Source organism: Muscardinus avellanarius (genome assembly GCF_963383645.1).
Source record: "Muscardinus avellanarius genome assembly, chromosome: 17".
NCBI classification, from domain to species: domain Eukaryota; kingdom Metazoa; phylum Chordata; class Mammalia; order Rodentia; family Gliridae; genus Muscardinus; species Muscardinus avellanarius.
The window spans coordinates 28,367,440-28,428,387 of record NC_137803.1 but is presented as its reverse complement, the minus strand read 5'-3'; the positions used below and the strand labels follow the sequence as shown (position 1 = coordinate 28,428,387).

At 39.4% G+C, this 60,948-nt stretch overlaps 2 protein-coding genes across 2 annotated transcripts; both read right to left on the bottom strand.

Annotated features, from left to right (window-relative positions):
* Positions 1-721: 721 nt before the first annotated feature.
* Positions 722-23,708, bottom strand: HDHD2 (haloacid dehalogenase like hydrolase domain containing 2; the record flags this gene model as incomplete). The annotated part of the gene is made up of 6 exons (XM_080714274.1): positions 722-825; positions 3,175-3,238; positions 5,551-5,767; positions 16,721-16,805; positions 19,937-20,145; positions 23,608-23,708. The coding sequence occupies 6 exons, from the start codon at positions 23,706-23,708 to the stop codon at positions 722-724; spliced, it is 780 nt and encodes a 259-aa protein (XP_080570400.1).
* A 12,718-nt stretch (positions 23,709-36,426) lies between these two features.
* IER3IP1 (immediate early response 3 interacting protein 1) lies at positions 36,427-50,416 on the bottom strand (the record flags this gene model as incomplete). Its single annotated transcript, XM_080714651.1, has 3 exons — positions 36,427-36,482; positions 36,821-36,922; positions 50,326-50,416. The coding sequence occupies 3 exons, from the start codon at positions 50,414-50,416 to the stop codon at positions 36,427-36,429; spliced, it is 249 nt and encodes an 82-aa protein (XP_080570777.1).
* Positions 50,417-60,948: the final 10,532 nt, after the last annotated feature.

The window sequence follows — 60,948 nt, the reverse complement described above, 5'->3', positions numbered from 1 at the left end:
AAAACAACTGTTACACAGTATAATAGGTATTTGCAATGAATAGGTTATTAATGGAAATATTATTTTAAATTAAAATCAGGTTCTAAATTTAAATTAGTCACCTCTGGCTAATGAAGAGAAAAGGAAGTCACCCGTGTTGGGAATACAGTAGAAAATCTAGTTTTCAACATCTGTTAAAGCAAACTCCCTGGATCACTTGGGTCTGAGGGACAGTTCATTTTGCTGCTTCTGTCTGGCTCTACTTGGCACTTCTGCTGGGTTTCACAGTTGAACTCAATATCCAAACATCAGGCTAACATACCTTTAAATGCATTACTCTATCATTTAAAAACCACCACTCAGCTTTATTCACAGTCTGAATCCCCCTCCCAGTTCCCAATAAGGAGACAAGCAGAGAATATGGTGGTTCCCTGCAGGAGCTTCTCCCTCCCAGCCTGCGAACCTGATGAATATTTTAAAAGAAATGACATAAAATCTCAGCTTCCCTTATCTTTGGGTTTCATCTTCTTTTACAAAACAAAACAAAAGGTATTAGCAAGGCTTAGTGGCTGGATGCAATTCAATCCCTTTCTTTCTAATTAATGCACAATAAAGGACAGTTTAAAAAAAAAAAAAAACCACCATTGCGCTGAGTGGTGCGTGTCTACTGATGCCAGAGTTAGTAAGGGACCATTTCAGATAATGGAAGATGTGCTTCAAGTTGCTTCACCTTTGCACGGGTTCACAGGAGATGCTGCAGAATGTGGTCCACAGCCTGAGGGAAGCTCTCACAAGTTAAGTAGGGAGGTGGGTTAATTTTTTCTTCATCTGCGGCTCTGTATTTCCCTGAAATGAAAGTGAAGCCGTTGAACAAAGGCCATTGCTAGAGTGTGAAGCTAATCATGTCCTGTGAGCGCCGGGGCCAGCACCCTCAGAGCCACGAGGACCCAGGATCCACGTCTTAAGCACCTTTCACTAAGACTTCACGATGCAAGAAGGCAATCCAAAAAAGTCACATTCGGCATTTCCCCCAGGCTCTCTGGTCTTTCACAATTGGCAGACACAGGTACTGGGGTCCTATCACAGGAAGGCTCCCTTTAAAACACAGCGAATTGGATCATTTTCTCCCCTTCCCCAAGGCCCAAAGAGAGGAATAGTGAATAAATCAATGCTTTTAGATGTCCAGACCCAGGAGGGTAGAGGCCTTCTCAGCTCCCGAGGGTGACTGGAAACAGCAGGTGCTGCTGACACTTGGGGGCCCTGGGAGCCTGGCAAATGAGAGTGCCAGGTAGGGAGGTGGAGTGATGGGCGCCCACAGACTTGAGGAAGGTAGGGAGTTGGAGTGACGGGCGCCCACAGGCCTGGGGCAGGTAGCACAGGCTGCACCTGACTATCTCTTGTGACCAGACAGTGAGCTAGTCTACTAGAGTCAAAATACTGTATTAGCTGAAGTTCGTTCCTTTTTCCTAAAGTTATTTTAGATATCATATAGAAAAAATCTAATTTTGGTGCAGAAAATACTTGCTAACCATTGGGGGGGCCACTGGTGATCAAACTCAGGGACATTCTACCTCTAAGCTACACCACCAATCCATCCACCCTTCCTTCCTCCCTTCCCCTCTGCCTCTCCCCTCCTTCCCTCCCTCCCTCTCTCCTTCCCTTTCTTCCTTCCGTCCATCTCACTAAGTGGCTGAGGTTGCCTCAAACCTGTGATCTTCCTATCTCAGCCTCCCAAGTACTGGGATTACAAGCATTCACCATGATGCCTGACTCTTCCTTAATTACCAAAAATGATAACTGAGGCTGGGTATAGTGGTGCATGCTTGTAATCCCAGTACTTGGGAGACCAAGACGGAAAGATAGTAGGTTCAGAACCAGCCTCAGTAACTTAATAACTCTTAGCAACCTAGTAAAACTCTGTTTCCAAAAATAAAAAAATAAAAAGGGCTGGGAGTGTAGTTCAAATCCCCAGTACCACAAAAAACAGTTAAGTGAAAAGAAAAAAGGTTTCTGTGTGTGTGTGTGTGTGTGTGTGTGTGTGTGTGTGTGTGTGTGTGTTTATATATGTATTTTTGGTACTAGGGATTGAACCTAGGGGCATTTTACCTCCAAACTACACCCCCAACTGTTTTTATTTTAGTTTTTTTTGAAAGAGGGCCTCGCTAGCTAAGAATGGTAGCTTGTAATCCCAGTACTTGGGAGGCTGAAACAGGAGGATCATAGGTTCACAGCCAGCCTCAGCTACTTAATGAGGCCCACCGCAACTTAGTGAGACCCTGTTTAAAAATAAAGAATAAAAAATAGGGCTGGGGTATAGCTTGGAGGTAGAATGCCCTGGGTTTAATCTCTAGTACCACGTGCACACACACAAAAAAAAAAAAGGAAGAAAGAAGAGAGAAAGAGCAAAATAAAGCAAGAAAGGAAAGGAAGGAAGGAAGAAAAGAAGGGAAGAAAGAAGAAAGAAAGGGTCTTGCCAAGTTGCTGAGGTTGGTCTCGAATCTGCAATTCTCCTGTCTCAGCTCCCCAAGTACTGAGATTACAAGTGTTCACCACCTGCCCAGCTGTATATAATTCTTTTTTTTTTTTTTTTTGGCAGTACTGGGGATGGAACCCAGGGACATTCTACCTCTGAGCTATAACCCCAGCCCTATTTTTTTATTCTTTATTTTGAAACATGTTCTCACTGAGTTGCAAGGGCCTCACTAAGTAGCTGAGGCTGTCCTAGAATCCGGATCCTCCTGTCTCAGCCTCCCAAATGCTGGGATTACAAGCGTGTGCCACCACACCTGGCTTATAATCTTAATGCAAATTAACACAGAGGATCAGAGCACTTAGCTGGCCAATTCCTAAATTAAAGGTCAACTTCACCATGTTATAGCTGGTGCAAAAGTAAAGGGCATTTCACAGAACATGCCAATCCATGGTCCCTCGCTCCATTCCCATGTGTGAGCTGCCTGGTTATCTTTGGGTAAGCATTGTAACGTCTCTAGCCCTAATCCTCTGAGCTTTGTACATAATGGGCGGTTCGCCCACTGCTTTTTCTCTGTACTCTTAAACCCATTTCATTGTTGCATCACAGTGGAAAGAGAATAAAGTGCCTGGGGCTCTGCCACTTCTGCAAAGGCTGTTCTTTTGGCAGCTGTTAGTTAACTCTATCATCTTATTTTTGAAAAGGCATATACAGAAGACACATACCAGTTTTCACCAAGATGCCCAGCATGCCAACATTCTGAGCCCCTCCAACATCATCCCTGCAATCCTAGAAAAGCATGAAAAGGCACTTAGTTCAGAGTCTGTAGTGAGTTTGCCAACAAACCCAGCCCATGCTCCTTTAGGCTGAGATGGCCACCTGGAATCCTGTACTGTTTTTTCTTAAAATGAAAGAGGAGAAGGGGGAAAAGGGTGACTCCATATGTCATACTCTAAGGTAGTGAGTTATGTTTGGAAAGCTCTGCCAAGGCAGAAGGCGTATACCTGAGTAAGGAACCCCAGTACCTGAACAGAGATCAGAGATAAGTTTTTGTGTGTTGCTGCACATACACCTACCTCCTCTTAAAACTGCATTTGGCAGCTTGTAAGCGGAATAAACCAGTTGTGGACAGTGAATGAACTAGACTAAAAGATGGCTTTTCTGTGGCCCATGTACTGTAGTATCCTTCCCTTTCCATCCAATTATTCACACAGGCAGGACCAGGTCAAAGTAATGTCCTTTAACAGACCTTGACTATCTGCTGTTCTTTACTCAATTTGGAATCACAAGACAGTTTTAAAAGGGAGCTTCTCTGTCCACTTCTCATTCAAGACAGGAATAGATATACTTGCACAGGGCTGCACCTGTAATCCCAGCACTTGGGAAGCTGAGGCAGGAGGATCACCTGAGCCCAGAAGTTTGAGGCCAGCTTGGACAACATAGTGCAACCCCTCTCAAAATGACAAAACAACAAAAACAAAGCATACACATACTTGGTTGACTGTAATGATGAATGCAAGGTAATTAAAACTCTAAGGCCTGGAACAAACATCAAGAAAATCAATCCTGCCATCTTATATCTATAAGCAGGATTCACTGAAATCATGCCTGAATAAAAGGTTTTTTTTTAATAATACTATTCAACAATCGCCCTTGGAAGTAAGTTTCAGAATGTCAAAAATCTTCATTCAAGGTTTAACTTAAAGTTTTTTTCTATTGGAGATAATTTGCCTCATTGAAGAAATGGGGATGGGGAAAAGGAGAGAGAAGGGAAATGGGAAAATGTCAAGGAGGGAAAACTGTCCTTCTCTTAGCTACAAACAACCCTGCATACAGTGAGCACAGTTGTCTCAAGTCCTCCCTCCTCTTATCCTGTTCTAGTCCAGCATCTCCTGGAATAAAGAATTCTGAAGTCTCTGGCTCCAGATAGCTACTTCTCTAGTGATGCCAGCTAAGGGACTGCCAAGAGAAAGAGGTGTGACTGAAAATATGGTTTTTCAAAATATGACCAAGCTCAATGATCAGCCCCACTATAATAGAGGTAAAAGATGTCAACAGGAGGATTGAAAAATCTCCACCACTGTGAGCTAAGATACTAGGCAAGAGTCCAGAGCCCGAGGTCTACATCCAGATGTGGTAGCAAACAGCTACGGAAATCACAGATTTGCCTCTCTGGCTTGTTTTCTAGGCTGTAAAATAAGGAGGTTTGGAGCGGAGCAAACAGCCTTTTTTTTTTCTTCTTCTCTGTGGTGGTACTAGGGATGAACACAGAGGCATTCTACCTCTGAGCTATACCCTCAGCTCAATTTATTTTCAAACAGGATCTCTCTGGATTGATGAGGATCTCACTACTTGTTGAGGCTCTTCTTGAACCTGAGATCCTCCTGTCTCAGCCTCCCAAATATTGGGATTAGAGGCGTGTGCCACCACACCCAACTGAGTAGACAATCTCAATGGCTGTTCCAACTTGACATGTTGTTGCATGCAAATTGAAACAGACCCTTGCCACACCAACTTACCATGGGACCCGTGCTTGTCAGCTCTTTTCCCACTACAGCATGCATAGGAAATAGTGTTTGACCAGCATGCTGGGCATACTGACAAGGTAATCACAGACAGTGGTGACCAGCCAGGGCTTCTAATCACCCAGGCAGCCCTGCCACTCAAAGGGCTCAGGTGATCAATATTGTTAGCTAATTTGTGATGCAGACTGGGCTATTCTTCCACAAAAAAAAATGCTAAGAAAAAAATCACTAATAGTAGAATTCTTAGGAAAAGGTTATTCTTTGCCTGTGTAATACTCAAAATATTTTAGATTGCATAGAAATTTTCTTCAGAAAGATAGGAAGCATATAACTGACCTGCAATATAAAATGTTTCCCCCAAACTATATATGGGCCCATCGCACTATGGAGAAATGTCAGGAATGATTAAAGTTTCAGCTCTGTAAAAGAATACCATCAACTATCTATGGGGAAGATCTCTTTAAAGGGTGGCCACTAATACAAAGAGAAAGACTGCTCCCATAAATCAGCACTTTGGAGCTGGATCTCCTAGCATGCCGGGTGAGCTCAGAGCCTCTCCTGGGTTCTTCTACTTACATCTCCTATCATGACAGCCTCCTCAGGTTCACAGCCAGTGTCCCGCAATGCTTCCAGAAAGAATGTCTTCTCTGGCTTTCCCACTACGGTGGCTTTAGTGTCCGTGGCATATTCTAAAGCAGTTACAAATGGTCCAGGCCCCAGGGCTAAGCCATCTTTCCTCTTGTAATACCTGGCCTTGTGGATTGCTATCAGAGGTGCCCCATCCAGGAGTAATCTAGAGAGATGAAGAAAACGGAAGTTAGCATAAAGCAAGGCTTACATGACTGGGGGAAAAATGTCAGATTTACAAAGTGGTTTATTCACACAAAACAAATAGTTTATTAACTTTTAATGACTTGCTGTCTTCTAATGAATTCACAAAGAACTGCTGGGAATTAGACTCAGATACACTAAAGAAACGTGATAGATTATTAAATTGGGATTGCTTCAACCTTTTACCTTTGGTGGTTTCAGACACTTTACTCACATCACAAGGGAAAGAGAAATACAAGAACTAACGCTAAATAAGGCACTCAAGGGAAGAAGTTTAACTGAATGAGATGAGTTGCTCCAACCTTCCCTAATGTAAGCAGGAGGCTCCTGAGCCTCCGACAGTACTACATGATCATTACTGCGTGACGTATGAAGCGCACTCATGAAACGCTTCAATTCCTGTTTCTTCTATTCCAAAGTGCAAGTTTCTTTTTACTTTAGAAATTTAGTAGAGGATTTTACCGTTTCTGCTTGTAACTTTACCTTTTGACTGCTTTGACACTGCAAATCAGGCCGTCTTCTTGATGCACACACTAACAAGTCCCTCTCTTTGTCCTGAAATGGAGCAAACTATACTCGCATACCAAGCAAGAGGTGTAAAGAGTCTTCCTATCAGTTTGATAATCAGATTCTACATATAGCTGAGGGTCTTCCTCAGTAACTCAGGCAAAACACGACACATCTCCATGAACTTGATGCTCATGTTCCAACCCCCAAATCTGCCACCCACCATGCTGCCATTAGTCCCAGAGCAGAGGCAGTCATGCACTAATTACCTAATAGAATGCAGGACATGATATATGTCTTAACCTGCTTTCAACCAATAGAATAAATGACCTCACTAGCTTAATTTACTTTAAGTCATCTACTTAGTTAAAATATTTAGTATGTGCACGGAGGAAGAATTCATCACATCTTACCCTTCACAATTATGAGTAATTAAGCGCTCAACTATGAAGCTGCTAAATTATTCTTGTCAGTGGGCATGGAAATAACTTCCTGTGGGAGATGCAGAATTCAGACATTTAGGATTAAATATTTTATTAAGTAAAAACCAACACTGGACTATTATAGGGGCTTACTGTTAGTTACTACAAATTGTTCACAGCACAGGACAGATCTTTCAAATGTATTTGTTAATACTAATACAAATTTATTTCTGAAAGCTGGTCTTGAAACCCAGCAGTAGAAAGCCTGCAAAGCCCTTCTGCTGGCCTTAAAGGACCACAGTTGATGGCAATGAGACAGTGATGGGTGATCCATCTATCTCCCTCACCCCACTCCACTCCCAACCCCATTTATTTGCTTCTCTACCACGGAACTGGAATTCTTTATGCAACAGACCTCAAAACTGCTTTCCACTTATATAGCTAAACTAAAAACTCACTTGATTTAGCATTGTTAATATTTTATTATATATTAACTGGGGATAAGACTTATCAGCTTGATTGATGTGTGTACTTAGTTCCAGGCAGTACTTTAGTGCCTTCCCTGGAAGGGCTGAATCTGTGGGTTCCTGCGCACTTCTCTCAGTGGGAGCTGGTACGGCACTAGGCTGCAGGAGAGGAGCAGCAGCTCTCAGGGAAGTGGCTCCTACCTCACTGTTCTCTGCACAACAAAAGCTTCACTGGATCTTGGAAGAGCTTGTGTGTATTAGAAAGGACTGAAAGGTAAATGTTCTCTAGGACACAGGTTAAAAGATCTTTTATAGTATATATATATATATATATATATATATATATATATATATATATATAAAATCTTTTACAGTTATATATGTATGTATTATCAAAAACAGACATTCCAATACTTGAATTTTGTACTTTCTATACAGGCAACGAAGGATTGGTTGTTTTTGTTGCCAGAAACAATATATTAGTAGGAACTCTTTTAAAAAATTTCTAACTATAAGCCTAAGAGTTTTCTAAGCCTAAAAATTTTCTAACTATAAGAAGTGTAAGAAGCAAGGAAAAAAAGGTAAAAGATAAGTAAATAGAAGTCCAGGTATCAAAATCTCTGGCTGTAAATTCCAGTTGGCAAAGCAGGAGCAAGGCCACAACAGAAAAATCTTCGGCAGAGCAATAAAAGAAGAGCTGTGGGGATAATTTAAATTCAGAGCCACAAACTACAAAGGCACAGCCCCCAAGTCCAACATGCCCTGTTTTACAGAAGAGATCATGCAGACATGTTGGCTGAACTCAATTATACCACCCAGGGAGAACTAGAACCAGTCCTGGAACCTGGAATTTCTGAAAACCAATCTAGTATTCCTCCAAGCACACTTCACTATCTTTCTAAATCATTCTCTAGTAGTGACCAACCTGACACCATTTCTGCAGAAGATGGAGCATGTGGAGATGAAACGAGCCTGCAGCTTAAGTAACCACCAGGCACTCTCTATATGTCCAATATAACTAGGGAGTCTCTCACCCCACTCCCCCAAAATATCCCCCCTGCATTTTTTCATTTCATTAAATTCATCCAGTTACTTAAGCCAGAAACATAGTAGTCATACTTGATTTCTTACTTTCTCCCACCATCCCTGTATCATTAACAAATCCAAGTGATTTCCAATTTCAAAACAAATATTAAAATATCTCAATACTGCCTTACTCCCTCACCCTTACTTCTGCAATAGCCTTCCAACTGGCCTTCCTGCATGCTCTTGCCCTATTATTCCAACCCATTGTACAGGCAATGGTAGGAGTTTTTAAAAGCACTGGCAGGATCGTGTTCCTCCCAGCTTAGATTCCTTCAATCATTCTTCACTGCAAGCAGGATGCCATCCAGTGTCCCCCATGGCCCATGTGGCTGTGCCCCAACTCCCCACCTGCCCGATCTCCATCTCCAGTGTCGTCTCAAGTTGCCTTCCCGATTGTGAGCTGTGTTCTAGCCACCCACTTTGCTCTCATTTCCTGAAAATACTTCACACTCTGCTGCTTCAACCCACATGCATGGTGCTCTCTTCATCTGCATGGTCCATGTACTTTTCCAGGGTTTTCTTCCACTCATTTCACAGTCTTAGCTTAGATGTGAGCACAAAAAAAAATCTTCTCCCAGTCTCCCTACCTAAAAAAAGTGAACTCCCTCCCGGCATTCAATCTCTACGTAATCCCTTTGTTCTCTTCATATCTCTTGCCATCATTTGCAATCCTATCCAACTGTATTCGGTCTGTTTTCCTCACTAGAAAACAATCTCTACAATGCCTTAAAAACAAAAAGGCGGCTAGGCATGGTTGCCCATGCCTATATTCCCAGTATTTGGGAGGCTGAGACAGGAAGACCACAGGTTCAAAACCAGCCTCAGCAACTTAAGAGAGATCCTGTTTCAAAACAAAAACTAAAAAGGACTGGGAGTGTAGCTTGGAAGTAGAATACCCCCAGGCTCGATCAACAGTGCCACCAAAAAACAAACAACCAGAGAGGAAAAATAAAAGGCCTATTACTGCTCACAAAATGGTTATTGAGTAAATTAGTTAATGGATTAACTATATGCCTCAGTATCCTACTATATATATGGGTAATAATACTATGTTCCTTGGAGATCATGGAGAGAAGATGCTACATGCAGACCTTTTCATAATATGTCTGACAAAAATGATGCAAGACATACAGTATCTACACTATTTAAAATAGGTACATCTTGGGAGGCTGAGACAGGAGGTGGCAGACTCGAGGTCAGGCTCAAAAACTTAAGGAGATTCTCAGCAACCTAACAAGGCCCTGTTTCAAATAAATAATATTAATATTGATAATAATAATGATAATAATAATAAAAGGGTTAGGGGTATAGGTTGGAAATAGAATCAACCTTGGTTCAATCCTCAATACAAAAAAAAAGGTACATCAAATCATGTCACATTTTGGGCCTCAGTTTCAAACGAAGGTGCTAAACTAGATCAGGGCTTTTCAATCTCAGCTCTACTAACGTTTTTGATAATAAAATGCTGTCCCATAAATTAGAGGAAGATTAGCAGCACCTTTCTTTATCCATCAGATGCTAGTAGCACCTTTCTCCTTCAGTTAAAAAACCAAAAATGTCTCCAGACACTGCCAAATGTTCCCTCGATGGCAAAATTGTTCCGAGCTGAAAACCACTGAATGAGACAATTGCCTAAGTATTATCATTCAATATAATTAATACCGATCAACCTACAAACACAAACTACCAAAAGTGCAAAATGAAACAACACTGAGATAGGCACTGCACCACACACCTGTAATCCCAGTGACTTGGGAGACTGAGCCTTGTTTCAAACTAAAAATAAGGCTAGGGGTGTAGCTCAGATGAAAAATGCCCCTGGGCTTAATTTCCAGTAAAACACACACACACACACACACACACACACACACACACACACACACACACCACTGAATCACAAAAAAGTATCAAAAGAAATCTCCACTAATATTTAATTGAAACCCCCAGAATACCTCCCAATGTCACATTGGCAAAGCAATTATTTCATTAGTTACTAAAAACATGGAATGAGATTTTAAGGACTAAATGTTTCATATGAAATAAAAATCTTGTAAGAATACTATATATTCAGAGAGGAAGATGAAATTTAAATTTTAAAAAAAGATCTAAGACAAACTCAACTATTTCTGGTTACAATCAGAAGTCAAAAGCAAATACATTCAAGTAGCTTTATGACCTGGTAAGAAATACTGAAAATGGTGAAATATTAAAGTTGTATCCTTGAATCCAGAAATAAGATAAGACTCTCTACTATCACCACTTCTATTTACAGTATACCACCAGTACTGTACTGGTGGTCCTGGCAGTGTAATAAAGCAAGAAAAATAAATGCAAATATTAGAAAGAAATGAAGTTGTTATTATTTGTAGATATCACATCTACATCATTTGTAGATGTCTATGTAGAAAATGCAACCTGAAAGATTCTATAAATTGTTAGAATTAGCAAGTACTAGGAAATGAAACTGACCAAATTATGTTATGTACATGTACAAATGTCACAATGAATCCATTGTGTATAATTATAATGTATCAGCAAACTGATTTAAATAATTAGCAAGAAAATGTAAGAAGAATGCTAGATACAAGGTTAAGAGATAAAAAAAGTAATGACATTTCTATGTATTAGCAATAGCAGTTAAAAATAAAACTTTACAAAGTACCATTTAAAAAGGCATCAAACAAAGCCAGGAGTGGTGGCGCACGTTTGTAATCCCCATGCTTGGTAGGCTGAGACAGGAGGATCACACAGGTTCAAAGCCAGCCTCAGCTACTTAGTGAGGCTCTCAGCAACTTAGTGAGACCCTGTTTCCAAATAAAATATAAAAATAGGTCTGGGAGTATAGCCCGGAGGTAGAAAGCCTCTAGGTTCCACACCCAGTACCACACACACACAACCCCCCCCACCTCCCCGGCATCAAACAGCCGGGTGTGGTGGCGCACGCTTGTAATCCCCGCACTTGGGAGGTGGAGACAGGAGGATCCAGCAGATTCGAAGCCAGCCACACTGGCTTAAGAGACTCTGTTCCCAAATAAAATATAAAATAGGTCTGAGAGTATAGCCTGGAGGTAGAAGGGTTCCATCCCCAGTACCACCACCCAAAAAAAAAAAAAAAGGCATCAAACAACATGAAACACAAGGATTAATTTAACAAAACACTACTAACTATGACACATACTCTAAAGACCACAAAACATCGATTAAAGAATGTAAAAAATAAAAACACAAATAAACGGAGATACAGTTCATTTTCATAGATTGGAAGACACATTATTGTTCTGATATAACTTCTATCCAGATCCACAAATAGAAGTTATCAAATTTATACTGGTATCAAATTTCCTAAATTGCTTAGGCTGACCTGGAACCTGTGATCCTCCTGTCTTGGCCTAGGTACTAGGACTATAGGTGTGTACCAACGTTCCAGGCTTCCTACAGCTAATCATTTAAGGTAAAATAATAGAACCCACAGGAACATGCCACCTCGCCTGGCCCCACAGAAGTATTTATTTGAGCTGTGCTGCTACACTGTTCTGAAATTCCTCATGCCCAGCACTCTAAATATTCAGAAGAGAACCAGGAGTTACCACATATATGCACAGTAATAACAAAGGCCATTACTGTTGATTTTCTTCCTCTCTTTCTCTTAGTCCTTTGCTAAATAATTAAATATACTGGAGTAATTAAACTTGTTATTTTTTCTTGAGGGATGCCCCCAAGCAAACAATCTCATGTTCAGCAGAAACAATTTATGATAAGAATGTCCTGCCCCCAAACCAAAAAACACTGAAATCTGCACATAGCTGATGTCTGGAGGACCCTCAGCCTTTTAACAATTATAGGAGAGACATCATTAACAAAGCTTCAAAGCATCGTTCTTAAACAACCTTCACCTGGGCATTTAAATGTAAAGTTGTGATGCCCCCCCTTTTTTGCGATACTGGGGGGTGGAACCCAGGGGCATTCTACCTGTGAACTACACATCCAGCCCTACTTTTTGTTCTTTTCATTTTGAAACAGGGTCTCACTAGGTTGCAAAGGGCCTCATTAAGTAATAGCTGAGGCCAATGCAAACTGTGATCCTCCTGTCTCAGCCTCTCAAATTTTGGGATTACAAGATTACAACCGTGTACCACCACACCTGGCTGTGATAACCTTTATCTTCAGGTACAATGGCATTCTAATAAGCTACTCTGTAAGCTGGAGAGCAGTTGCTCTTAAGAGGAAAAAAAAAAAAAAAAAAAAACCTTGAACTTTTTCTAGGTTAAGCAACCCATGTAGTTTTCTCCCAAAACTATTGATCTGGCAGCTATACCTCTAGAAAAAAATTAAGGAAAAAATATTACTACTCAACAAGCATGTTCTCAGAAGTTTAAAAACTAATTTAAAGAACCTGGAAAACCCCAAATAGGAAACTCATGGTTAAACTATTGTTTCTTAAAATAGAATATGCTATAGGAATAAAACATCTTAGAATAATATGTAAGAATGTAGAAAAATGCATAATATATTGTTGGGCTTTTAAAAAGTAAAGTCACCACATAGTCTATATAGGGTTAACATTCCTAGTTTTGCATAAACATGCATACACATAGAAATATACTAGCGATATGCTAAAATGTTAATGGTGGTTCTCTTTAGGTTGCAAGATTAGGTAATTTATTTTGAGCATTAAAAATTTTCAACAATGATGACACATTATTTTTTTATTTTTATTTTTTTGCAGTACTAGGGATGGAATCCAGGGGTTTTCTACCTCCGAGCTACACCCTCAGCCCTATCTTTTATTCTTTATTTTGAAATAGGATCTCATTCAGTTGCAAAAGGCCTAAGTAGCTGAGGCTGTCCACGAATGGTGATTCTCCTGTCTTAGCCTCCCAAATGCTGGGATTACAAGTGTGCACCACTACGTCTGGCTTGACAACACATTGCTTTTTGAGATTAGATATTTTTTAGTCCTGATAATATTAAGTCTAGGTTAGATTATTAAGTGAGCTATTAGGTAGTCTTCTCCCTAACAGTGATCAAATTTAATTATAATTGATCCATTACCTAAATACTTAATAGATTTCTTACTCGGATCAGAGGATTAAAGAAGACCTTACTATAAATTAATAAAAAATGAATGAACTAGAGCTATCGATATATGTATTAATGAATTACACAATATTTCTAGGGAAGAAAGCAGATTGATGAACATAAGTCAAATAAATAACACTATATACCATTTAGGTATACCTACATATATTATAAAGTGTAAGGAAATGCATGAAAATGAGATCACTAATTCATAATCCCATTATTTATGAAAATTGGGGAGGTATTTGTAGGGGCTATTAAATTATTGAAAATGTTATTCTGTGTGTGTGTGTGTGTGTGTGTGTGTGTGTTTTCCTGGAGCTAGCATCCAGGGATGCTCTACCTCTGAGCTATACCACCAGCCCTTTTTACTATTTGAGACAGGATCTTACTAAATTGCCCAGGCTTGCCTCAAGCTTGTTATCCTCCTGTCTCAGCCTCTCAAGTACTGGGAATACAGGCACACAGCACCACTCCTGGCTAAAAATGACTACTTATTAAAATAAAATAGTTGATTGGTATATGAGCATCCATTATATTATCTTTTCATTAGGTAAGAAAAAACAATGGCTCCTAGGATATGGATGTTTTAGACATAGAAATCTAAACCCAAATCATATTTATTCTTATAACAGGTTTATATCCTTCCCCAAAACCAATTCTTTAAAACTGTTCTAAATTTCATTCAAGCATTTAAGACATATTTATATATATGCACGATGCACAGCACATATCCACTGCACTGCGCACTTCTGGGGGGCTTGCCCACTGAAAACACAAGTGAGTAAGAGGCAGTGTAATACGAAGGCTGATATATCTGCCTTGATGCAAATGCCCCTGAAGCCAGCATTCAAGGCAGCTATGCAACGAGCTTTAACATCCAATGTTTATTCTCATTATCAACCTGAATAGTAATTTAATTGGTGGTTCATTTGAGATGTCTATATTTGCCTCATACAATCCAAACAGCTGCAGTCATTGGTTAAAAGGCACAGTCTCTGTGGAAACATCAATATGCAAAGAAGGGCGAGACCTAAAATCCTTGTTAACTCTCCATCCAGCTGTTAAGTGCATTTGTGAAATTAGAGTTGACCTATAAGTACACCATAATGCTTTAAAATGTGGTGTTTAAAAAAATCAATATGGTTAGGAAAGTATACTAATTAGACAGCATCCGAGCAATTACAAAGTCAGTATTATGTCAACATACATTTTTATTGCTATGAGTCTAGTATTAATCTCAGACTAAGACCTCCCAACTTCCTATTAAATATGTCCTTCCCAAATTATTAGCTAAAAATCAATCAATACCTTCTCTTGAATTCTGTGGTTAAAGGAATGAATAAAAGAACAGCAGAAGTAAGTAATAATGCAGGTTCTCTATTTCAAATAAAATTGACTTTAGTATAACTGTAGGACTTACTTAGGGAGCAGATAGGAATTCCCTCAAGAACTAAAGCAGGATAATTAGAGTAGTTAAAGCAAAAGAAATGTTTAATATCATATGCTCTAATGTACATTTTCAAGCAGTCTGGCATAGCAGTGGATGTCCAGGCAATAACTACAGCAAAACAAAAGCTTGAGGAGCACAGCAACCTAAAGAATCACAAGCAAAAGTGCATTCAGTAGTTGTGATTTCCATTACCTGGGCATCTGAGCTGACCAGGCTGTGCACATGAGAAACGGTGGCCACATAACATAGCCATTTTTTTGTTTTTGGGTGGTACTGGGGTTCCTGGAAGCCCTTCTACCTCCAGGCTACAGGGTCTCCTAAGCCAGAGAGGCTGGCTTCAAACCTGCGCAATCCTCTTGTCTCCGCCTCCTAAGCACGGGGATTACAAGTGTGCACCACCACGCCAGGCTCTAACATAGCCATTTTTAAGATCAAGAGCAAACAAAGTAACCACAAGGTAACCAAATGTGTGAACGCGCGCGTGCACACGTGTGTGTGTGTGTGTGTGTGTGTGTGTGTGTGTGTGTGTGTTACTGGGGACTGAAGCCAGGGGCATTCTACCTGCAAGCTATACCTCCAACTCTATTTTTATTCTTTATTTTGAAACAGGGTCTCACTAAAATACAGAGGGCCTCACTAAGTAACTGAGGCTGGCCACAGACCTGTGATCCTTGCGTCTTAGCCTCCCAAGTACTGGGATTACAAACGTGGGGCCACCAGGCCTGGGTCCTATTACTGTGTTTTAAAGATTCCTACAAATAATCTGATTATATACCAATAAATGAATTCTACATAAAGTATACGTTACAATGATTCTTGTAGATCCTTGCACTCATAAGAAAAATGATATTTTTGTATTTTCTTATAGTTAAGTATTAAAAATTTACTAGACCATTAAATATAACATTAAAAAAGCTAACTTAATATATCCCCATACACATTTTGAACTATTTTCTTGTCATAATCTCAAAGGTAAATCACACTGTTTAGTGGTTAGATAAGAAATGAAAAGCAAGAAAGGAAAACTTCAAAAAGTTACAATCTCACTCTGGAGCAGATTTGCAACTAAACTCTGATCCAATTAATATTTGGAAACAGCAAAAAGCTGATGTAGGTGAAATGCACATACTGACTGGAGATTTATAAGATCTTATGCTAACTATGACTCTACCAACAACCGTCTCCACTTAGATGTATCAGGCCGAAAAGTCCGAACCAGTCACTATTTCCTAAAGCCCAAAGAGAGTGCACTCTGTCTCACTTGCTGAGGCTAGAAATCTGGAAGTTCTCCTAGACTCCCTTTTCTTCACCCCACCAAATCAAATCATCTAGTAAGTCATGTGGACACTACCCCAATCTATTTTTCTTCAGTCCTCCTGCCACTAGTCCTCCTGCCATTATTCCAGTTCACATTATCAGTAGCACTCACTGAGTACTTTCTTTGAAAGTATGGTCAAATGTGCAACTCTTTTCCGTAGCCTGGATTTTCCTGAAAGGAGAATCACATTTATTGTTTTAGGTAGATTAACCTACATGCTACTTTCTTTTAGAGATTAGCAATGCTAGTGGAGAATCACAGGAGTAATAATAAAAGATGAAACTGCTAGCTTTAAGTGTTGCAACTTTATTATGACTTTCTGCTCCAGAATATTGATTCTATAAACCATAAAAACCCCAATGATCATCACATTTTAACATACTGATCATTAAAAGAAAACCTAAAATAGTAACAATACTATCCAATGTTGACCTTGAAGTGATTTGTCAAGATGTCTGTCCTCATGTAAAATCTAGGAATACAGAAAGTACAATCCATAAAACCTTATGTGACAAAGACTAAAGAAGAAGAAGAAAAAAAAGAGAGAGTACGTTAGCAGATGAAAATGAAGAGCTGGGCTTACCGGAATGCTTGATTCAGAACTTGATAATGAAAATGATCTGGTGCCAATCCTACGACCACAGCATTAGGATTATTTGTTTGTACTCCTGGGAATGGAAAAAACATAATTGTTAAAAAAAATTGCAATTAAGAACAATGCCATATTTCATAACAAGTTAGTTTTAGTCAATCAAATGGACATTTTTATTGTAGCCATAATTAGAAGTTTAAGAGAAGCTGGGCATGGTGGTACATGCTTGTAATATAAGCATTTGGAAGGCTGAGACAGGAGGATGGTGGCTTGAGGCCAGCCTCAGCTATTTAGTGAGGTCCTTTGCAACTCAGCAAGACCCTGTTTCAAAATAAAGAATAAGCCAGGCGTGGTGGTGCATGCTTGTAATCCCCACACTTGGGAGGCTGAGACAGGAGGATCACATGGGTTCAAAGCCAGCCTCAGCTACTTAGTGAGGCTCTCAGCATCTTAGTGAGACCCTGTTTCCAAATAAAATAGAAAATAGAATTAAAAATAGTGCTGGAAGTATAGCTTGGAGGAAGAATGCCCCTGACCTTCATCTCTAGTATCACAAAGAAAAAAAAAAGAAGCTTAAGAGATTATCTTGCTCACTATGCCTTGGAAGTATAAGAAGATAGAAAGAAACGGAGACACAGAGGAAGGGGTATGAGGGCTTAAGGGTAAGAGAGAGCAATGAGGGAGTAGTCTGCTAATATTGTTCCATAGTCCTCGTACACGGTCTTATAGCTACTCAGTGACTAGAAGATCTGAATTAGAAGTTATAACCTGAATTTCTCAAACAAATAATTTCTAACTTCAAAATGCTTTACTGATTACAATCAACAAGAACAGCCTTGAGCTCCCTATGAGCTATCAGATCAATAGCAACTGATGAGGGACTGAGATCTAAGAGGCAAGGGAAATTAGACTTTCTAATTGACCCAGCTGAGGTTAACACACTCATGATCAACATGGAAAGCACTGCAGATTCTGCAGTTTTGTTCATAAAACCTAATCTACTTTTATTTTCCATGTATTATTTTAAAATTCGAACGTGTTTTAATGCCTTGGTATTTGATAACAGGACTTCAACTACGTCAACCAAACAAGCACATTCAACACTGCAGTTCTTTGAAGTCTGATTAAAAGTTCTGTGAATGATTCACATGCCAATTCTTATTTGCCTCTCTCATTACCTGCTAAGCTTTCCAATTTCCTTCTTACTAGCTGCCATGAGTACTGAGTGAAAGTCTGTTGAAGGAACAAACTATGGTAATATGGTATCATAAAACTGAAGTTTTTTTTAGTCTGAATTCTTTTTATTATCTCTAGCTACTACTAGAGCAAAGATACTTAATACTGGCAAAATTACTTCCATTCCCCTCAAAAATCCATCTAATTGAGTATTTTCATGTATTTAAAAATGTTGCAGGTATAGTCTTCGACTGAGTGATAAAGATTTCTCCCAGACCAAGGATTTTGCTAATATAGCCCAACTAGTCAGGTATGAGTGGTTATATCACCAACTTGATACAGAATTAAAATTTGCTTTTAGCTTGTGTGTGTGTGTGTGTGTGTGTGTGTGTGTGTGTGTGTGTGTGGTACTGGGGTTCCTGGAAGCCCTTCTACCTCCGGGCTACACTCCCAGACCTATTTTTACATTTTTATTTGGAAACAGGGTCTCCTAAGCCAGCGCGCACAGCTGGCTTCGAACCTGCGCGATCCTCCTGTCTCTGCCTCCCAAGCGTGCGCCACCACGCCCGGCTTGCGTTTAGCTTTTAGGAATTGATTTGTTTTATTAGTTTTTAATGGTCTCTTAATTGTATAACATATTTATATTGTTCCAAGTCGAAACTCTGTAACAAGGCACTTTCAGAGAAGGCTCTCCTCTTGAAATCATTCTTCTTTCCTCCCTTCTCCTGTAGGTAACCAGTTTTTTATATTTTCATTTATCTTCCTTTGGCTTCCATTTACCAATTTAAGACACATACATATGTATGTTTATTTTTCTCTCATTTTTCTACACAGAAAAGGTGTACAGTTTTCTGTACCTTACTTTTTACTTAATACATCCTATGAGGATCCCTCCTTATCAGGAGATAGAATTCTTTGTCATTACTTATTTTTCAGCTACAAAGCATGTCATTTTGTGTATATATCATAATTTATTCAACCAATACATTCTGATGAACATTTGGAATGTTTCCAATCTTTTGTTACTACAAATAAGATTGTAATGAATAACCCTGTTCATATGTCATTGTGTATTTTTGTAACTATATCTCAGAGATAGATTCCACAAGTCCAGCTTCAGATGCAATTTTGCTACTTCCTGCCAAATTCTTCTCCATCAGAGTTGTGTTATTCTATATTCCCATCACCAGTCAGATCCTTCTAATACATTTATTTTCAGTTTAATTCAGCCAAAGGTGGTTTCTGGTGTACTTCCTATTAGTACAAGTTTGAGGTTCTGCCCATCTGTATGTTCATGCTCAACTTTCCTAATCATTATTTATAAGGTTTATCACATGGTTTTATAGTAAACATATTCATATTTATTTTTATATTACTTCACTCTTAGTAATAGCTACAAAAGAGAAGCAATGTGGCAAGCCTTCATAAAATTATATTTTCCCATAGTCTGTTAATTTTTTGTAAAACAATTTTATTTTCTCTTGACTGAAAAATATTTCACATACCTTTTAAAATTTATACAATCCAGAATGATATTTATTTTTAAGTGGGGAGATGTGGTTTACCTCATTTAATCAAGTTAAGATTGGCTCCTGGATTGAGGTTTATTATTACTCAAAATAATTCTGACCTGCATTTTGTTCAAACTGTAGATTATGATCCTTTAGTAGATTATGAAATTAATTTGGAGGGCCCTAATTAGCATAAGAATCAAACACACAAATAAGACAAACAGAAAATACAGCATATCTCATAAAGAGTAAATATTATTTAATCTATGTGAACACACACACACACACTCGCATACATGCACATATATACTGGGTTACTATGTAATGTGTTTCCCTTACTGTGAATTATGGTAACAAAAAAAAAACGGTTTGAGAAACACCAATTCAGATTCAAAGTCTAATCAGTACTGTTCACCATTTCAATGGTAACAAAGGGAAATCAGAATAAACATTTATGAATGATTTACAAGTAGATATGAAGAACTCAATTTTAAATATTTCTAATTTTAAGTATTCCCACCTTTGAAATCGGGTAGTGCACGCTCATCAACCAGCAACATGGGCCTGAGTTGTTTTTGCTCTACTAAACTTCTGGCTGCAGTCAGAGATGTGAATATTTCATCTTCAGAGATATCAAACTCCAACTTCTTCAATCTTTCCAACAGATCTTGCTTGCTTTCTTTTGTTGTATTGGTCACAAACCTAACTATCACAGAAGAACCACGTAACCTGAGAGAGTAAAATTCAAAAGTCAACAGGCAGATTTTACATTCTAGCCCCAAAAATCCTTTGATAGAATTGTATCAAATGTCAGAAGATGAAGGATAATTTATTAATTTAAAGAAATCTGGTTTTTCCGATAGAGGACTAATATCTAGAATATACAGAGAACTCAAGAAACTCAACACTAAGAAAACAAAGCATCCAAAAACAAAATGGGCAAGTGAACTAAATAGACACTTCACAAAAGAAGAAATTCAAATGGCCAATAAATGCATGAATAAATGCTCAACATCAAATCAAACTACAAATCAAAACTACCCTGAGATTTCACCTAACTCCAACAAGAATGGCAATCATTCAAAACACAAACAACAACAGATGCTGGTGAGGATGTGGAGAAGTGAGAACTCTAAGACATTGTTGGTGAGATTGCAAATTAGTGCAACCACTTTGGAAAACAGTATGGAGAATCCTCAGAAGAATGGGAACAAATCTACCATTTGATCCAGCAATACCACTTCTAGGTATCTACCCAAAAGAGAAGAAACCAAACTACTAAACTAATACATGTGTATCTATGTTCATAGCTGCACAATTCACCATAGCCAAACTATGGAACCAGCCAAGATGTCCATCAAGAGATGAATGGATTACAAAACTGTGGGATATGTACACAATGGAATTTTACTCAGCCATCAAAAAAAAAAAAAAACTCACATCATTTTCAGGGAAATGGATGGAACTGGAGGACATTATGCTAAGTAAGATTAGTCAGTCACAAAAAAACAAGAAATCAGATGCTTTCCCTAATATGTGAGAGTTAGGGAGAAATGGGTCATAGGAGGAACTCTAGATGAAAAAGGAAATCCTATGGAGGAGCAAACAAGACAACCTAAAGGAGGAGAAAGGAGGGGGGGAAGAGGAAAATCTCTAAAACACACAATGTAGTTAAACATATCGAAGTCAACCACTAAGCCAAGCAAGGGAGGGAGGGACGGGGAGGGAATGGGGTGGGAATTGGGTAGGGGTTAAATCAGTGATGTGTACATGTTGGTACACACAAGTTTTTTACCCCAATATGATGTATGAATATAATGCACCAATAAAAATTAAAAAAAGAAATCTACCTAGAACGCTTATAAATTATCTACACCCTGTAGACAGCTTCACTTTGCAAAGTTGCAAAGTAAAAGTACCATAGCTGCTTCTATCTTCTTTGATGGCTTTCTGTACATTAACTGTCTTTTACTGTAGAGTTTAATAAACAAGTGAACCACCAGTATATTCACAGAATGTACGAGGTGAAAGCTATCTTACAGATTATCTATTGATGCAACCCTCTCTTCTTAAAGGTGAGAAAATCGAGGCCTAAGAAGTTAAGTAACTTGTCAGTTTTAAACAACTAAGTAGCAGTAGGGCTGAGACAAAAATCGTTGGTGTCTTGGGATAGTGTTTGATTGATCTAAGAGAAAGAGGATGCCCTAGACTGTAATTAGAGATGAGCTAAGCCCTTATCAGTTACTAAGTTTATAAGGAGAAACCACCTGGACAACTCAAAGAAACATTCCATTTTTATGGATCAAAATGGGTTTTCCCCTTGAACTAATTTACAAGATGATGTAATACCATGACCTTTTGAAACCTAAACTGGCATTAGAGTACAGAAACAACTCATGATAATCTAACCTTCTTTAAAAATGAAAATAATTTTTATTGCTTCTACTATAGTATTTTAATTAAAATTCTAAAAATAATTTTAATTTAGCTATGATTTAGAAATCTGTATTAATACCCTGTTGCTTTTTATTTTATTCATACCCCCCAAAAACCCACCACAATTTAAAACAAGCAAGCAAACAAAACAGAAAGGAGAATTTTAAGTATTCATCCAAAGAACATTAAATAAATTTATATGATTAAATAATTCACTGTAATCATGATTACCTCTATAACATCTGTGTGGTAGCTTTTCCGCAAAACACATTAAATTTTGTGGTTTATCTCACAAAAGAAACTGATTACATCAACATAACTATTATCCTAAAAATGAGTAAGTATAAATAGAAAATAACCACATCATTTTAATGAGTTTTTCTTTTTTAAAAAAACTTTACACTTTATTCTTCTAACTAGTCCTTAGCTTCCCTTAGTCTGTTTCTACAGAAACCATACTGGAAGCACCAGTGCGGTGACATCTCTGGGAGCGAAGCCTGCCAATGCCTGTGGCACATCAAGGTCCAGGCTCCTGTCCCTCCTGAATGGCAGGCTGTTTCCTGAGCTGCTGAGTGATGTCACTGCTCACCAGAAGTAAAGAAAAAACCTTTTCTTCCAATCTAGAGCAGAGCGCTCATCTTGAAAGCAGCAAGAGCTCTGTCCACAGAAGCACACTCATCAGCAGCCATCAATCCTGCCCCAGAAAGCCTGATGCAGCGCAGGACCGGGTCAGGGAGTGAGAGTACATCCAGCTATGCATCTTGCTTTCTTTTGGCTTTCAACAACACACTGACCACTATTTCTCCACCTATAAAATGAGCATCACGATGCCTATGGACCTGACAGCTTCCAGCTGATGGCTAAAAAATGTACAAGTCTGTAAGAAAGTAAGTCAAGTAAGTCTCTTAGAAAGTAAGCTTTCTGAAAGAGTGCCAAGTCTGTGCCAATCTTTCACCCTTACCCCTGGCATTGTGATTCTTGTCAGTAGATTTTCTGATTAATAGCATACAATGCACATTTTAAGGTTGGAAAATGATAAGCACCAAATGCTAAGTATCGCTGATTTTGAAAACCTCTCTAACATTTTTTAGGATGAAGATGTTTAGTATCAGTTACTAATTCTGTTGTGTTGGTATTTTTTTTCTAGGATACCCAGAAGCAAACATGCGCATTCAATTCACTTGAATACTTTTACCATGTATCCCCAGTTTGTATTCAGAATTGTGTTTAGTACTACAGCTGGAACATCAGAAATATAAGACAGTCCCTAATCTCTGCAAATATTAAAATTGAGTTGATGGGAATAATTCTAAAATTGCAGGTCTAATCAACTTTTACTTGAGCACATTCAATGCTAAATCTTACATGAAGTAGGAGGATGTAGAACTGTGTGTGTGTGCGTGTGTGTGTATGTGTATTTCATTTTGATTTCAGGATTAGTGATTTTTTTCCAATGATATTTATTCCACATTTTAGAATTTTGAGATTTCATCCTCAAATTTACATTATTCTCTTAGAAAAATATACACAAAGAACAAAAAGACTAGAGCAAAAGGCCAAACCTAATAAAGGCTCAGAGAACAATGTGTGGAGAATATTACAGTACATACATCTTCCAGCTAAACCCAAGGCAGCTCCTGTGTATATGGTAAGCTGGTGAAATGCCATCTTAAGCTATCCATTTAGCTAATGATCTGCCTTGGTAAAACAGCACTTACAAACATATTTGTCAGCTGAACCTGGAGGATAGCTTGCCTTTTAAGAGCTTCCTGTGCGCCTGGCACAGCTGCATCTTCAATGTGAAGTGTGCCATTGAGATCTACCAAAACAGCTTTTAATGCACGGCGTGCTGCCATCCTTCATTCCCTAGGAGAGAGCAAATGAAATTAAAAATACAGTTTAGGAAACAATGGACAATTAAAAACTGGTAGGTCTTCAAAAATATCTCTCCTATCCAGAAAGATACTGCTTAGTCTCTTTTGGATAAAAGAAAAATGTTTTAAAAAACCAAAACCCCCAAATTTCATCAATGAACATTACATAGTGCTTACTTAAAAAATTGTTGAATAAAAACTACAAAAATGAAAGTGATAAAAGAGATGTTACTGCTCACTTTCAGGTTTAACTCTGCTGAACCATTCATTCATTTGCTCATTTATTGCACTTATTTATTGCAGTACTGGAGATTGAACCCAGGGGCATTCTACCTCTGAGCTACACCCCCAGCCCTATTTTTTTTATTCTTTATTTTGAAACAGGGTCTCACTAAATTGCAGAGGACCTCACTAAGTATCTGAGGGTGGTGGTGAACCCGTGATCTTCCTGTATCAGCCTCCCATTACAAGCATGCACTACCACACCTGGCTTCATTTTTAAATATGAGAATAATGTACTCTGAAGCACGGGTAGATAGAAGCACTTAATTTTCTACTAAGAAAGTCTTCACTTTGAATACATGTAGTGAAAATGTTCTAATCACCCATCTCCACTATGTCCTAAAATGGCATATGTGGCCAAGGAGCTTCCAGTATTTACTCGTCAGTGAGGCAGAAATTTCAAGTCACATGGTATTTTTTTAAATAAAACATTTTTCTTAGCTTATACTGTGCAACTTTACTTTTGAATATTTTCTCTAGATAATTTATACTGTGAGTTATAACATCTATAGAAGTGTAAGATAAATACGATTTAAAGATAATAAGGGGTAATGATACTAAGGAAACTAAAGAAAGGGTATGAAACTTGGTTTATGTCTTTAAAATTAATCTATTCAGTCTTTTTTTCTATTTTGTCATTTGTTTTTATAAGATCTGTCCGATATATACAACAATCTCTTTTACCCATTATTCCACTTCAGAAATAAGGCACACACAAGCTAGGTGTGGTGGTGCATACCTACAATCCTAGTGCTTAAGAGGCTGACACAGGAGGATCACAGGTTTGCGGCCTGCCTCAGCAACTTAGTAAGGCCCCCCACAACTGAGTGAGATCCTTTTTCAAAATAAAAAGTAAAATAGAGCTTGAGGTTAGCTCAGAAGCAGAATGCCCCTGCGTTCACTTCCCAATACCACCACCACCACACCCACACCCCTCCCCACCCCACACAAAGACATAGATATGGTTGGAGCTCTCCGTATACCTTCTCACTTAGTTCCCCTTCCCAAGGTGACCACCCTAATTTTTATATATTCAAAGCTTTATACAAATGATATTCTGCTTATATTTAGCAACTAGTTTTATTTCTCGACATTATCTACATAAGGTATCTGTTACCACATACAACCATATCCATTCATTTCCACTGCTATATGATACTCTGTGTAAACACACCATAAATTATCTATCTGTTCTCCTAATCCTCAACATCCCAGTAGTTTTAGCTATTTTATTATATCAGATTGCTTCTATAAACACCTTTGTACACGACTCCCAGTGGACATGAGTGAACATTTCTCTAGTGTCTTGTTGGGTCTGAAGGCGAATGCTTATCCTCATCCTTACAAGATATTGCCAAGCTGCCTTTTCATTTGTATCTTCATAGAGCAATTGTTTACAGTGGTATTATGTGTCCAGCCCTGGTGTGATAGCAAAGTTGAAAGAGCCATCTCCTTTATAGTTAGAAGCAGAGAGAGAAGGTTACACCTCAGCTAGAAAGAATATGGGATATGTAAGCAAACCATTACCAAAGATTTGTAGAAAATGCACTGGGAAAAGCTTTCAGTTGCTGTCTGGATCTTATCCTGGGACAGACACTAGGTGGGAGGAAGACCTCTCCCCCCTAACTAGCTCCCTAAGATGCAACTGAAAGCTTGGGACTGGCAGTCAGCAGGCCTAGGGGATGGTCTTGGCTCTGCCTCAGTCACTGCTTGATGTTGACCAACTTTACCTGTATCTCTGGGCCTGTGTTTCTCCTCAATATATGGAGCAAAGAGGCAAGATGGAGCCTTGATCTTTATCTATTGCCTAGATTTGGGAGATCTGAGCTGGAAGAATCAAAGTGTGGCATTACTCCCAAAGCCTTGATTTTCTCCTTCAATATGGGCTTGCTAATCCCCAATGGGTCCACCTCCCAAGGTTGCCAGGAAAACCATAGACTTTCCAGTGTTTTTCTTTGAAATAATGTTCTCCCTTAGGTGGAATCCTGTCAGAGGTAAAGGGATGGCAGAGATGATCCCTGAATTTGACTTTTGTTCTTTAGTTCCTTCCATTCCTGCAAAGCATCTTCCCCACAAACACTGCTCCTATTTCGAGTCAGCCATCTTCACACATAGGTAAAATTACACAAACTAAAGCCAGTGAGCCCTAGAACTGAAGCAAACTACTGGCAAGCACCGGCCATTGATCAGCATCATACCACACACAGTGGTTATCTTCCAACATTAAAAAACCAAGCATACATGGTAAAACTGTGAAACTTTCAGATAGGAGAGTATTTTCATGACTTAAGAATAGAAAAGGCTTTTAAAAGCAAGATATAAAAAGCAAACTATAAAAAAGACAGACAAATTCAATTATATTTCAGAAGTATCATAAAGAGAATGAAAATATTCAGAAAGAACTTAATGTTTAACATGTGAGAAAGGACAGGACTTCAAACCCAGGCTTGGTGGCACATGCCTGAAATCCCCGTACTTGGGAAGCTGAGACAGAAGATCAGGTTCATGGCCAGCCTCAGCAACTTAGTAAGGCCCTCCATAACTTAGGAAGACCCTGTTTCAAAGTAAAAAAATAAAAATAGGGCTGGACGTGTAGCTCGGTGGTAGAATCCCAAGTACCAAAAAAAAAAAAAAAAAAAAAAGACAAGAAAACAACCCAACCAAAAAAAATGGCATAATGGAATAATAGCTCAACATAAACTTCATTAAAAAACAAATATGAATAGCAAATCAACAAATTAAGATGCTCAAATCTCACTGGTAATAAAGAGAAATACATATTTAGAGCACAATGAGATCACTGCACCAAACCAACAGGTTGGCAAAATTTAAGTCTGCAAATACCAGACTCAACAAGAATCCTCACACACTGTTAGTGAGAGAGTGAGCCAGAACAAACATTTTGAAAAACACTTTGGCAACACCATACTCTAAGACTCAGCAATTCCACCCCCAGATATTATACCCTTGGAAGATGCTTTTATGTTGTACCATGAGACATGAACAAATGCCCATATGAGCACTGGAACAGCCAGAAACTGGGGACAATAAGAATGTCCACCAACGAGAGGATAAACTGTGGTATATCCATACATGGAATATAAAAGGTGGTGCAAATTAGTAAAGTACATCTGTGGCAATTCTCAGAAACCAAGTTAGAGTGTAAAGCAAGTCACAAAAGAACTCACAGTATGATTTAATAACATTCAAAAATAGGGGTGCATAAATAGGCAATAAAATTATAAAGAGAAGCAAGGAAATGACTGATTATCAAAGAGTCAGGATACTGATACCCTCCAGGGATAGGGAGCAGGTGCAAACCAGGAGGAGCATAAAGGGAGACTCTAAGGTCTGGCAATATTTTACTTCTTGACCATGGAGAGTATATGGGTGTTTTTTAATTTTACTCTAATTATTAAAAATTAAATGTGTCACATAATTTTGTGCAGATGCTTTATTTCACAATAAAAATTAATCTTGCCATTATTTCATCAGTTGCTTCTTGTTTAATATAGTTACATAAAAAGTAAACTAGTAGCCAGGCATGGTGGCACACACTTGCAATCCCAGCATTCAGGAGACTGAGACTGGAGGATTGCAGCTTGCGGACAGCTTCAGCTACTTAGTGAGGCCCTGTTTCAAAATAAAGAATAAAAAATAGGGCAGGGGGTGTAGCTCTGAGGTCGAATGCCCCTGGGTTTCATCCCCAGACACACACACACACACAAAAATTAAACTAGTTCAGACAATTATACAGTCAGTATAAAAGCTCCCAAGACATTGCTTTGTGAATTTTATGAAAAACCCTGATTTTGTCTTTTATAATGCAAAAAAGGAAAAACTATTAATTCCAATATCAAAGATATGCACGGCAAGGAGAAAGAGGAAGGGACTTGGTGGGGAGGGCACCAAGAGCTGTCTGGCACTCTCTACTCCAGTGTGATGTAAAATTACAATGCACAAAGTTTAAAAAAAAAAAAAAGAGTATGGAGACAAAAAATAAAGTTCTGGTTAATCAAGCTTCAACTACAAAATTTTCCCTTTTATAAAAGTCTTGCCTATTCCCGATCTTTATTGTGACCTTGACATTAAGGATTACATCAACAATAGCAACAACTATTACCTGCCTGAAGGGGAAACAGCTTGTGAATCAAGACTGTTTGTAGGTGTGTATTTCAGACTGTGTCTTAGATGTGTATCTATCAAAGGATTCTTCAATGTAAAATACACTTAACTGCACCTCAAAAAAGGATAGGCAAAATGAAGACAACAAACTCTTTTCATATAAAGAAGAACCTAAGACTGCTTCTCTCAAAATCCAAATTTTATGTGACAATATTTAATAAAACTGTGAAACCTGAAGGCGATAAAAAATAAAAGACTAGAAAAAAACAAACTGTACTCAAAATAACTGTCCAACAGAGAACTGAGAACTGTCATAATTAAATACCAACAGCTTTAACCCTTAGTGAAGCATCCAAATAGGCTTAATGTTTAAATACTTTTATAACTATATTGTTTCTTCAGTTCTATATACTATACTTTATAAACCCTAGGATGTTCTTTTGGAGCATCGGAAATTGACTTAAAAAACCTGGAATAACAAAGCTGAAGTGCCCTACTGAAACCTCAGAATATATTTTTTCTCTAGTTGTACTAACTTCAACCACTTCTGCCACAATCTCTATTCTCCTCTAACCTTCGTAATATGTATTACTTGAACTACAAGTTCTATTTAATAAAAAGTATAATTATCCCTCCGTACACACAGGGGATTAGCTCCAAAATGGGGCAGATGCTCACATCACTTATATAAAGTGATGTGTTTGCACAAAGACTGCATGTTTTCTTGCAAAACCTCTTCATTACTTGTAATACTTGATATCTGTAAATGTCATGTATGTAGTTGTTATGCTGTACCGTTTAGGGAATTACAAGGGGGGAAAAGTCTGTATTTTCAGCACAAATGCAATTTAGAAAGAATATTTTTGATCTGCAATTGAATATGTGGATATAGAACCAGTAGATAAAAGGGCTGATTGTAACTGTAAAATGTTTGCAATTATTCCCTCCAAAACATTACAAAGGCATCAAAGCTAGCCCACATATTTTGTTTATACTTAATCTGAACAAGTTCTATGGCCTCAGAAGAGCTATAAACAACCCATGGTGGCACCTGTTTAATGCAAACTAGTAAAGGACGTTCTCTCATCCCAAGAGCTCACAGTACTTTGGAGGCCGGCTGCCTTTGACTATCCAGGGCATCTCAGGCCAGCAAGCCCTTTCACCCTGCTCCCTCTTTTTGCTGCAGTCCTTATGTCAGTTCCACTTCCTTTAGAGTTTTGAATCTACCCACTTCTCTTCACCTGTGTGTGTGTATGTTGGGGGGGAGGGGTTTACTGGGGATTGAACCCAGAGGCATTCTCCCTCTGAGCTATACCCCTAGCTATATTTATTTATTTTATTTTTTGGCAGAACTGGGGATTGAACCCAGGGGCATTCTACCTCCGAGCTACACCCTCAGTCCTGCTTTTTTACTCTTCATTTTTAAACAGGAACTCACTAAGTTGCGGAGGGAAAGTTGAGGGTAGCCTCAAACCTCCATCCTTTTGTCTCAGCCTCCCAAGTACCGGGATTACAAACATGCACCACCATGCCTGGTTCTATTCTGTTTTTAATTTTGAAACAGGGCCTAAGTTGCTGAGGGCCTTCCTTGAACCTGTGATGCCGCCTCAACCTCCTAAATACTGGGATTATAGGTTTGTGCCACCATATCCCGCTACTTCTCTTCGTCTTTACTAAAATTTAGGTTTGAAATCATCTCGTCTATCCTATTTCAACAACTTCCTAAATGTTTTCTTGGCTTTTCATCTATTTCTAGTCCAAATTCCATTTCCTAGAATGCAACAGTGTGTAATAGTACACAAATAAGGGAGATTAACATGTCCTGCTATGAACTGACTTAATTAACTATGTAAACTTGGGCAATTTTCTTAACTTCTCAGCCTATTCCTTCACTGCTAAAGTAGAAAGCATAACACATCTAATGGTTGAGTTATATTAAAGGAAGTAATACTTGTAAAATACTGTGAACAGTGTTCCACACTAAGAAAAACTGGGCAATGTATTTGGAGATGGGGAAAGAAAGAGGAGAGAGGCACATGATGGTGTGTCAAGGGCTACAAAAATCACAGGTTGGATAAAATGCAAAGTCCTAAGGCATTCATATAACCTGGAGACATGAAAAATTATTAAATACATATTGTAGCCAGGCACAATGGCCTGTAATCCCAGTACTTGGGAGGTTTGTTGGTTCAAGGACAGGGAGCAGTAACTCTGTAAATCTGTTTTAGAATAAAAAATTAAGTGGCGGGGATGTGGCTTAGAGGTAGAATACCCCTGGGTTCAATCTCCAGTACTCCCCCACACAAAGACATATTTTGGCAAATAACTCAAAACTTGCATAAATAAGGCGGGATCTCTTGGAAGGTTGGAGGTCTTCAGAATATGCCTCTCAAATGCCCTGGAGAGTAAAAATTGTCTTTCTTTCTCTATATTGTTCTAGACTTTTCTGGAACCACTGTAATCAGTCAATAAATGATATTATTCGGTCGTGCCCCAGTTAAATCTTCAAAGGCTTTTCCTCCAAAGCTCTCAGGCTAAAGTCTGAACAATGAACACTGGTGTCCAGAGAGAGCCCTTGTTCACGCCTCCAACTCTTATCTCTATCTCCACACCCAAGCTCCGTGACAGTGCAGTTGGCCCAGAGCCCTAGACTTTATCTCCTTTATCACTGGACTTTTGCCTGAAATCACTTTTGCTCCCCAAATTCTACCACCCCCGGGCCCTGTGTTCTCGGGCCAATTCCTTCGGTCCTCAGTCCCGGTCAAGCGTTCTTCTCTGGGTCCAGCTTCTCCCGCAGGGTTCGGAGTCCTGTGCTCCCGCTGCACCAATCACTCCGTCCAGGTAACCTGCCTCCATCTCTCCTACTGAACTGCTGAGCCCTGTGCGTAGAGGTACTGTGCTGCCTTAGACGCTCAAGGCCTGGATTAACTAAACTCGTGAATCCGGGCTTTAGAGCTGGGAGGACCTGAGAACCCCGCTGGTTCTCTGGGTGGAAGGGACTCGGCACTGGCCCCGCACCGGCCCAAGCAGCCCCTGGAACCCCGGGAGGCGAGCGCCAGGGCTGGAGCCCCGCGCCGCTGCTGCGCCCAAGGATCCCAGCGCCGCTCTGCGCACGCGCGCCCCGAGGCTCCGAGCGCGGCCACGGGCCTGAGCGCGCCGCCGGCATTCCCGGACCCCGTCACAAAGACAGCCGCCACTGTCCCCGACTCCGCTTCTTCCTTTGGTGCTCAGGGCCGCTCCTCACCCCCACTCCCCGCGCCGTCCTCAGGAAAGGCCAGCTCAGCACCGCCGCGTCGCCCCTGCCGGACGCTGAGCCTGGGCCGCGCCGGAAGTCCCGCCCCCGGCGCCTCCTCCGACCCGCGCCGGGCGGCCGGGGACTGGCCCTGCCGGAAGCCTGTTCCGCCGCCGGGGCGCGGCCCACTGGGCACCGATGGACCGCTGGACACCTTTGCCCAGTTGCTGTTTCCCATCCCACAGCGCCACTGCTAACCAAATGCTGAATAGCTTCCTTTGCTCCTGCTCTCTCTCCATTTCTTGTCCATTGCCCGAGGACTAACTCGAAAGTCGTCAAGCCGGGTGTGGTGGCGCACGCTTGTCATCCCCGCACTTGGGAGGCTGAGACAGGGGGATCGCGCAGGTTCGAAGCCAGCCTCAGCTGGTTTAAGAGACCCTGTCTCCAAGTAAAATATAAAATAGGTCTGGGATTATAGCCCGGAGGTAGAAGGCCCCTGGGTTCCGTTCCCAGTACCACCAAAAAAAAAAAAAAAAAAAAAAAAAAAAATCGTCTCCTCTGTACTTCCTTGAAATACCCAAGCCCTGAAGTTATTATTCCTCCCTTGCTACTTGAACAGCATCTGGCATTCACTGCTGTCCCCATTAACCAACACCGCAGGCAGTGACACTTGTTTCCCGCATCTGCCATCTCTAACCTTGCTGTGAGTTTCCCCACCTCGTGTCTTTTATCTACCACAGACCTTCGCTCCCTGTTCTGAGGGGAGTAAAATCTCGGCTGCCCCTTCCAACACGTGGTAGGAGCCACTGCTTGTCTTCTCTTGATTCAAATACGTTATTTAGATCCAAATAAATTGAGCACAGACATGGTCATTCCTATGTTACTATGAGAATGATAGAATACACTCTGATTACACGTATGGAGCGTCTTGACAAAACTGCTGTTCTGCCTTTGACTCCAGAGCCATATGCTACTGGCCCACTCACTATCAGACACCCCCCTGCCCAGGGCTAGTCAGCTCTGTTGTGAGTTCTAACCCTTTCTGTACCCTGGTTAGGGCCTTCTGCTTTGCCTCTTCTCTTAAGTTACCTTTGTCTTGTATTTGAGTGAAAAGAACCTGTCCAGTTTCCCCTTCTGAACCAGTGTCTTTTACCAAATCGAAGGATTTTTATTAGTCACCGCCATCAAAGAATTGTATGCAAGCGATGACTAATAAAATATGCTTTGTTTTGCCGGGCGTGGTGGCGCACGCTTGTAATCCCCGCGCTTGGGAGGTGGAGACAGGAGGATTGCGCAGGTTCAAAGCCAGCCGTACTGGCTTAAGAGACCCTGTTTCCAAATTTAAAAACTATAAAAAATAGGTCTGGGAGTGTAGCCCGGTGGTAGAAGGGCTTCCAGGAACCCCAGTACCACACACACACACACACACACACACACACACACACACACACACACACACAAGCTTTGTTTTGAATTCTTCCTTTGGTTGCAATATTGAGAATAAAATCTGAGATGTGCAAAATGGATGAGATCAGGAAACAGGACTGCAGGGCTACAAAAGAGATGCTTTAGACGTGGAAATAAAACAAAGTGGGCAAATCAGAGATTGTTTGGAGGCATAATAACTAGGAATTGGTACTAGATTAGATTGGGGTTAGGAGAAAGGTCTCAAGATAATTACTAGATTCCAGGCTTGTGTAATTGGGTAGTGTAAATGGTGGAGTCATTCCTCATCAAAAGGTTCTGCTTGCAAGATGAGTAAAGGGAGGGGAGGTGAAGGAGAGGCTGAATTTGAAAAGGAGATGTATCAAAAAACACAAAGGATGTGGGCAAAAAGAAAGCAGTATGTGAACTAAAAACAAGATTACAAAACTTATCAGTACCCTTGGACATCTTCCACTGTGTCTCAGGTCCTTACATATAAAGTTTTCACAACACTTGACTTCTAATGAGCAATTAGGGAACAGGGAAAATCTTAAGAATTCCATTTTGCTGATCATCAAAATATATTTTGATAGGAACTTTCAAAGTAATAAATCAAGAGAAAGCGATTTACTTCAAAATGTTTCACTTTAAGTAAACATCTCTTTAGTTGAAGATATCAGAGATTAGTGATCCTGGCTGGACATGGTGGCACAAGTCTGTATGTACTTGGGAGGCTGAAACAGGAAGAGGTTCAAAGTCAGACTCAGTGACAGCCCTTTAGAAGCTTACTAAGACCTTGTTTCGAAAGAAAAAACAAGGTTGAGAGTGTAGCTTGGAGGTAGAATGGATTCCCCTGGGTTCAATATCCAATAATACACACACACAAACACACACACGTTATCATCCGAATCCAACTGTTATTCTAAAAGTTACTGATGAAAAATGAGGCAACCAAAAGCTATGGAGGGTTTAGGAAGTTTATTTAAATCAAAGGTAAAAGTTTTTGCTTGGCATTAGAAACATGCTGCTTCCTACTCCTTTTGCTATTCATATATATTGCTTTCTCTCATGTCATAAAGGTCTACCTATTGAGCACACATCACATTGCCTACTCTTATCTTGCTGTATTTAAAGCAGGAATTTTTTTAAAAGATCAATTTAGCCATATTAATTCCTTAGTAAATCTGGTTCTTCTGTTCATAATCAAAGTTTAAAAACCACTGTACTTGGGTATAAAGTAGAGCCAAGACCCTTCACAACAGTTTAGAGGCACACATTTATGTGGCCGAAACACCTAAATACATTCAGAGTCCAGAACGATCACAAATAATTAATCATGGTATGCAAAGCTCGGTCTTTGTCCCCAATGTTGACTCAAATAACTGACAGATTTTGAGAAAAAGGAATAACAAGGACAAGATTTTGAGAGAAAGTAAGAAGTTTTATTGCTTGCTGGCAAATAGAGCAATAGACTCACATCCAAAAACTACCTTCCCCGTTCACAAGGAGGAATAAAGAACTCTTTAAAGAGGAATTCAAGGGCAGGGCTCTGATGGTGAGCGCTGTTGCTTACAGTCCTTGGCACCAGTTCCCCGTCCCAGGCCTTGCCTCCTCACTCTTGTGGTCAGTGAGTTGAAGGATATGACAACCCAGCCAGCCCAGGATGGGAAGAATGCTAATCTTGTTTTCCCTTGTGCTTCGGGGGAGGGAAAAGGAGAGGAGGTTGAACAAAGAAAAAAATGTCAATTTTAAAATAAGCCACTTGCTGGCAGGGTAGCAAGGTTCACACTGAAAACATGAAAGGGACCCCCGTGACTGAGCATGGACAAGGGGGAGGATGAGGACAGGCAAATCAGGCACTTAAGTTATAGTCTACCTAAATAAAATACTATGGTTTGAGTCATAACTGCTCTGGGAAAATCAGGGCCAACCTAAGAAAGCTATAGACTTTCCTTCAGCCACATTAAAACTGGAATGTGTAAGTGGCCTCCAGAGACGATATATTTTGATGTTCGGTGCTCACTTTCCTTGGAGCAGCTTTGCTACACAATACTCTGATCCTTCCCTGCTATGACTGTTACCAGTGGAGTATGGACTTGGACAATATCCCAACAACATTAAATTAACCCAAAGGTGTGTTTTATGTCTTACATGAAGAATGGCATCAGACGAAAGTGTCTCTTTTTAAAATGAATTTGGACTTATACATCAACTCTTTTTTAGGCCAAAAGAGTACTATTTCTAAGTACCAAATATGTTAGTTACTCACATGAGCCAAATAATCAACTAAGATTCCCTGTACATTCCTTAGTCCAGCTGTAAGCCCATAGTCCAAATCAGTTCATTCACTGAAGAAAAAAATGAACTGTGAATGTTTACTGTCATAAATCTATACTCAGCAGTTTTATAGCAAAGAATAGCTATAAGAGATGCTAAACACAGAGATTAACACAATTAACATTTCCAAATGCTTGACTTGGAAATCCAACTTTATTTACAAAAGTTCTCCTATCAACAAAGATGCCATCCCACTCCTTTAAAATATTAGAAGTGAAAATTTTCACAAGATTCATTTACATAATTTTAACTTTTCTATATAAAACTGTATTATGGGATGAACAAACAACCTCACAAGATAGTGTAAGACATAAAAACAAAAAGAAATAAAAACAACGTAAGATGGCATGAATGCTCTATTGACAGAATGAAGGATCACATCCTTTAATGTGCTGTTCCATTAAAAACTGGAAGCATATAATTTGGGGGGAGGTAAATGCTTCACAGTAAACAGTCTTCTTACACAGTATAGTTTAATTGTGATTGTTTAGGATTGCTTGCATGCTAATATTTATGCTGATTTTATAAATAAAAGTCATCATTGTAAAAAGGGCACAGACTTTCTACCAATGAAGATTTCATGAAAATACTGGTCTTGTTTCATCATTCCAAGACAATTAATAAAATAAAAAATGCATAAAAGAACTTAAAACCACATTCATCATATGACTGACTTACAAAATTATAATTTTCCCTGAAATCGGAGTATTGCCCCTTATAATATCTGTAAATTTGAATTCTTCATAGCAGAGACAATATACAGACTAAATATTAAACCAAACAGTTCTAAATAAAATTATCCAAGTTACTTATCATTTATATGCAATAATTACTTTTAAAAATCATTTAAATTTTATCTAGGGGATAATCTCAGATCCATAGCTAAGTCACAAGGAACTTCAAAACTTTGAAAAAAATTCATCCCTGAGAAGGTGAGAGTTAGAAAAATTCTAAAAAAAAACAAACAAAACAAAACAAAAAAAACCCCCAAAATTCAGAAGTGACAGTCCTGTACCCTTTCAACAACCTTTACCATAGCATGAACTATTATTAACAGTCAGCAATCAAGTGTATTTCAATCCTGGAGAGCACTGCTTCTGATGATCTGATCTTTTTGTAATGAAACTACAAGTACAACATTAAAAAAAATCAGATAAATAGAAACTCTGGTTTTATTGTCAACTCTATTTTTGCCAAGTGCAAGGTCAGCCTGCTAAGAAATGGATATTCCAGTAAGGATCGAAGTAACAACTTCTGCTGCCATCTCTTCTTCTGAGTCTCCATTTCTCCCTCTGACGTTCACCCAAATAATAAAAGCAATACAATAGCAACTGAATTGACTATTATCAGTGGCACTGCAAAGAAAAAAAAAAAAACAGGTTGTTACTACAAAGAAAATCAGGGGGAAAAATTAAGCAGTAGTAACTAGCACCCAATACCTAACAACTAGAGGACCATTTTAAAATATCATTTATAAAAACTTATTTTAAAGATATAAAGAGGGTATAACTGGTTTCTTTCTCAAGTAACCTAGAAAAGAAGCCAGTAACTTTCAAACAGTAAAGTCAGATTAGAGAGAAAAAAATTCCCACTACAAAAGCGGTGTGTGATCATATCCACACTCAGAAACTTTGCTACTTAAATCCAACCACAAAACTAAAACTTAAGAAAGCTCTCCAAGTTTTCTTCTTACCTCTCATTACAGTTCTTACAGACCGAATAAGATTCATTAGCTGAGATTTAATTCCTGGCTCCTCTCCGAATCCACCAATTCCCTGGTCTGTTCCCCAGCCAACTGTATAATATAAAGACGATTAGCTGTGTTAAAATTTATTATGCATTTGCCTTGCTCCCTCATTAGTCATCTTTTAAAAGATTAGTTTAGCCCTTGTTAAAGACATAAAATATAAAGTCATATATCTTAAAAGTTAAGATGGTATTGAGTTAAATTCTTTCATTTTTCTTTTGATAGCACTAATAACTACGTTTCACTTCATTACACTTTGATTTTGTAATCTACAGTCCAAACTATTCCATGGCATTTAGTTCATAAATATGGCTACTGTTAATGTCCTGATATTTTTTCTCCTTTTAAGAATATCAAACAAAATACTTCTTAGGTCAAAACTAAAAATTACAACATAGTGCCAAGATGAAAACTTATTATCTCAATTAAGAATTTATAAAACCCCAGGCTGGGCATTGTGGCACATGGTTGTAATCCCAGCATTTGTGAGGCTGACACAGGATGATCACCATTCTCGGACAGCCTCAACTATTTAGTGAGGCCCTTTGCAACTCGGAGAGACTCTGTTTCAAAATAAAGAATAAAAAATAGGGCTACGGGTATAGCTCAGAGATAGAATGCCCCTGAGTTCTATCCTCAGTACTGCAAAAAAAATAACAATAATAATTTATAAAACCCAACATTATGGATATAAAAATGCTGTAGCTAAGAATCGCTGTCTGCACTAGCTGGGTAAATTTTTATACCAGGTTACAGCGTGGTTAGGCTGTCAGAGTATGTTCAAGCCGCTAGCAGGACACATCTCTTTTCCCTTTTTCCTTGATCACATGTTCCTCTTCATTTCCCGATTGTAAAGTGAGGACATTAAACCGATTACACCAGTTATTATTTGAAAATTAGTCTTACCTTCTTCTATGTCTTTTCCCATTATAAATGATTATTTTTTCACCTTTATGTGCTAGGTCTTAATTTATTGCTTCAGATAGTCTTCTAAAGACTTACTATGACCTGGTTTCTGTAATTTGTCCTCCTCTTGTCCTCATTTCTAGTCCAGTTTTCACTATCTCATAACAATAGGATTTAATTAATTGCTGACATGCTAACCCCTGAACTTGAAGACAAAGAAAAATCTTTATACATGGAAGAACCAATTATCAGGAAATAAAAGTTTAACTTTGCTTAATCAGCTTTTAGTTGGTTGAAATGAAGGATAAATAAGGTTTCCTCCTTTTCTGTCACTGAGAGATATAAAATTCATGTTCACAGCAGAGCTGATGTTTGACTCCTACACACCCTTCAAGGCCTAGTTCAGGTTCTGCTTAAAGCTCTTGCAGTTCTCAAGGTGTCACTGTTTTGAGCACTCATAATACAGCCTCCCTCACGGTTATGACCACCACACTCTTTACTGTCTCTTGCAAGACTCAGTGGATGTCTCTGTAATCTTGTTGTTTCAACTCCTTGAGTTTTTCCCCTTAAAGAGCTAGATCTTTCTACCTCAAAATTCTGTGATGATTCCCACTACCCACTGAATAAGGTCTCAACTTGTTAAACAGACATTCTGGAATGTGCCGAAGTGTCTTGGAACCAATCCCCCAAGGCTACAGAGGGACCAGCGTACTCCTAGGCACTATGACCCACCTGCGGCTACAGTCAAAGCTTTGGATCTAGACCTGACTCTGTCAAGGCTCTCCTAGTCCTCTCCCACGGGTCCTTCTTTCTCTTTGCTTCCCAAATAATACCCTGATTATGGTGACTTTTTCTACTTCTTGGCATCTTCCACTGGGTTATAAATTCCTGGAGGACAAGAACTGTAAATTAGTTATCTTTCTTCATCTTTCCACTTCCACCTCATAGCAAGTACTTAGCAAGTATTTGTGGAACTAAACTGAATTAGAGTAGACTAAGTTAATCTAGAATAAGATAAGGTTAAGTTCTAGGATTATAAGTAAAACTCTGAATGACGATTTCTTCATTTTTCAGAAACATGAATTATAAGATGAGCAATCATTCAATGGTAGCTCTGGGGTAGGGAGAAGAAATTCTCCAGTATTAAATGTACACCTCTGTTCAAGTTAAAAATAATTTCAGAAATGTTAAAATGTCATGTGCACCACAGAATGAAGGACACAAGATATACCTTCAGGCATCTTTCCTGAAGATCTCCCTCCTACTTCCAGATCTGCTTCCTTCCTTGCCCCTGCTTCTGGCAGGTAAACATGCTCACACTGCTTAACATTGTTGTTGCTTCTTTAACAACAGTCTTATGTATGTAAAAGACTTACATTCTGCAGGCAGAAGTTAGAAAATTACTCTAAAATTGGTCAGCTGCCCAGGAGAAAGACTTCAAATACTGACACTTATGTGACCGCAACTCAATGAAAAAGCCAACTTCTTCAGTCAAATTTTAGTGAGGGCTACAAAGAATGAGCACTAGGGATTGAATCCAAAGGGCATTCCATCTCTGAGCTACATCCCTAGAACTTCTTCCTTTTTTATTTTTAAACAGGGTTTTGCTAAGTTGCTGAGGGTCTAAGTTGTTGATGCTGGCCTCAAGCCAGTGATCCTCCTGTATCTGCCTCCCATTTACAGGGATTACAGCATTCACCACTTGCACCTACTTGGCATTAGACTTCTTAACAGTGCCATTGGAAATGAGAAAATTAAATGTCTTCAAAGCTTTGAAGAAAAATTAACTAAATCTAGAATTTGACATTCAACCCAGAAATTACCTAAAAGAAAGACCACAATTGATCAGTTTTTATTGTATGGCTGTGAGCAAATGGTCACGGTGCCAGTAATAGAATATAAATATAACCAAGATTTGGTGCAAGACAGAAGAGGGAATGTGCTGCTAGGTGTGTAACTGAACTAAACCCTCACTCAGTACTAAGTCAATAATTTAAGCCTTGGAAGCATTTAAACCTAAAAGATAGTTGCTTTCAGGCTGAGGAGAAAAGAGAAACAGGGCAGGAGGATTTTTTTTTTTTTAACCCAAAGAGATTTTCATCTTTGAAAACTACACATATATTCCTTTCATAAAAATAAAATCAGAAAGCCAGGTGTGGTGGCACACACTTGTAATCCCAGCATTTGGGAGGCTGAGACAGGAGGATTGCAGTTGCAGATACTTAGTGAGGCCCTTTGCAACTCAGTGAGACCCTGTTTCAAAATTAAAAATAAAAAATAGGGTGGGGAAGCCGGGCGTGGTGGCGAACGCTTGTAATCCCTGCGCTTGGGAGGCTGAGACAGGAGGATCGTGCAGGTTCGAAGCCAGCCTCAGCTGGCTTAAGAGACCCTGTCTCCAAATAAAATATAAAATAGGTCTAGGAGTGTAGCCCCAGAGGTAGAGGGCCCCTGGGTTCCATCCCCAGTACCACAAAAAAGAAAAGGAAAAAAAAAGGGTGAGGGTGTAGCTTGAAGGTAGAATGCCCTTGGGTTCCATCCCCAGTAATGCAAAAAATAAAAAAATAAAAAATAAAAATAAAATCAAAGAAAGCCTGTAAAGATGCTTATTTATTAAGTGAAAGAAGCCCTCTGCAATTCTGAAATTAGGTTATCCTTTCCAGAGAATGAACATCTTGAAGGCAGGGATGATTTCTGTTAAGTATAAGAGGTACATCCACATGAGTCACTTGGGATATTTAAAAATGTTTTAAAACTATTATTTCGTTGGGCGTGGTGGTGCACGCTTGTAATCCCAGCACTTGGGAGGCTGAGACAAGAGGTTCCCACAGGTTCGAAGTCAGCCTCAGCTACTTAGTGAGGCTCTCAGCAACTTAGCAAGATCCTGTTTCCAAATAAATTATAAAAAATAGGGCTAAGGGTGTAGCCCAGAGGTCGGAAGCCTCTGGGTTCCACCCCCAGTACCCCCCCACAGAACTATTTTTTCCTTTTTTTTTTTTTTTCTGTACTGGTGATTGAACCTAGGGGCATTTTACCTTTGAACTACACTCCCACCCCCATCCCTATTTTATTTTATATTTTGAAACAGCATCTTACTAAGTTGTGGAGGCTGTCCTTGAACCTGTAATCCTGTCTCAACCTCTCAAGTAATGGTATAACAGGCATGCACCAATGAACCCCGCTTAAAACTACTTTTAAATGGCATTACTGGTTTCATTTTACTTGCTTTTTAACTTTACTTTTTGTGTGTGTGTGACCCCGGGGACTGAACCCATGGGTGTTCTATCTCTGAGCTACATCCCCTTTATATATCTTATTTTGAAACAGGGTCTAAGTTGCTGAGGCTGGCCATGATCCTCCTGTCTCAGACTCCTAAGTACTGAAGATTACAGGTGTCTACCACTGCTCCCAGCTTTACTTGCTTTTTTGAAGTTTATCATTGTTACAATTATCAATCCTTTCTACCCACAGCCACAATTCCTCAGATAGTAAAAAGGACTAAGTTTTAAGTACTATATGAATCATGTACTTAATTTTTATTAGGTATCTAATTCCCAGCCATCTTCTTTAGACTTGTTTCCAATAGATATTTAAAAATATTTTTAATACAATGAGAGGAATAAGTCCCAAAAAATTACACTTCTAATATTAAACTGCTCTTTAATAAAATAGGATAAAACTCTGTAAAAACAGAATTACTATAATTTAAGCATCAGCATTGAAGTAATGAAAGCAAGTGGTAAGTTCTCAGTTAAATATAGCCCAGTCTCTATTCTCCGTCCACCAGAATGAGACATAAAACAGAACTTTTTGTGAAGAAAGTAAAACATTTGTCTAGATGCTTCACAGACAAGTATAAATGTGAAAAGCAAAAGACCAGGTGCTGGGGATTATCTTTTACTGTAACAAATAGTTCACTACAAACTGCTACCTAGGGAGTCTCAGTTGTTTGTTTTTCTTAGGAATTTAGCCAAAGCTTTATGAAGCTCTGCTTTTCTATTTTTTTAAAGAGAAAAATTTAAGTATGTGGCTTTTTTGTCACTTCCACTGCTAGTGGGCCTGGCAAACGGTAAGGCCAGCCAGGAGCAGTTGCTGTCATAATTTCAGGTATGAATTTAAGCAGAAAAAGTTACTAACTGCAAAAATCAAACATATTATCTGGCTGCCCAGACTTCAAAAACCTAAGCAAAAAAAAAAAAAAAGGTAATCCATTTAGTTTCAATCAAAAGCCAGGTTTTTGATTGACACATTTTGGAAAAAAGCATTAGCTACCATTTTGTGAGGGCTGACTTTGAACCCTCTGAAATGTTTCTATATATGCAACAGATTTGCTCTGTCAATCAACAAGTTTGCAAGTGAATCAAATGCTATAACAAAGGTACCTAATGAACTATACTCGTGTACACACACACACACACACACACACACACACACACACACACTGCTGCTAAAGTAACTTTGTGTGTATGTATGTGTCTGTTACTGGGATTGAACCCAGAGAGGCATTCTACCTCTGAGCTACCATTCCCAGGCCAATTTTATTTCTTATATGGAAACCGGGTCTCATTAGGTTGCTGAGAGCCTCACTAAATTGCTGAGGCTGTCCTTAAACCTGTGTCTCAGCCTTCCAAGTACTAGGATTACAAGCAAACACCACTACACCCCGCTTAAAGTAATTTCTTAAAATTTATTTTCATCAAAAAAAATCATTGCTGAGGTAAATGATTTGGTAAATTTAGACTAACCTTAGTTCTATGTAATCCTCAGTTCAATATAATAATTTCCATTTAACCCATAATGAAATTCAACAAATGTCCATGGCAAAACGTTTCTGATGTCTTACAAACTGTCTGTTTGAACTCCGCCTACCTCCTGTAAGATGCTTTGCTCCTTTCTTCATACGTTTATGCAAACCCCAACTTACTAAGCTCTATTCCCTTCAGGATTCTCACTCTTGCTCAGGCGTATACAACTCTCATTATTCTAAACTCTAAACTAGTCTGAAGCAGTCATTCAAACTTTAAACCTTGAAACAAATAATTGCTTATTTTAACTGCTCGCTAAGCACTACATCATGTGTCTGCCCTTTATAAGTTGAACCTCTGATCCCCAACATGACTGCAACTGGAGGTAGGGTGTATAGGAGATGCTCTAATGTGAAGTGAGGTTATGGGGGGAGTCCAAAGAGACTAGGCCTCATAAGCCAAAGAGACCTCTGTTTTGCAAGGGCCAACTGCGAGGCTCACCAGAACAGGACCATGATGACATCTGATCTTGACTTCAGCTTCTAAAATGGTGAGAAAGTAAATTCCTGGGTGCTTAAACCACCCAGGTTACAATATTTTGTTATGACAGCTAGAGCTACCAAAGCACTGTTTAATATTTCTTTCGGATTGTGCACAACCTAATAGTGGTTATAGTAAATATTGGTCAAATTGGCTGGGTGTGGTGGTGCACGTTTGTAATCCCAGCATCTGGGAGGCTTGATAAGAGGATTGCCGGTTCCTGTACTGCCTCAGCTACTTAGTGAGGCCCTCTGCAACTTGAGACCCTGTTTCAAAATAAAGAATAAAATATATGGCTGGGGAATGTCGCTGGCTGGGGAATGTCGCTCTGAGGTAGAATGCCCTTGGGTTCCATCCCCAGTACTGCAAAAAAAAAAAAAAAAAGACTAAAAAATGGGGGCTGAGAGTGTAGCTCAGACGTAGAATGTTCTTGGGTTCAATCTCCAGTATGGGGGCGGGGGGGGGGGAGAACAACTTAATAGAAAAAAAGGTTTGTCTAGGCTTATGGTTTCAGCCCATGGTTGTCTGGCTCCATGGCAAAAACATCTTATCATGGTGGAAGAGCATGGGAGAGGAAAGCTGCTCAGCTCATGACAACTAGGACACACACACACACACACACACACACACACACACACACACACACATGTATATGAAGGGGCAGGGACACAATATGCCCCAAGGACATGTCTCTAGTGACCTACACTTCCTTCAACCATGTTCATTTGCCTATAGTTTCTACCTCTTCCCAGTAGCCCATTAACATGAACAATCCATCAAATGTATTAATCCATGGATGAGGATGAGTTAAGGCCCTCATAATCCATTCACTTTCTGAAAGCATCACCTCTAGATATGGCTGCACTGGGACCAAGTCTTCAACACCTGAGCTTTTGGGAGACATTTCGGATCTAAACTATAACATTTTTTTTTTTAACAAATTTGAGCAGTTATGGTTGTTTCATTGGCAAGTCAGATCATGAAGGTCCTCACATCATCTTTTTGAAAGTGCTCTTCATTAAGAATGGTTTTTACCAAGATCATTCCTCACAGACATAGAAAAATCAGTCCTTAAATTTATTTGGAATAACAAAAAGGCCAGAATAGCCAGAGTAGTTCTCAGCAACAAAAATGATGCAGGAGGAATCACAACACCTGACTTTAAACTATGCTACAAAGCCATTGTAATAAAAACAGCATGGTACTGGCACAAAAACAGATACATAGACCAATAGAACAGAATAGAAGACCCAGAAACAAGTCCACATGCTTTCAACCAATTGATTTTTGACAAAGGGGCCAAAAACATACACTGCAAAAAAGATAGCCTGTTCAACAAATGGTGTTGGCAAAACTGATTAACCATATGCAGAAAATTGGAAATGAATCCCACTTTCTCACCCTGTACAAAAGTCAATTCAAGATGGATCAAAGACTTGGAAATCAAACCACAGACCTTGAAGCTCCTTGAAGAGGGCATAGGTCCAACACTGCTACACGTAGGCACAGATAAACTCTTTCTCAACAAGACCTCAAAGGCACAACAAATTAAAAGGCAAATCAATACATGGGATTGCATGAAACTGAAGAGCATCTGTTCAGCAAAGTAAACTGTCAAGAACCTCAATCGAGAGCCAACAGAATAGTAGAAGATTTTTGCCACCTACCCCTCCAGTAGAAGACTAATAACTAGAATATACAGAGAATTCAAGAATCTCAACACTAAGGCAACAAAGCATCCAATAACAAAATGGGCAAGCGAACTAAATAGACACTTCACAAAAGAAGAAATTCAAATGGTCAATAAATGCATGAATAAATGCTCAACATCATTGACAGAGAGATGCAAATCAAAACTGCCCCGAGATGTCACCTAACTCCAACTAGAATGGCAATCATTCAAAACACAACAACAGATGCTGGTGAGGATGTGGAGAAGTGGGAACTCTAAAACATTGTTGGTGGGATTGCAAATTAGTGCAACCACTTTGGAAAACAGTATGGAGAATCCTCAGAAGAATGGGAACAAATCTACCATTTGATCCAGCAATACCACTGTTGGGTATCTATCCAAAAGAATGGAAACCAAACTACCAAACTAATGCATGTGTATCTATGTTCATAGCTGTACAATTCACCATAGCCAAACTCTGGAACCAGCCAAGATGTCCATCAACAGATGAATGGATTACAAAACTGTGGGATATATACACAGTGGAATTTTACTCAGCCATTAAAAAAAACTCAATTACATCATTGAGTAAGATTAGTCAATCACAAAAAATAAGAAATCAGATGCTTTCTCTAATATGTGAAAGCTAAGGAGAAAAGGATCTTAGGAGGTACTCTAGATGAAAAAGGAAATCCTATGGAGGAGCAAACAAGACAACCTAAAGGAGGAGAAAGGAGGAGGGAAGAGGAAAATCTCTAAAACACACAATGTACTTAAACATATCAAAGTCAACTACTAAGCCGAGCAAGGGGGGAGGGAATGGGGTGGGAATTGGGTAGGAGTTAAATCAGTGATGAGTACATGTATGTACACACAAGTTTTTTTACACCAATATGATATATGAATATAATGCATCAATAAAAATTAAAAAAAGAAAAGGAAAAAAAATGTTTTTCACATTTTTAAATGGTGTATGTGTGTGTGTGTGTGTGTGTGTGTGTGTGTGTGTCTATAGAAATAAATATCCTCAATTTTGTCTCTTGGCCCACAAAGCTTTATAATGTGGTCCCTTAAGAAAACATTTGCTTTCTACTATAAGCTTTGTTTTACTTTACCTATTTAGATCTGCAATGCTCTTGCAATTGAAATGCCATCCTTTCAAGAAATTAGGCAGCAATTCTATTTGTATCCTTAAGTGTTCATACACAAATGGATGTGATTTGGATTGTCTATTCTGTTTCAATGTTCTATTTGTTTAAATAAACCTTTTAGTAAATTCCTTTCTGCTCAGCCAGTCAGAAATCAGCTTCTGTTGCTTGCAACCAAGAACAATAACAGGAATAAATAAGTGCAGGACTTTATCCCTGAGCCTGAAAGATAGCCTTCATTTCAATGATTTCAAATTACCAAATATTTTAAATATTTTAAATCCCTACATAGACATCTTTCCCATATGTCCTTCTGGATAGCAGTCTTGTAATATTCAAACCCCTGTATAACATCTCCACTTAAAAGTCTGAAAGGTAGCCTGAACAAGGCTAATTTCTATTCAACTCATTACACACACACACAAACACACACACACACACACACAGAGTACACACACACATACAGTGTACACACACACAGAGTACACACACACACATACAGTACACACACACAGAGTACACACACACATACAGTACACACACACAGAGTACACACACACACACACACAGTACACACACACACACTTTGGGACTCAACTTTAAGTTATCCCTATTTCTTTTCCACTTACCTGACAATGATTGACCCAGATGTTATGAGGAATGGAAAAAACTTACTACTACCAAATCTAGGAATCATCCTCCTCCAGCTCTTCCTCTTTCTCTTCAACAAAGTATCCTACTTCCTGCTTCATACCCTGCACTCCACCTGTAACTCAGAGCATCCCCTCCCATCTTTTCTGAATTCTTGACCTACCAATTCTCTTACTTCTCTGACTTTTTTTTGGGGGGGGGGGGAGTACTGAAGATTGAATTCAGGAGCATTCTACTTCCAAACTATGCTCCCAGTCCTTTAAAAAAAATGACTTTTTAAAAAAAACAAGTTCTTTCTAGGTTGCTGAGAGTCTTACTAAGTTGGCCAGGCTGGTCTCAAACCTGCTATCCCCTCCTGTCTCCGCCTCGCAAGTCCTAGGATTACAGGCGTGCACCACCAACATCTGACTTTCATACATTTTATTTCATTCTCACTCCTAGATCCTTTCCATGGGCAATTCTTTTTTTTTTTTTTAACCTTTAAGTAGGAAGGTTTTAAAACATATCTATCTTACAATTTAATAATCTGCATCATATATGATTTATCTTTGCTCTTACTTTAAATTAAATCAATAATGCTCTGATATTTCACTCCTAAATATTTTAGCAAGCACTTTGAAAATTAAGGACACTTCCCTATATAACTATAATACTATAATGAAAGTGAAAAAAAAATAATGATTTTTGAATGTCATCTAATACTTGGGCCATATTCAAATTTCATTAAGTGTTCCTGAAAAATGCCTTTTGTAGGTGGTATTTTTGAACAAGAATTCAATCAAGGCCCACACATCGCTTATGAATCCCTCCCTTGCATAGATCTGCCTCACTGGTCACCCTCCCCTTCCCCACTTTCTTCATGGCACTGATTTGTGCCAAAAAGCTGAGTAGTTCTCACTGTCACTGCTGAAACACTGCAAGCCTTTCCTATCTCAAAACAAAACACAACCACCACAGAATACACCCCCTTCAGGATATCTTTTCTTGTTCTCTTCCAACTTAATATCAACATTGGACAATCTTGCTTTTCCCATTTTCATACTTTCCACTTATTTCTCAACCCCTCCCATCTTGGATTTTACATACTGCTATAATTGCTCTTTTTATTTCATTTCTTTTAATTGGTGCACTGCGGTCACACATATTAATAGGGTGCAAGATGATAGAGGCATATACGCACACATCATTCATTTAGCCCTTCCCCAATCCCTACCCCATTCCCTCCCCTCCCTCCTTCTCATGTTTAGCTTAGTGATTGGCCTTGAAAAAAGAAAAACACATATAATTGCTCTTTTAAAAATCACCCATGATCCCAATTACTCTGAGTCCTTAGGACCTTTGCAGTCCTTGCAACATTCCACTATAGCACTGTCCCTCCTTCAGCCTCTTTGACTGCACTGAAACCCCACTGTCTAGGTTTGCCCAGCTCACTGTTTGACTCCCTAATCAAGTTCTCCAGTCAGATGTTTTATCTCCACTAAACATTATATATTAGAGAAGATTTAAGACTTCTGGGCAGCATTTTCTTATTTGTTTGTTTGTTTGTTAATCTTTCCCTGAGTAATTTTATTTCCTCACATGGCTCCATTTATCATCTGTGCTTGACGAACTCAAATTTCAATCTCTGCTCTGGTTTATAAGTCTATGAACTTAAATTCAATGACTATTCTATGTCTCTATTTGAATATCTTAGAGAACTAAAAAGTTATCTCTTTATCTCGTTATCTACCATCCCTCCACACCCCCGCCCCCAATTTCCCTCTAATACTCTCAAACACCTTAACTTGCTTCAAGTATCACTCTGGCTTAGCCCCCCCCCCCCAAAAAAAAAAAACCCAGAGAGATTTTTAACTTTATAGTCTCTCCCTCCTTCCCAACATCCAACAGTATAGTCTGTCTTTTAAGTGTCTATGGATCTGTATTGGTTTCCAAGGTCTGCCATAACAAAGTACAACAAACTAAAGCTTAACACAACAGAAATCTATTTTCTCTCAGTTTAGGAGGACCAAAGTTCAAAATTAAAGTGCCAGCAGGACTGGTTCACTCTGTGAACTCTGACAGATAATCTCTGGTAGTATCTGGTAGTTGTTGGGGTTACTCTGACGGATAGTCTTATTCATACCTCTCTCCTAATATCTGGTAGTTGTTGGGGTTACTTGGCTTGTAGCCACATCGCTCTGATCTCTGCCTCTGTTGTCACGTCCTTTTTCCTTCACCATGTGTCTGTGTGCCTGTGTGTCTCGTCCTCATTATAAGAACACCAGCACTGGACCTACGGCCCAACACCTAACCCAATATAACCTCATCAACATGGTTACATATGAAAGGACCCTATTTCCAAGTAAAGTCACAGCCACAGGTGTCAAGGGGACCTCAACATTTCTTTTCAGTGAACACAACTCAACCCATCATACTCCTACTTTCTCAAATACCACAGTGGTAAAGAGATGGACTCTGCAGTCAGAAAACTTAGCTCCTCCACCTTCTACCTGTGCAATCTTAGAAAAGTTACCCAAGCTCTTTGTGCTTCAGGTCCCTTTTTGGTGAGGCAGGAAGGAAAACAGTAGCTATTTCGTGTAGTTACTGTAAGAATTATACAAGTTAATATATGCAAAGCACTTGATACAACAGATCCTGCACATAATAATGGCTACATTAAGTATGAGTGTTACTACTGTTCTACCCACCCATCTCCATTTGCTCTGTTTAGAATGGTCCTTCCCACACCCACCCTTCTCCAATCCAATCTTTCCTCCATATTGTAGCTGAAAAAATCTTCCCTCCCCCCCAAAAATCTGGTCATGCTTTGCTTGAGATCTTCTTCACCTCTCTTAAGAGTTTTCACACCAGCTCTGCAGTGCTTAAAGCTCTCCTCAACCTCCCAACTTGCCACAACCCTTGCCTTCACCTAATTTTTACTGAAATCAGATTTCAGGTTAGGCGTACTTCCCCAGAAAGTTCTTGCAGATTCACGAGTTACTATTATTCTCCACTTATCTTTATTCTGCTTATTTGTTATTGCTACGTATTTGGTTTTTTTAAACTTAAATTCCACTGGAAGGGCAGGATATCTGCTATAACTTCAGCTCCTATGACATCGGCCTGGCGTATAGTTTGTGCTCAGTAAATCGTTTCTGAAGTAATAAAAAAAAAAATGAACCAGTCTTCCTCGTGGTTTGAAAGTCAATGAGTCAGACGGACATACTTGGTATACTGCTCAAATGACTCACACTGTGCAGAATCCTGTCTCAATTCTGCCTTAGACTGCAAGAAGCGCAGCCTACTGGGGCCAGTCCTTGGCACCCACCGAGCTGCACTGAATACGTTTCTTGGAACGTGGGTAGTTGGATATCCTGACGACTCCCAACATTCTCCCTTTCCTGTTATCCCCAATGCTCAGGATCCCTGTTCCCCTCAGAAATCCATTCTAACTACCAAAGCTGCAGAATGAGCCACGCCCCTTCTCCCACTCCCAACTCCCAAAACTCAGATCCCAGCTTTTCAACCATTAAAGTCCGTAACTAGAGAAGGCAACGAAAACTATTTGCAGGCAGGGGCGTCCCGGGTTCATCTCTGTATCCCCCCACCCCGGCCCCAGGGCTCTGGTGGGCGTCTGCTCAGCAGTCAGGGGGGGTGCTGCGCTCAAGCCCGGCAAGCGCCAACTGGCTGGGCTTGGATCCCTCACCCCCAGCTGCGTTCGCGGCCACTGCGGGTCCCCGCCCGGGCGTCCCCGCCCGGGTCCGCGCCCCCAGGGCTCTGCGCCGCGTCGGCCGGCGCCCGCGGCCCACTCACTGTTCTTGAGGAAGCGCTCCTCGTGCAGCACGGCGATGGCGTTGACGCAGAGCAGGGCCGCCTGCAGCAGCGAATACAGGGTAAAGGCCATGCTCCCCGGGTACCTGCTGGAAGTCCAACTGAGTGCTCTCCCGCCGCCGCAGCGGACGTGGCGCCGCCACCCTCAATGCTCTCCTACGGGAGCCCGTGGGGCCCAAAGCGCGCTCTCCGGGAAGCTCCGCCCTCGCCTAAGCCCCGCCCCGCGTGCGTCATCAAGGAGGGCCCGCCTCGCCGCGCAGACCCGGGCTGCCCGGCACGCAGGCTGCGGGTGGTTGGAGAACGCAAGGGTTCTGGCTGGTTCCCATTCATGGGGTGCAATAACATTAGAGTATATTGAGATAAATAAAATATTTTACTAACGGTAAGTTTTGCCATATATTTTTACTCTCTTTTTGGTACTAGGGATTGAACCTTAAGTCATTCTACCTCCTGGTCACAACTCCAGCCCTGTTTTCTTTTTAAATTTGAAATAGGGTCTCACTAAGTTGCTGAGGGCCTCATTAATTTGCCGAGGCTGTTCTCAAACCTGTGATCTTCCCGTCTCAGCCTCCCAAATATTGAGATTACAGGCATGCAGCACAAAGTCCAGTTATTTTTACTTTTTTTGTGTGTAAGGTGGCCACGAGACCATTGGAATGAATGACATACGAGGCCTGTTTTATCTTTTTCTTAAACATGTATGGGATGTTCATATTTCCATTTTACTGAAGGGGAAATGGAGGGTTTGACAACACTTTTAAAAATTAAAACTAAGGGCTGGGGATGTTGCTTAGCAGTACAGCACTTGCCTAGCATACTTGAGGCCCTGGATTCCATACCCAACAAGAATTTTTATTTATTTATTTTTGCAGTACTGGGGATGAAACCCAGAGACATTCTGCCTCTGAGCTACACTCCCAGCCCTATTTTTTATTCTTTATTTTGAAACAGGGTCTCACTGAGTTGCAACGGGCCTCACTATAGCTGAGGCTGTCCTCAAACCACTATTCTCCTGTCTCAGCCTCCCAAAATGATGGGATTACAAGTGTGCACCACCACGCCCGGCTCAAAAAAACATTTTTTAAAAATAAGATAACATGTCTTAAGACTATTCAGTGAAAGACAGTCTCTCCTTGACCAAACTTTAGCCAGGATCCCTTCAGTCCTCTTATGGTCTAGGCCTCCATCTTGACCTATAAAAACTACAGAATTCCAAGACAAATCATCTCATCTACCACTTACTGTCCCATTTTTGAAAATTTAAAGAAACAGTATAGTTGAAGGCTGCATCCTTAGGACGACCCCAGTCCCCACCTAAAATGCTTGCCTGAGAAAGCTTAAAGCCACCAAATTACTGTTTGTTCCAGCCAACACCTAAGAATAGATCCTTGATCACTCTTTCTTACAGTATTTTCTGAAAAAGCTTACAGTTGTGAATCCTTCCTTTGTCTCTTTAAGATGTATACATATCTTTTGTGACTCAAAAACTCATTCTCAAGGACAGAAAAGTTATCTGTTTAAACAGGGAGAATTGGGCCTCTGTCTTCCAGTCCCTCTGGAAGTTCAGAATCCTAACTTCAATAATAGCCAGCTGGCAGATAGAGCTGGCTTGGTTGCGTTTATACTGATCAGTGCTTTGTCAGTGTTCACTTCCCTGACTCTCTGAGCCCTTGCTTGTCACCCTTCCTCATTATCCCCTTAAAGCCCTCTGTTACCTCTGTACTAATCCAAGTTGAGTTCATTTAAGACTGGGCCCTCTTTCTTAGTGACGTAATATATTGCTGATTAATAATCATCCTATCACTTTAACATCTGGCTTTGTCTTTGATAGCATCTATAAGAGACTGAGTTAGACTATGTTAAATTTAGACTATGTTAAATTAAGAGCAAGTATGCCAAGTGATCACTTCCTGAAGGTGATTCTCAAGGTCTCCTAAAATAGAGGAGAGAGGAAAGGTACCAGGCCCAGAAAAAGCCTGGGAAACCTGTGTTGATAGGCTGGAAGAAAGAATGAACACAAAAAAGGAACAATTAGTTAAACTCTAAAGAAGCAACTAAGCTTAAATAGCCCACTAGTTAGTGCCTACAAGGAAAAGATGTATTGTTTCCCACAGATGTCCGTAAACACTGTCTCAAAAATCTGGCCCTAAGTGCAAGTCGGATAGTGAAAGGCACATGAAAATAAAATGAAGGGAATAAATAAAAAAAGCAGGATACTAACAAATCCTTCAGTTCTTCAAGGCCCATGTAACTCCAGATGCTGGTGATACTGTAACAAAATGCTATAGATTGGGTGGCTTAGAAACAACAGAAATTGATTCCTCACAGTTCTGGAGGCTGGAAATCTAAAATCAGAATAGGGCTATACTCCCAGACCTATTTTATACTTTATTTGTAAACAGGGTCTCACTAAGTTGCTGAGAGCCTCACTAAGTAACTGAGGCTGTCTTTGAACCTATGCAGTCCTCCTGACTCGGACTCCCAAATGCTGGAATTACAAGCATGCGCCACCACGCCCAGAGAATGCCAGCTTTGATAAAGGCTCTTAGTTGCAGATCTCTAGTTTCCTCATTGTGTCCTCACATTGTCTCTTCTTCTGGAAACAGAAGAACGCTCTCTGGAGGGTCATGGCAGGTTTGAAGCCAGCCTCAGCTAGCTTAAGAGACCCTGTTTCCAAATAAAATATAAAATAGGTCTGGGAGTGTAGCCCGGAGGTAGAAGGCCCCTGTGTTCCATCCCCAGTACCACAAAAAAAAAAAAAGAATGCTCTCTTGGGCTCTTGTATAGACATGAATTCTATTCATGAAGACTCCACCCTATATCATTATATAAACCTAATTATCTCCTAAAGACTGAACCTTGTAGCCAGTCATGGTGGCACACGCTCTAATCCAGTACTTGGGAGGCTAGACAGGATGATTGAAGGTTTGAGACCAGCCTAAACAACTTAGCAAGTCCCTGCTTTAAAAGTATTTAAGGTGCTGAGGGTGTAGCTCAGTGATAGAACCTCTTTGGGTTCAATCCTTAATAACTTCCCTTACCCACTCCCACATACAAAGACTGAACCTTGTAAAACCATAACATTTTTTTATGGTGGTACTGGGGTTCCTGGAAGCCCTTCTACCTCCAGGCTAAACTCCCAGACCTATTTTATATTTTTTTATATTTGGAAACGGGGTCTCTTAAGCCAGGGCAGCTGGCTTTGAACTTGTGCAATCCTTCTGTCTCTGTCTCCCAAGCATGGGGATTACAAGCGTGCGCCACCACGCCCGGCTAAACCATAGCATTTGAGGTAGGATTTCAACGTATCACTTTTTTCAGGTGCACAGCATTCCGTCCATAAGAGTGAAGAAAAGTTATTTCCAAATAGAAGAATGTCCACTCTAAGCTTTCTACATTAAGCTGAATAAAAGGAAGGGTGTGTAGGGGAACTGTTACAAGACTTTGTTGCACAGTGAATCACAGTTCTTACTAGGGGAACATAGTTAAAAGAGGATGCTATGGTTTGTCTCCACCAAAACTCATATGGAGGCTTAGTGCCCAGTCTAACAGTATAAAAAAGGTTGTGGGATCTTTACATGGCAATTAGGTCATGGGACTTCATCCTCATGAAGGTATTATCAGTTCCAAGTGAACAGGTTAGTTATCATAAGATCGTGTTGTTATAGAGTGAATTCAAATTTCCTTAATTCTCTCTTGCTTCTCTTCTGCATCTGCCTGCTTATTCTTTTACTTCTACTAAGAGGCCATCAACAGAAGCCAAGTCAATGGCAGTATCATGTCCTTGGACTTACAGAACCCTGAGTTTAAAAACCTCTTTTCTTTAGAAATTACCCAGCCTCAAGTATTTTGTTACAGCAGCCAAAAATAGACTAAAATAGGAGACGACTAGAGATTATGGCATGAATGGAGCAGAGGTCAGAGTAGAGCCTCCCATTCCTGCTGCCAATAGTTACAAGTCACATGAACTGATTCTTTTATTGTTGAAAGAATCAGGTTAACCTCGTTGGGCCTCTGTTACTTCATCTATAAAATTAGATGATTACCATCTCTGAGGTCCCTTGAGCGCCAAAAGAAATCTCTAGATCTAGCAAAAGTAGTTTAAAATAGAAGACAGCAGCCGGGCGTGGTGGCGCACGCTTGTAATCCCCGCGCTTGGGAGGCGGAGACAGGGGGATCGCGCAGGTTCGAAGCCAGCCGTGCGCTGGCTTAGAAGACCCTGTTTCCAAAATGAAAATGTAAAAATAGGTCTGGGAGTGTAGCCCCGAGGTAGAAGGGCTTCCAGGAACCCCAGTACCACCAAAAAAGAAAAAAAAAAATAGAAGACAGCATACAAGTACTAGCACTATGCTAATTCATTTTTTTTTAATCCAGGCTTTTAGCTTAAGCTGATAACAGCAAATTATATTATTTGAAAAGGAATCTTCCTCTGATGCCCTTAGTTATTCAGAAGCCTGGATATCTTACTATATATTTATAAAATAGTTGTCACAATGAAAACAGAATTTATTCCTAAACAGAAAGCTAGGTAAAAATGCATATTCTGCATCAATCAATTTTTACTGGTGGTGTTTCTTTAAAATTAGAACTTGCTGCTTAGGCTGAGATGCCAGTGACTGTCTAATAAGGTTGTATGCATTCCTGTTAGTTGTCCTATCAGACTCTTCTGTTGGGGATGAAACTTTGTTCTTTCAAATTTGGATACATATATCCATATGTATATCATTCTCTTCTTTTTCAAAGTGTTTTAGGGTTTAGGTTTTTTTTTTTTCTCTTTTGGCTGGTAGATGGCACAATTTGCCATGTTAGACCATCTTGCCACTGACTTTCTAGTTACTACTATGGAATTAATAGTGTCCTTTTTTTGACAGGAATCAATGAGTTGGTGCCTTCAATAACCAATTTTTTTCTTTAGGCAAGAGAGATCAACTGTTAAAATTATGCATAGGATATTATTTATGTCTGGCCCCTAATTTATGTGGGAATATGGTAGATATAGGTTTCAAACTTGACCTTTTAGAGTTAAAATGCTCCAGTACTTAATCCTTAGACATTACAAAAGATTACATTATTGAATTTTTTGCCCTTTCCAGTGTCAGTGTCTTTTACTTAGGATTTTGCAAATTTTTAACTTTAGGTTCAGCTATATGACATGTTTTGGCCAATAGAATGATGTGGCACATACATAAAATTCCAGTGCTTTGGCAGCTGAGACAGGAGGATCACAAGTTTGAAGCCAGTCTTAGCAACTTAGCAAGGCCCTCCGCAACTTAGTGAGACTTGTTTCAAAACAAAAAATAAGCTGGGCATGGTGGTGCGCGTCTGTAATACCAGCATTCAGGAGGCTGAGAATGGAGGATTGTGGTTTGCCGACAGCCTCAGCTACTTAGTGAGGCCCTTTCCAACTCAGTAAGACCCTGTTTAAAAATAAAGAATAAAAAATAGGGCCCCTGGTTTCCATCTCCAGACCTGCAAAATAAATAAATAAATAAATAAATAAATAAATATTAAAAGAAATAAAAAATAAAAAAGGGGTATAACTTGAAGGTAGAATACTTCTGGGTTCACTCCCTAGTACTTTCCCCCGACACACACACAAAAAACCGAATCAGCATGGTGAAGCCAGGCCTAGATCAGTTAATCCTCATAGTTTATTCTCCCCAAAACAGTCAGAGTACTACTTCTAAAACCAAATGAGTAGCTAGGCTTGGTGACACACACTTGTAATCCAGTACTTGGGAAGCTGAGACAAGGAAGATCGCAGATTTGCAGCCAGCCTCAGCTACTTATGCCCTCCGCAATTTAGACCATGTTTCAAGATAAAGACTAAACAACAGGACTGAGGGTGTAGCTTGGATGTGGAATGCCCCTGAGTTCAATCCCCAGTACCAATAAATAAATAAATAAATAAATAAATAAATAAATAAATAAGATGAGTTATTTGCTGAGAAAACTAGGCCATTCATCCTGTAGGATTTCCTACATTCTAGATTGTACTGATCATATATCCATGGTCCTTTCTGACCTAAATGCTATACATAAAACCCAAATCATCTGTAAAATGTGAAAACAGTTGTTGAGCATGGTGGAATATGCCTGTAATCCAAGTACTTAGAAGGTTGAGACAGAAAGATCACAGGTTCAAGGTTAGCCTCAGCAACTTAACAATACCCTCAGCAACTTAGTGAAACCCTGTTTTAAAATAAAAAATAAAGTAGGGCTGAGGCTGTAGCTCATAGGTAAAGCCCCCTGGGTTCAATCCACATACCACACACAAAAAAAGAAGAGTTGTTGATTGAAGAAAATAGTTACTATTTAAACTGACTAAAACCTTTCACCAACTCAATGATAAAAATATCAGGTATGTGGTAATTTTTTTTCCTAAGTCAGATCTTAGAATAATTCGTCAATATAAATTTGTTGACTTTGCTTACTTCCTTTTCTTATTTTTAAATCTTGGCATCTCTATTTCTGCAATCATTAAAAAATAGTCCATGAAGATAGGGATGATGCATGTTATTTATTAAAAATTTAGACTCACTTTGAGGACTGACAAAAATGGATTATGGTTTTAATATTTTTATCCTGATAATATATTTTCATGGGTATATTTATTTTATTGTCTATGTCTGAGATGTGAATCAATGATGACTGAGGTATGTTTGCTTTTAATCTTGTTTCTTACAATAGCAAACTTGAGTTTAAATGGGTTTATGGCTGCAGAATTTACCCAAATGGGTTCTATTTGAGGTCAGCATTGGACTAAAATAGGAAAATCCCACAAGAAGAGCCTCATTCATGCTATGGACTCATACAAGCTATTTCTGGTACTAGACTCAAGTGAAATCATTTGCAAGCTGAAAGCTCGTGCATTATGAAGTGTTTCTGGAAATAGGTCTCTTGGAAAATTTCTTTAAAAAATAAAAATGATTCATTGTATCTATTTTAAAAGGGTATTAATACCAAATGGCAATATAGGGCTGACTAATTTTATTTTAAAAATATCACCTAAGTATAAAATCATAATGAAAAAAAAACTAAAGAAATTATTTGCTGAAATGTATAGTATTCCTTCACTCACTCATTCTCTTACCCGACAAGAATTTATTGATCTTTTAAGGTGTATGCTATATCTTGCAAGGGTTTGGGTGAGGTGTGGTAGGCTAAGTACAAATCATCAGACTTGTTCTTGCTTGGAAGAAAAGGATCAACTACTAAGAAAAACAAGTCACAGTTACAAAGGAGTTACAAAGCAATAAATGCCCATTGCTTAAAATAAAGGGAACATGAGAACAAAAGATAGTTTAGGACAATGTCTCCCAAATGTGGCTGATCATTAGAACATCTGTCGGTTTTTAAATATATGTGATTGTCTTCCAGTTCAAGATGGCGCACAAATCTCTTCACCATTTCCTGAGACTCCATCAAGTTATAAAAGATTTTTTAAAAATGAAATACATTTGTAATAGTGAAATACGGAGGAACAGAAGTACTTTCAACAATCTCTGGAAGACACAAATAGAAGTAAGCATATTGATGGATGTAGTGAACAAAGCTAATACCCAGAATGAATTATGGAGTGCTTGCAGTGAAGTAGAACTCATTGTCCTAAAGAATTTTACAAAAGCTTCTGATTCAGAATGAGCAATGCAATAGAGATGCAGAAGGAAAGTGGAGCTGAAAACAGGTGGATGGACTGATGATCTATATATGAACTAGTCAGCCTTCCCTGCACTGACTCTCAACCCCCTTGGACAAGAGAGCAGTCTGCACTTTCCCTGGGTGAGACTGAAAGGAATTTCCTCATGGGATGAATCTGAGGTGCCAAGGCTCTTAGTGTGAGTCTGTTGCTCTGCAGAGGACTGCTTGTATTCTAGCACTTGGAAGACTGTTTCTTCACTACTGAGTTTCTTCACTACTAATCTCCTACTAATTCCATCTACAGCTTAAACTGTGGGTTCCACACCTTCACACATTCTTAGTTTCCAGTTATATATTTCTCCCCACACCTATTATATAACTCTTCATTTAAGTTCATTTTTATTAAGTATACACAGACAATCAGAACATATGATGAAAACCAGCAACATGAAAAAGACAGACGAAGATGACAAATCAGTAAAACTAGCCTCAGAAGGGGCAGAGATAATTAGAAAAAAAATCTAACTAGTAATTTAAAAAATTATTTGAGAGGCATTCACACAAAATGTTTTATACACAAGGAACAAAAAAAATTCTTAAAATCTTTATAACCCTCTAAAAAGGTCCATTGAAAGTTAAAGAGATCACCCAGAATATAGAACAAAACAGAGACAGAAAAGAGGAAAAAAAATGGAAGTTTTATAGGGACAGGAATGTGGGCCAGGAAAAAATAATAAAAAACTAAAAACTTGATGAAATCAAAGAAGTAAGAGTGTTCACAATGAAAAGATCTCATAGGTGCTAAGTAGGTTAACTGATTTTTACAAAACTCATTACCTAAAGACAGCTCAAGGAAGGAAAACTACAGGCATATATCTTTGATGAACTTGGATGCAAAACTGCTAAACAAAATACTAGTAACACACATTCAAAACCACATCAAGGCCGGGCGTGGTGGCGCACGCTTGTAATCCCCGCGCTTGGGAGGCAGAGACAGGAGGATCGCGCAGGTTCGAAGCCAGCCTCGTGGGCTGGCTTAAGAGACCCTGTTTCCAAATAAAAATGTAAAAATAGGTCTGGGAGTGTAGTCCGGAGATAGAAGGGCTTCCAGGAACCCCAGTACCACCAAAAAAAAAAAAAAAAACACATCAAGAATATCATACACCAGGGCCAGGTAGGGTTCATCCAAGGGATGTAAGGCTGATTCAACATACAAAAATCAGTCTATGAGCCGGGCGTGGTGGCACACGCTTGTAATCCCCGCGCTTGGGAGGCGGAGACAGGAGGATTGTACAGGATCAAAGCCATCCTCGGCTACTTAGTGAGGCTTTCAGCAACTTAGTGAGACCCTGTTTCCAAATAAAATATAAAAAAGGTCTGGGAGTATAGCCCAGAGGTAGAAAGCCTCTGGGTTCCACCCCTAGTACCACAAAAAAAAAAAAAATCAGTGTATGTAATTCATCACATAAACGGAACCAAACGCAGAAATCATATGATCATTTCAATAGATGCTGAAAAAGCACTTGACAAAACCCAACATACATCTCATCTAAAAGCACTGCAAAGAATCGAAATAAAAAGAACATACTCCAACAACATAAAGGCAATCTACAATAGGACTGTAGCCAATATCATATTAAATGGGGAAAAACATTGAAATTCCCCTAAAAACAGGAACAAGACAAGGATGTCCATTATCACCATTTCTTTTCAATATAGTACTTGAGACTCCAGCCAGAGCAATAAGGCAAGAAAAGGAAATCAAAGGAGTACAAATAAGAAAAGAAGAACTCAAACTTTCACTTTTTGCACACAATATGACACTATACTTTAGAAGACCCAACAAACTCAACCAAAGGGGTTATAGAACTGATTAACAAATCCAGTTAAGTGTCTGGACACAAAATCAATATAAAAAATCAGAAGCTTTTCTGTATACCAATCATAAGTATACTGATAAAGAAATCCAGAAAACACATCCACTCAGGATATTAAAAAAAAATACTTAGGAATAAACAACCAATGAGGTAAACGAAGACCTCTATAAAGAAAATTATAAAACATTGAAAAAAGAAATCAAAGAAGATCTTAGAAGATGGAAAGATCTTCCATGTTCATGGATAGGCAGAATAAATATCATCAAAATGGCCATACTTCCAAAAGTGGTCTACAGATTCAGTGCAATACCCATTAAATTACCAAGGTTATTCCTCAGAGATATAGAAAAATCAGTCCTTAAAATCATTTGGAACAACAAAAAACCCAGAATAGCCAAAGTACAAAAAAGTTTTTGTTTCTCAGCAACAAAAATCATGTAGGAGGAAACACAATACCTGACTTTAAAGTATACTATAAAGCCATAGTAATAAAAACAGCATGGTATTGACACAAAAACAGATACATAGACCAGTGAAGCAGAAGACTCAGAAACAAATCTACACACTTACAGCCAATTGATTTTTGACAAAGTGGCCAAAAACACACACTGGGAAAAAAAAAATAGCCTGTTTAACAAATGGTGTTGGCAAAACTGGTTAACCATATGTAGAAAAATGGAAATAAATCCCACTTTTTCACCCTGCAAGAGTCAATTCAAGATGGATCAAAGACTTGGCAATTAGACCAGAGACCTTGAGGCTCCTTGAAGAGGGCATAGGTCCAACACTGCAACACACAGACACAGATAAAAATTTTCTCAAGACCCCAAGGGCACGAGAAACTAAAAGATGGATCAATATGTGGGATTGCATTAAACGGAAGAACTTCTGTACAGCAAAGGAAACTATCAAGAACCTCAACCGAGAGCCAACAGAATGGGAGAAGAGTTTTGCCAACTACTTCTTCGATAGAGGATTAATATCTAGAATATACAGAGAACTCAAGAAACGCAGCACTAAGAAAAGAACCCAATCAAAAAATGGGCAAGAGAACTAAATAGACACTTCATGAAAGAAGAAATTTAAA